The sequence below is a fragment of the Ptychodera flava genome, chromosome 20 (genome assembly GCF_041260155.1).
Source record: "Ptychodera flava strain L36383 chromosome 20, AS_Pfla_20210202, whole genome shotgun sequence".
NCBI classification, from domain to species: Eukaryota; Metazoa; Hemichordata; class Enteropneusta; family Ptychoderidae; genus Ptychodera; species Ptychodera flava.
The window spans coordinates 13,574,833-13,635,780 of record NC_091947.1 but is presented as its reverse complement, the minus strand read 5'-3'; the positions used below and the strand labels follow the sequence as shown (position 1 = coordinate 13,635,780).

General features: G+C 37.8%; 2 protein-coding genes across 4 annotated transcripts; one reads left to right on the top strand and one right to left on the bottom strand.

Moving 5' to 3' along the window:
- Positions 1–1,057: 1,057 nt before the first annotated feature.
- Positions 1,058–20,084, top strand: LOC139120090 (transient receptor potential cation channel subfamily M member-like 2). Its single transcript, XM_070684172.1, has 24 exons — positions 1,058–1,256; positions 2,166–2,348; positions 2,708–2,902; positions 3,680–3,851; positions 4,830–4,989; positions 5,354–5,483; positions 6,015–6,081; positions 6,940–7,046; positions 7,758–7,889; positions 8,642–8,677; positions 9,091–9,172; positions 9,576–9,627; positions 9,802–9,942; positions 10,357–10,498; positions 10,670–10,750; positions 11,267–11,324; positions 11,706–11,773; positions 12,286–12,414; positions 12,842–13,102; positions 13,460–13,640; positions 15,588–15,699; positions 16,412–16,578; positions 17,134–17,293; positions 18,967–20,084. The coding sequence occupies exons 1-24, from the start codon at positions 1,122–1,124 to the stop codon at positions 19,010–19,012; spliced, it is 2,997 nt and encodes a 998-aa protein (XP_070540273.1). The 5' UTR covers positions 1,058–1,121; the 3' UTR covers positions 19,013–20,084.
- On the bottom strand, positions 20,052–53,789 carry LOC139120088 (uncharacterized). Of its 3 annotated transcripts, none has more exons than XM_070684169.1 (28): positions 53,550–53,789; positions 51,343–51,489; positions 50,751–50,909; positions 50,002–50,124; positions 48,782–48,961; positions 47,446–47,577; positions 46,783–46,929; positions 44,151–44,381; positions 43,013–43,142; positions 42,166–42,375; positions 41,457–41,654; positions 40,694–40,897; positions 40,112–40,279; positions 39,310–39,487; positions 38,507–38,750; positions 37,516–37,720; positions 36,271–36,499; positions 35,578–35,740; positions 33,262–33,361; positions 32,648–32,848; positions 31,552–31,671; positions 29,614–30,247; positions 28,920–28,949; positions 26,405–26,497; positions 24,505–24,769; positions 24,090–24,190; positions 23,305–23,494; positions 20,052–22,836 (listed from the first exon to the last, which is right to left on the bottom strand). In XM_070684169.1, the coding sequence occupies exons 1-28, from the start codon at positions 53,628–53,630 to the stop codon at positions 22,642–22,644; spliced, it is 5,058 nt and encodes a 1,685-aa protein (XP_070540270.1). In that variant the 5' UTR covers positions 53,631–53,789; the 3' UTR covers positions 20,052–22,641. The 3 variants fall into 3 exon arrangements, with proteins under 3 accessions (XP_070540270.1, XP_070540271.1, XP_070540272.1); XM_070684170.1 differs by having other exon boundaries at positions 26,405–26,494; XM_070684171.1 differs by lacking the exon at positions 26,405–26,497.
- Between the last annotated feature and the right edge of the window lie 7,159 nt (positions 53,790–60,948).

Sequence of the window (60,948 nt, the reverse complement as noted above, 5' to 3'; positions counted from 1 at the left end):
TCCATGGTTACCCGGTCCAGTGAAGCCCTTCGAAGTTTTCAACGTCAAAGTAGACGCTTAACGCTAGATGTAAAATATCCATACGCGCACTGCTATCTTGACTTTTCGTTAAAATCTGTATGATGCTGGTCAATAATGGAAAAAATTGTTTGAGAATGCCCAGCAAGTAACTAAATGTCATTTAGTGTTAACTGTGAAGAGGCATGTAATAAAAATATTATTGCCTGAATACATGGGTTAATGTGCCCTCGCAGCAGGTGACAATTTGCCTTACTAGCGTCGGGCAAATTTTCACCTGCACCCGGGTACATAAACCCATGTATTCAAGTAATAATATAAATCAATGAGCCCTGAAAGTCAGACGTGGGTCATGGCATATTTTTTATCTTAGCCTATAGATTAACGTTTCAGCCTGGAACTTCACGTTGTGTTCGATGTTTCGATAATGATAGGACTGGACAGGTCAGTCGAAAAAGTAGATTCATTTTTTTTTTTTAAATGTATTTTGTTGAATTCATCATTTCTATATTTAGAAATAAATCCCGAGGTTGACCAAAACATAGCTTTGAATTACGTCACTTTCAAGTTGTCAGAAGAAGAAAATTCTGAAAGTATGGTAATATCTGTATAAGTTCAGGGTGGTGGGTTCGCCATAACATTTCCTTTCAAACATTTAAAATGTTTTATCAGGCGAAGAAGAGTAACAACATTCATCCTACGAGAATTTGAAAGTTGTTTTGTACAAGGATAACCAGCACGTTACTTTAAATGATCCATGCATGCAGTGTTATATTATGTTGGAGGTGACATGGAAGCTAGATTCGGATCAACACAGTGATGCCTTGTCGGCGAGGGTGAAGAGTCAAAGTCAAGATACATAATGGACGAGTTGCGGACAAGAAAATGAGCGTTATCGCATTCTAAAGCATGTAAACAACTTTCTTCTATGTAAAACACGAGCATGAGGTGGGGGCAGGATTTTTGTCAGCTTTATCGAAGAGCATATTGACTAACTGTGCACAACTTTCTGAGTAGAGCAAGGTACAAGAATTGCATGAACAATCGATATCATCAACCACTAACGCGAGAAACAGAGATTGAGAACTGCACAGAGCTTGAGTATGAAGCATCTGATCTCAGACATAATTAACATATTCACATCATGTAAATGTCCTTTGGTTGACAGAGTAATGATCTTTTCCGAAGGTGAATTAAACTTTCCTACTGGCTCCGAGAGGAAGAGGCCGGTTGTTAAGGTAAGATTTGCCTGCACGTTAAAATTTATCAAAACCGAATGGTAAGGCATTTGCCCAGTGTAATAAACAGCGAGATACATCTAAAACGGACCTAGACTGTTTATCGTTTGCTCTTTCCTGCGGTCTTGCTAAATCGATATTTTTACACGACATGTACGTCATGTTTCTGGTGTGAGCATTAGCGTTCTGGTTCAAGTGTAGCGTGCAGCACTCCAACAATTATTCCCGTGTACCAGGTGATATTTTTTGTAAAGATATCTATTTCGTGTACCCCTGAAAAATATTATGCACCTGAGGGGTAAGATTCTGTAAGATTCTGAGAAAGATGCCTGTTCTGCATTGCTCTCTTTATTTATGCTTTCTTGAAAGAAAAGCTGGACAAATCTCAATTTCTGTGGCATTTCTCTTTATATTGTTGCAGGTTCCCTTTGCATTTAGAATCTAGTATGCGCCCCGAAAGTGAAAGAATAAAACTTTTGCTCAAGCTTTCCTCAAGGAATATTTCAATATTTCAACCATTCTCTTCCAAAATCAAGAATAAAAATTTTGGTACTAGAGAAACAAATTACCCCAGATTTACCGATAATTAAAATTCAAAATGGCCGACATCCCTGTGTTAACTCCATGGAGAAAAAATAAAACGGTGGATTTTCGAAAAACTAAGATGGTCAATTTTTTTTTAAATCAAGAGCTTTAAAATGAACCCCAATAAGTGGTAGGTCAAAAAAAAATTGAAAAGTTTGAGAGTCCTAATATCTGTCCCCGAAGCGCATTCTACCTTAAGAGTATCTTGAATTGCGAAGTTTTAATCAGTGTCTTTCTCGAATCTCTGCAGGTTTACAGAACAAGCTACAAGGCTAAAACTCAAATAATGCACGCATTTATTTCCATCGTCCTTTTTGTTTCCAGTTTGTTCGATTGAATGACGATGGCAACCCCGGCAAGGCAGCAGAGGAGATTATCCGTACGATGTTCGATCGATGGAAGCTTTCCAAACCCGACCTGGTGCTATCACTCCATGGTGCCACTGATATTCAAGTGCGCCTGCGTAATGGAGACGAGGATAACTGCATGATAAAAGGTTTATGCAGAGTGAGTGATTGATGATCGTTCGTAGTGCATTCAGGGTTATCGGGAGAAATTGTCACAATGATGCGCATATTACGTTCGCTGTATAATATGATAACGGATTTTTTGAAATTCCTTTTCAAATATCATACCCCCAAAATATGATTTTCTGACGAGACGCCCGGCATTTCCCTTCATCGTTCACTGACATTTTCTGTCCCAAACTTTATGAATCGTTCTTCAATAGTCCAGATGTTCCACTTATATTTTTTGGGGTGTAAATATAATTTAATATAAGCCCATGGCATGATTGTTTTACGCAAACTAAAAGCTTATCAGAGTAAAGGAAATAATTGTTCTGTTTTTTCCATCAAATTTATCAGTTGATAAACACTGTAGATTCATTGTGGCTACTTTCGAACAGCGGTGACAAAGATGTTCTCAGAATTGTCGACGGAGTTCGGACGCGAGCTGAAGTCACTGACAGAGACAAGGTCGTCTCTATCGGTTTCATGACGTCACACTCGGTCGAAGGCAAATACTTGGACTCGGTTACTTCTGCAAAACACGCAGTGAAGGTAAGCAGTATGACAGTTTTGGGAGTCTCCTTTTGACTCTAATGCATCGGTCGAACAAGCTACATGCTTGTGGCACTGTGGGGAAAGGGTTAGTGTACCGGACTCACTGTGGTTGATGGTGAGTTTGAGACTTTCAGAACTTTGGCATGATGTTGTACCTTGATCAAGGCCCTCCACTCATCTTATCTTGGGAAGTGGATGAATCATCCTGCGATTGGGCGTTCGCCCGTTGGATGATGCATTGAGACCCCCAATGTCCTATGTCCCTATGTTGGAAGACGGTGAGCTCGAGACTCAATCAATGTTGTGCCCTTGAGTACGGCATTTTCTCATCGTTGCTTCATTGGATGATGGGAAGTGGGTACCTTATTCTGTAAGTGGCCTTCGCCTGTCAGATGAAGTATCGAATATGAATCTATAAAAAATATGTATACTGCACGTTTATGTAATGCAATGCAAGAGGAAATCTTACAGCTGCACTGTCGTTCAGTCCATCTTCCTTGTCATCTTAACCTTTGTGAGGACTCAGATTCCATGGAATAAAGACGTGGGGATCCCAAAATCTGAGGATGTATTTTGATTTGCAATTGATTCAACTCTTTGGAGTTAATATCTTTATTCATGATTAATATCTTTAGTCATGATTGAATTGTAGTAAACTTTAGTATTAAAAAAGCGTTAGAAAGATTCACTGGATCTGTTTTCATCTGTGTTCACCGAAAACTACGAACAAGCAAAGATACTTCTGCACAGTAACGCGAATCTCAACATTTTCAGAGTTTCAGTCCGGCCAATGGAGAGACAATGTCGCCAGCGCCGAAACGCCACTCGGTGCCCCCATCAGCACCTCCCTACACACATCTCGTTCTCGTCGACCTCGAGAGTGAGGAAGCCGAGGACAAATTTCAAGAAATCCTAACTTCAGAAATTGAGAGTCGACTGATATCTGGTAAGTTTGAAGAAATATTTAGATATTATTCCCTAATATTTTTCTTCGTTCAGCGAAGGAAAATACGAGTGACGTAATGACCGTGTCACCACGAGTCGAAGACGAGTGGTGACACGGTCATTACGTCACTCGTATTTTCCGAGCTGAACGAAGAAAAATATTAGGGAATAATATACTTATCACCTGCACAAGCCAAGAATTCGTTATTTTTTGCAAAATAAAATAAGTTTTCCATGACGATTCCGCGTTAAAACTTTTGAACTACTTTAGGAATAAATATCAGTACGCCGTGCACAAGTTGTCAATCATTTCCAGTCATCCGTCGTGCGCGTTAGCGCTCACGCTCGTTCGTTTGTGGAGCAAATGACAGCTCTCGGCCTACACGTAGGCTACCTTCCGCAAAGTTATACTCTATTTCAAAGATTGCATAGTCCTAGAAATTTATCACAGACGAAGATACGCTATTTTTCTTGAACAAATATCGACTGAATCTCGACGGCGTGAACACTGTAAACGTCGCGCCTGACCCTGTTCGCAATGCGTACGGAACCTACGGTATTACGCGACCAGCTTCGAGTTCGTTGTTTCCGCAAATTATCACGTAATTCCTTCGGAATATACAGGCGGTACACTCTTGTGTTTACATTGTTCGGATTAGTAATGTCGTAGTCTGTGAAAATATCGATTTCATTACATGACTTTTGATCGTGGGAGAAACATCGGCCGCCATGTTGTTTGTTTACATATTTACGAGCACACCGAAGATCGGCAAAAAAAAGGTCCGACGCACCAAAATTGATGACATAGACGCGGGTTGTCGTGACGTAGAACGACCAGAGAATAAATCCCGTATTTTTTGTTCGGAGACGACAAACTTGGCTTGTGCATGTGATAACATGCATTATATCTTTCTTAAAAATTTTCTTACAAATTTCACATCGTACGCTTCATTAAAATGATCGTCCTTTTCAATTACAGATAACACTTTTAAGCCTACGATATTTGTTCAGACGCAAATCGACAAAAAATCAGTCCGACATATCAAAGAAGCGTTGGCTGGAAGGCGTCCCGTCGTCCTTTGCGAATACACCGGGTCCGAGCATTTTCTTTCATATGCTCTGCAATGTGAAAATATTCAGTGAGTTGAGAAATTTAAATGAATTTTTGTAAATTTTGATTGCCCATATTCTATTACTTTAAGAACTTGGTGTGAAACAAATAATTCTCAATAAATGATGTGCCATATTAGAGTTTAGAAAATTGTCACCTAAACTAACTAAAAACGAACAAAAACCTGTTAATTATGCTTCATCTTTCACGAACGATGCAGTAGCATCGATACGGGTGATATAAGACTCGATAAATAACTTTGCAATTATTAGACAGTGGACGGGTATTTATTCGAGTATTGTAGGGACCTAGTTGAAAAGAGTTCGTGGTAAACAAAACGGACCTAGAGAAACCGTGCAGACATGGACAATTTGTTTTCTTCCCCTCTTCAGACAGTTTAAGAAGAGGTATGCAAATCACCTGAAGCGTGTATTTTACGGAGACGTTTCCGATTCAGAATCAGAGAATCTGTTTGAGGAATTCTGCGATCAGGTGCATACTATAATGAATTCCAAAGATTTGGTGAGTACAAATGAGATAGGTTTGTTGCAAGTATCATAATCAATTTTTCGTTCTATGTGATGTATCCGTCAGAAAAGTGAATGCGTTTTTTGTACGGAAACCGACGAGAAATTTCTATTGACAAAACAAACAAACAAACAAACAAACAAACAAACATACATACATAATTTTAATCATACTTAATTGGTTAAACCGCACTCGAATAAACGTGCAACCTTGGAGGTTTATCATGTGAACATAAAGTGTAAGGTTTTGCCACATTATCAGTTTCTGTGATGAAACAGAATAGTAAAGACCGCATATTATTATATAGCCTGCTACAAGGACAGATAATATAACAAATGAAGATCTTTTTACAGTTGTGAATAATTTATTGTCAAAATGGTACATGTTGAGATCACAAAATCACGTCAATGATCTCCAAGTGTTTACGAGAAAACTTTTCTTCTCAGATTTCATCGACACTTTTTGACTCTTCATTGTTCAAAATATTTCTCATTATCAGAATATTTTCATAACTTTTTACTTCAGATCGAGATTTACAACGTAACCACGTGTGATAATTTTGATGACAGCATTCTGCTGGCCTTACTGAAAGGTAAACAATGTGGTTTAAACTGTTTATAGTTTGTTTTACTACAAATAGACTAAATCATTTCAATAACTGCCTATTCGGTTTTGATCACACTCGAACATAATTTTAATCTACGTCTCAAAGGAGATTACTGAAAATAAATCCTGTGCATTCCACGGCGGACCCCATTGTTAACATATCTCTTAAACTTCTCATATCAATATGTGTTAGGGCCTTATTTGTACACGCCATGCCAAAAGTACAATAGTCTAAATAAATCGTTAGCTCCTATGATTTGACCGAATTCCCGTTGTCGTTGTTAGCGTGGTATTGTTGCAAGCTCTCCTGCACAAGATATTATGATTTCGAAAAAGGAAGTTTAATCAATATGATGTAATTATGCTAGAAACCACACCCAGCGACGGTATACATTTTTACCAGATCACGACATATATGCATGAGCAATAGCGAGTGCATACATGAACTTCAAGTGAACAGGTCAACACCGAGTAGAATACCGTCGCTGGATGTGCTTTATTGCTTTTATATCATAACAGTATGTTGAAATTCTGGCATGGAATGTCTAAAAATATTTTTTGTTCTTGCCAAGGGTTCGCGCGTGTGCCAACCGAGCTACATCGCGAATATACCACGGTTCTTTTCAGGTCTCAACCAATCAGATCGCTGTATTTGTGCCATCAATATAACCCACTTGTATGGTATAATTTACGATAAATCAACCGAAGGTATAACAAACGTGTTTTGACGATAATATGTCGTATCATCGACTCAGAGGACAACTAAGCTTTCTTCCATTCAGGGTGCTAAGTTTCTGTAAGTGAAAGGTCTGTGAAAAACGTTTCACACTCTCACTTTCATCAGCTTCAGGTGCAACCAAGGAATATTTCTTCAAGGCATTTTCATGGAACAGATGTGATATCGCAAGACGGATGATATTTCTTCACAATCTTGTACTCTCTGACGATGACGTGAGTATCTTCGAATATATCAGAATTTTACCTCTTCAGGAAAATTCAAGAAGTGGTACTCACAATACATTGCAGTGAGTTCCGCCATTATGGGCTACTGTGCTTGATGTATGGCAGGTATTACATCATCATGTCTGGGAGGATACCACTGTTTTAATTTGCCAAGTCTTTTTCCATAAGTGAGTCGATATGAAGAAAAAATATGGCTAGATGTCTTTATTGAAAGTTAAGGACGTGTAGGTGAAATGATAAACCTTAAAGTCGTGATTCTACACTGTGACATCTAGTTTACATTATTCCCCTTCACTTTTTCGTTCCTATGTTGGTTGCATTTTTGTATCGAATATTCGAAGCCTCCTAACCATTAAGTGGATGGACCAACATTCTAAACACTTCTGGTAGACTTTGTCAAGGTCTGTGCTTGGGTAAAAATGTCAGTTTTTTTTTATCATGTGCGGTTTATTCATAGACAGCAGAAGTAGGGGGTGTATATGGTGAATCTCAGGGGCAAGCTTTAAGACAGCTGGTTGAAGAAGATAAGAATTAGGTTGTTATTATGTGAATATGGTTGAAATATTTGCATAATGGCACAAGCATGAACTTTTCACAACAAAAAAAGTTCGTAGCAGGACTGACGATATCTACCAACCAAGCTTGGCATGATTGTTTTGATGATCGGCCGTAATATACACCTGGTTTCCTTGTTTTTAGATGGCGGAGCTGATGACAAGAGCGCTTTGCGATGAGAAATGTCGATTGGGTTTCATTGAATTGTTCCTGGAGTGTGGTTTACAGATGGAAAATTACTTGACAGAAGAACGACTGGACAAGCTTTATGAATTGGTGAGTTATCTGAGAAAAAATCACATTTGTTGATCTGTAGGAAAATACAACCCTTTTCAGAATTAGAGCGCGAAGCCACTGCAGTGAACTGCAATAAAACTGCTCACACTAATTAGTTTCAGCTGTAGCCAGCTGGCAAAGTCGACAACATTGTATGTCCCATGCAGACAGTTTGTCTGGGGAAGTTGAAATAAAAAAGATTTGTAGATGGACCAGTGCATGGTAATGTTACATTGTATCTTAATCTTGAACACAGGGTGCCAATCGTAAACTCTCATTTACAACTCGAGCCTCAGACAGAGCTAGTTTTGCCTTTGTACAAGCAGACTTTTTGGTCCTTATCAAGTAGCCTTGTTCAACACCAAAGTGGCCACGGCTACAGCTGAAACTAATTAGTGTAAGCAGTTTTATTGCAGTTCACTGCAGTGGCTTCGCGCTCTAATTCTGAAAAGGGTTGTAATTAGTACAGGTACGTCGATTAAATAAACCAATCAACCGATGGTATAGCAATACATTTTCAATCGTTAAGATTCGACTTGTCAAACACCGAATCGTGTAGCGACCTCACACAACTATTCTCGTGCGACATAGATTAGAAATCCACTTGAAATGTTTGTCAGTCCCTGTTTTAGAATACTTTTTTGTCAATTTATTTTCATTTAAACTGAAAAATCTGGCCGCTTAAATCTAAAAGTCGGGACAGTGAAATCCACTATTGACTGAACCCATGCTTGTGATATTTGTTTTTGCAGACAGCACACCAGAGTGACGTCACCTTAGTTCCTCAGGTAAACTGATTTTGCAGAATGTTATAAACCGAGTTCTCAATTTTTTTATTACCGTTACTTTTGCTGTCACGGACGGGCATGTAGGAAAACCCAGAATTGTTTCAAAAAGCATATCAAATCGACATCACGGGCATTTTCTCTCAAAAGCAGCTCTTTTTAAAATTTAATTTGATCACATCTTCGTAACATATTGTCGGTCCCAGCACCTGTTGGCAAGAATTTGATGAGTGAAACACTTCATTCAGTACTTTGCTAGGATATTCCGTACCGGTAAAGCGTAGATCAAGTCAACCCATCTTGCGATCATGATATTGTGTGTATGTATTATTTTCTCGAAATCGTAACAGAATTGGAACATTAGACCACAATTCTAATTCTAATCATAGATTCAATGTTTTGTTTTCTTTGTTTAGGAAACGAGTGGCTGCAAGTGTTATCAAAAAAGTGTCACCGATATGGTGAGGACGGCGATGCGTGGTCAGTACACAAGGCATGGTGAGTTTGTTTCTTTTGATAAAATCACAGACAAATACAGAAATATTTGTCTGTGATAAAATCAAAACGCGTGACAATATTTTTAGTCACACTAACATCCTGATCATTTTACATGGCAACGGTACATATAAATATAAAGTCTTCCTTCCTTACCAGAAAATTTAGCACTTGGAATAACTTAGTAAAAAGGGGCGTGAAACAACAATTTACAACAACAGCCAACAAGAAAAGGGCAAACGCATATGAACTTCTCAACAGCAGAATACTGAGAGTCGGGAAGTTTCGAGTTTTCGCGAGCAAATTGGTCAAGGCAAGCACGCCGGGAAATGTCGAAATCGCATAGTGCTGGCTTTAATTTTGACAAGAGTTACAATGACTTATAGCTTTTCTGTTCTCATGACAGATGACGCAAAGCCATACACGGATTTATTTATTTGGGCGCTGTTGGTCAACAGGTCAGTTATAAATATATTCTTATCACAACATTTAAATGTATAGAGTGATGGGACTTCTCATTCGTTGTGCAATCACAGGATCAACTTTGACCACCTTTCCCTCAATTTCATAGTTTCCGTAGCCGATAACATCTGTAAACTGCTCTGAAATCAAAGTGTATTGTTTGATTGCAGATTCGATCTTGCTCCGTTTCTTTGGCTGAGGTGTGTTGATCCAATCGCGCTGGCCCTAGTGGCTAGCAGATTCTACAAGTACGTAGCAGGGAGGGGATTTCCTGATCCGGACGATGGATCCCATCGACGGGAGATGGCATGGTAAGTTTAAAATATTATGCCATCTGAAATACACAAATTATGGGTCAAAAATCGCATATCGTTCAGGAGGTTGAAAGTCCACAACGACAGAAAACGCTACATCACAGATAATGAATAACAAACTACACACAATACACAATTCAGGCAAAACAACAGACTATTGATGTCCCATGTCTCAAAATAGAGGGAGCCCTTTTAAACAATATTTGAACACATTGTCAGAAGAATTGACTATAGGTCAATAGTGGCAACGAAATCGGGGAGAATATGTCCATTTTGTATGCGCATTACTCTCACAACGAACGAACATGGTAAGTTTACACGTATATCGTGTAGAGGAGTCACATCAACATTTCCAACACGTTGCCATGGTGCTGCTCAAATTACTTTATAATGCCATCTATTACTCTCCAGTGAATATGAGGAGAAGGCGTGCAGTATCTTGACGGAAATCGAGAACGTTGATCCGGATGCCGCGATGCAGCTTGTAACGCGAAGACACCCGTCATACGGGAATTTAGACCATCTAGAACTCGGTGCTCTGGCATCGTGCAAGGTGAGTAACCGCCATTCTTTGGATTATCATTGCCTGCATAGCCAATCGGCACGTAGAACATGAATCTCTTCTCCGAACATTTTGTCCTTATGCACCTTTGCAAGAATACGTGAGATATTCGCATGACAACTCTAACAAACGACCATTCTACACATCTTTGGATATTGACAGAAGTTTGTTGCACACCACACATGTCAGATGGTGCTCGACCGTCGATGGGATGGAGATATTTCAGATGCTTGGTGCAGTAAGGTTAGGCTTAAGATATACTTGAAAGTCTTCATCTTGAGAAAAAAGTAAATGGCGCTCTCAATGTCAATATGACCACGAGGACTAACAGGTCTGACATATATGCCTGATGTACGCAAACAAAACTTTATAAAGTGTTGCTTATTCTTAGAAGTAATTGATGGCAGAACTCAATTTTTTGTATAGAGAAAGATTTAAATATCTCAGCAGTTTCATCCATGTATAACATGGTTTTGTGAGCTTCCAAAGTAGAGAATGATAGATATTCCTGAAGTAAGAGGAAGCATAAAAAACCTGATAAACGAATAAAGAATGCTTATTTGTTGTGAATATATTATGCTGTTGTATCCCCATCTTACAGAATATGAAGATCGTCATGAAAAATAAAACCTTCCCAAAATTTTACAATATACAGATTGCGAGAATGTCAATCAACAAAAAGTTACCCACTGTACACTGACAAATACACCGAACACCTTGTCAAGTAACCTCTCCTTTTTCATGTATTTTTTTCTGTAGCTGATTGCTCCTGTATTATTTCCACCTCTCATATTTTGTAGAGTCAAGTTCAAAACTGGTAAATTTTTCGTTACTTACCTTCGCTTTTTGCTATAGTTTTAGAAATCAAGAATCGTGAACCCGGCCTTTGTTTTACATTTCGCTATCTTCTGTACCACCGACAAGTTCGTGAGTTGTATGAATGCAAAGGTCACAAATAGTTCAGAGAATCCGGTCGTTGGCGACAGTATATCTAACCACGGAACGATATCATCGCGAAGAGAACGTCAATCTGTCCACCTTGAGGAGAGTCTATGCTTCAAAAATTATCTTTAAAACGACAAAATTCCAAAAGGGTCTTTATCATCATGTAATCTTTGATGGACATTCCATAACTTTCATTTTCTGAAACGAGTGTTTGTGTGTCAGTATGAACTTTTTCGCCGCTTTTTATCCGCAGAACACACGTGCTTTGGGAAACTAGCCGCGTTTTACGATACTCCGATGACCAAGTTCGTGTTCAACTGGGTGAGTAAAGCGAATAGTGTCTTAGTGAGTGTAGTAGGCGGAAGTGCCATGTTAGAGTAGGTGTGATCACAGCACCTCTACCAAAGGGGGACCGTGAACAAAGTGATAGAAAATGATTAAAAGATGTTAGTATGTACCGATAATTCTTCTATAGTACGGTATTATTGTGATTCGTCCCTTCATAAACGGCAGTTACAGTCCACTAATACGTGGCAACTTACTGTATGAAAGTATCCCTGAGTTAAGTTTCTGTAATATGCCTTCATATATTTTGTGCGGCAATGTCTGATTATCAAAGGAAATATTGAACTTTTACTTGTACGTAAAGAATAGTCATGGGGACTTGAAAAGCCCTGCCTACCCGTTTTAAGAATTGATACTCTTGTAGCAGAACGAAGTGGGCCTGCTGTATGTTAACTATGCCGGTATACTTTGTGACTTATCATGTTTCAATGTAATTAACTCCATTGTGTGTACTTTTAATTAATTTTTTTACCGTAATACCTTTGCAGATAACATGGTTGGCGTTTGTCATCTTGTTCTCACATGTATCAATTTACCTCAGACGTCTACCATTCACCATTGCTGACTACATTCTACATGGCTGGTTGGCTGTCCTTTTGATCGACGGATTCTGGCAGGTACGTACACGGATATGGTGTATTGAAATCGATGTTAAAACAAATATATATGACTCTTCATTTTGTGATCGCAACACCACTAGCACTTTTTTGAAAGCTGACGGACTGAAAATGAAAGTCTCCATATTTACATGTAAGGCTTACAAGCACATCATATTAGCAAGACATTGTAAATCCATTGGATTGTTCCAATCAAGGTGCTGTGTAGGATGACACTTCAGAACTCCTTGAAGTTTCGTCAGTGTGTGAATTCTTTCCATGTACAAATTTTTCCTACGCCTTTGATGAGCTTAAATTGCAGATTTCTAAACTTTAGAATAGGGTGGACAGATCACCAATGACGTCTTAACATTGACGATAGTTTGTATGCCTTTTATGGTGTTTTTGTTAAAATTGGCGACAAATCCTAATTGTTCTGATCATACAGATGTTAGTACCGCCAGATGACCGTCGCTCGATAAAACGGACAATCCTGAATTATCGTAAAAGCGTCTGGAACTGGTTTGATATGACGGCACTGACCTGTGCTGCTGTCGCCTTCGGACTTCGTTTTTACGACAACGCCACCGCATTTGAAATGGTGAAAGTTCTCTATGCGTGTAGCTGCTGTTTGTTTTGGCTGAGAGTTCTACGCTCCTATATATTCCACCAGTACCTGGGACCCTTTATTATCATGATACGTGGAATGGTATGTCACTCAATTACTGTATCACTCCAAGAACAGTTGTCGTAGTATCCACGAACAAGTGACTCGTCCTATCGATAAGACGAAGCTTCGGAAATCTCCATAAACGTACTGGATACGAGTTTGCGAACAACAATTCAACAATAATTCCGTCTCACGCCTTTTATTTTCAAATGTGTACAGTTGCACCCATTCCCTGCTAATTGGTAAATTTTCATCATTCGTTGAGTAGGCGTCATTCTCCATCTGTGATGTGTGAAGCATTAAGAGCAATCATAGTCATGGAGAAACAAGTTTCAATTAGCAACATCGATGTGATGCGTATACTTTGATTTTGTCATAATATTACTTTCATTGCAGTTAAAGGAGATGTACTGGTTTTTATGGGTGCTTGTTGTGTTCATAGTCGGATTCGGAGTAGCCATCAACATAATACTTTCTGTTGAACGCAGTCCAAACGTCGATATTCTTCGAGACATATTCTACTTTCCCTACTTTCAGTTGTACGGGGAGCTTTTCTTGGATGCCATGAACACAACAAGTGAGTGCCTCGCATTAATTACTCACAACATGAGATTTTTATCGATAGATAGTTTAGTTAAAAAGTGAAAATCTCATTACAACATTAAACTTCCTGTTTTGAGAATATTGGCCACAATGTTGTACGATACTAGATAAATGAAATTCTACGTTTAGTTTATACAGCATAACATTTGTAACCTCCACAAATGTAATAATCTCCACAAATGTAATATCAACCACAATTGTAATAAAATAGTCAACCATAAATGTAACAACCCGCAACCACAAATGTAATAAACAAATTAACCATAAATGTAATAAAACTCAACCACAAATGTAATAAACTTGAACTTGCATATGTGATCATTTGTTTATCAATGCCCTGAGTAAATAATAACTTTAATAAGACTAGTGTAAAGTTATTGCATACTTTCCTGACACTAGGTTTTCTTTCCGAAACACAGAATAGAATACTTTGAGAACGCTATCAGAACGGCGAGGTACTGAACCGTTAGATAATGGAAGTGGAACAGCAGTTCTAGACACTGATAATTACATAATAAGGAAGCGTCAAAATAACTCGTCAACCAGTGATACCACACAAAGTTTATGGCAGATGACTCAGAACAAATAACAGAGAAATATAAAACCTTATAACAGAAACTTACGACACAAAACATGGTGACGAGAACATATATTTCAATCTAGTAAAAAACAATACGAACAATACCTTGACACAGTAGAACAAAATTAGACATCCTGGCATCCCTAGTGAAGGAACAAACTTCAAGTGGGACAACATAGGAATACAGCCAATCTATCGATTATTCCACACAATTTATCCACTGAAGACGAATTTGAGGCAATTGATTAAGAAAGTACGGCAATTTTCGAAAAAACGGCGTTAAAGGATCGTAGTGTTATACAGTCTTTCCCACTCTCATGCTGGAGTAGCGACTGCACTGACATTCATATTACAGCTGTGTCTCGCCGTGGCCAAACACTTCTATACACAAAACAGTGAAACGTAAAATACACTTTCAAATATACGTACAAACACACTAAAACGCAAACAATCAAGATATGAATAATGAGTGGAGTTGCTTTCCTTATTACATAGATCAATATTTAAATGCTAATTCCTCAATTGCAACGATAAAAATAGATTTATTACATTTATAGTTGATAAGTATTACATTTATGGGTGATTTTTTTATTACATTTATGGTTACCATTTATTACATTTGTGGTTGGTGTTTTTATTACATTTATGGTTGCTTTTTGTTACATTTATGGGCGATATTACATTTATTGGTGCATTTTATTACAATTCTGGTTGATATTACATTTGTGGAGATTATTACAATTTGTGGAGATTACAACATTTTGATGCGCTTGCACAACAACGTCTCAGTACCAATGTATTTACTTCAGTTCTACCGTACTTGCAATTGAGCAGCATTGTTAACTGAACATAGCATTGATACTTGTGACGTCACGTCGCAGTGACGTCAGTAGGTGAAATGCGCGTGAGGGAGGTGAATAAGATATCAGACGATACAGAAGAGCGAATGATGCAGAAATTGTGTGAAAAAAGCGGAACTAAAAGTCATTTCTATATGTTTGAAACTTTGAATATTGGTTTGATGGTTTAAAAATCCGAACTTTAATAATTTGATTTCGCCACGCTGTGACGCAAAAATGACGTATCAACCCGCAAGTACCCGGATGGCCCACGGTCGAGAATAAATTGAAAAACGACAACGCGGTTGTCACCAAAAGGTCAGGACAACGTCATATTCACACACTCATACTAGTACTACAACTTTTTGAGGCTGCATCACCGAGTAAACGAAACAATGTTTTGAAATTTGACTTTGGCCTCCAGGTATACAGATTTGACTGAAGCCATAATGAGTCGAAACAGTACTTTGTTTTCTAATTTTTGCTGTTTTTCTTGACATAGACGATAAACAGATACCGGATACTGTGTCCTCAGTGGCATTCTCGATGTTTCTAGCAGTGTATCTAATCATAGGGAATCTTTTACTGCTCAATATACTCATCGCAATCTTCAGGTTAGTTTAATTACTGTTCCTATTCCTGGCTTCTTGAAACACCTTGTGGTTGACAAAGACGGGCAGTCTTGCTACAAACATGTGCCACAATTTTCCCATGATGAAATTTCCACGCAATTACACATCATTATTAAATGGAAGTAATTTTTGAATATTATCCAAAAGAAGGTTTTATCTCGAAAACATCATGTACGCCGAAAAATAGATGAAAAGATAGATATTGTAGCACACCGCGTGTTCACTCCGTGGCGCGATTCGCTAAACAAAGCGACATGACCAGAGAAAAAATTGGTCACTGCTCAAAAATGACATGAGATGGTATTTTATCAAGACTTTTCCCTCTAGAAATAGTCCCAAATGTGCCGGGTCATATGACGATGTATGGATTGATGTGTGCATGTACAAAGGAATGGCGGGTGGTTAGAGCACGATGAGCGGCGTGTCTCTGAGTGAAAGAGCAAGATTTTCTATTCCATCCGTGCAAAAACTTGAAAAGCCGATCGAAAACAAAGAATGCTGTGCAACAGAGGGCGTCATTCAGAATTCTAAGGACATTTCGGGTGACGAACGTCCCTCGTTGAGTAATAAAACGGGCGATATCAACTGCATGGACAGTTTCAAGCTCGCTCTTCTATGTCTGTCATTTGCGTAGTACGAAGTTGCACTAGCTGACAAATATACTGATTAAACCGTGTTGTTTTTCCTGTTACAGTGGTGTGTATCAACGCATAGAGGCCAATTCGAGGAGGGAATGGCGACACAAAAGATACTTTCTCGTCAGGGAATACCAGGAGAAACCATCACTTCCAGCACCGTTTTCCATTTGCATCTATATCTACAGAATCATCAAATACTGCTTTTCTAAGTGTCAGAAACAAGGTAGTCAGTTAAAGAAAAACAAATGCAAAAAACACAAAAAAGCCTGGAAAAGAAGACAAAAAGACAAACTATTTTTAATGTGGTTAAATCGTAACACCTGCTATATCTGTCTCTCTGTCCCTGCCTGCCCCCCCCTCTCTCTCTCTCTCTCTCTCTCTCTCTCTCTCTCTCTCTCTCTCTCTCTCTCTCTCTGATTGCGCCATTTAGTCCGAATAAGAAACCAAAACTGCCATTTCGCTTCCACTCAGTCGTGAATTTGTATAAACGGTGTTGAATTTCTCCACTCCGGAAGGCGAATGTTATCAGGTGCTTAATGACGTATCACTTTATGATTAGAGCAATGTTGTCGCATCCCCATTATCTTCATCTTAAAATGTAAAATGCACATTTTACTACAATGTTTCGTAATAAAAATCCGCATTTTCTATTTGAACGCAAGTTACTCTACTCTTGTCGTCAACTCTGTTTGCGTTCCGTATACTTTGCTTTGCCAATCGGAACAGCCAACAAAATTAACGACATAACAAGATGGCGCTGTTTTCTGATTTATTCCAGGTGTTAACAACGACATATTATACTTACATGGAACCAACGTGGACGATGAAAGGCGAAACTTGAACGAGTTAGAACTGAAGTGTTTGGATAGCTACAAGAGACGACAGCAGCAGAAGGAACAGCCTAGTTTAGAAACAAAACTGTCACAATTGGAAAAAAGGTAAATCCTGAGGCCAAAATATGTGCTTTTTCCTGGCTCCGAAAGGTTTAATTGTTGAAAATGCTTAAAATATTGATTGCCGAGTTCTTCGAAACATGTGTTTTCTGTGACTGAGCAGTAGCCAGGTTTATGGTATGAACATTGGATTTGTCCTTCGTACAAACTTTATCACCCATGCTTCAAAATCATCTACGGTGCAAACTTGTTTTTAACCCAGGCTGCCCAGCGCACACATATTTTGTACAACCGACACCGTTTTTCAGTTCGCTGTTTCAATTTAAGGTAGAACGCACCTCGGGGACAGATATTCGGACTCTCAAACTTTTACAATTCTTTTCTGATCTATCACTTGTGGGGGTTCATTTTGAAGCTCTTGTGTAAGAAAAAAATTTCACCGTCTTAGTTTCTTGAAAAATGTATTTTTCTTCATAGCGTTATCACAGCCTGAGGGATGGGCGGCCATTTTGAATTTCAAATATTGGTAAAATATTTGGTAATTTGTTTCTGTAGTACCAAAATTTGCACGGTGACCGTCGATTTTTATTCTTGATTTTGAAAGAGGATAGTTGAAAGCTTCCTTGAGGAAAGTTTGAGCAAAAGTTAAAGTCTTTCATTTTCGAGGCGCATACTACCATAAGCAATTGAAATGATGGAAAAACCTGTCTCGCTATTTGACCTAATACCGAAAAACAGCTTGAAAATGAAATAAAATTGCAAAATTGTAAATGCAGTGTGATTTTGGAGTGAATAAAGTTTCATCGTTTTGGAAATAGGAAATAATTATTTTTACCCAGAGTAGACAGAACCTCGAAAATGCAAACTGTCAACCTTTCTCTAGACTGTAAAGCCCAGTCGTGTGCGGGCGCTCCGTACCTCCGCCCCCGAAAACACGGAGCGCCCGCACACGACTGGGCTTTACAGTCTAACCTTTCTCTTGATACTAGAGAAAAAAATACCCAATATTTACCGATATTTGAAATTCAAAATGGTCACCATCCCTGAGTTATCTTTTTGGGGAGGGGAATAAAATCTCAAAACCGAGAATCAAAATAAGCCCCTCAAGTGGTTGGCCAAAAGAATATCGGAAAAGTTTGAGAGTCCGATGCGTATTCTACCGTAATGCCGTGATGACGGCTACTTTGAATTTCAACTTGCAGTAAATGTTATCTGATTTTCTTATCTGTTACCACTATGTGGATGCTATAAATACCTGATTTATATTCTTTATTTTGAAGATAATAGCTCATTTTTTCAGGAAAGTTTGAGCAAAAGTTTAATTCTTTCACTTTGGATTAAAGTGACAAAGTCGGCCATTTTTCATGAATTTTGTTTGAAACGAGATGCTACTCATATTGTTTGACATCTTGAAGGTACTGAATAAATAGTTGACCATGCATATATTGGACCCTGGTTTTAGACACGATACATGAAACCATCGCGAAAATGAATTAATGGTCATGAACATTAATTCATTTTCGCGATGGTTTCATATAATTTCAACATGTCAAACAATAAAAGTAATATCTTGCATCAAACAAAATTCATGAAAAATGGCCGACTTTGTCCCGTTAATAAATATCACTGCCTGTAGTTTTGATACATATATTATCATCTGCAATGATATTTTCACCATAACTGTTATTGATGACATTCATACCGCTTGTATGTGACAGGTTGAAACACATGGAGCGAATATTAGAAGATAATTTACACCAATGATGGATCTGACATCACGATGACCTTTGCTGACACCTCCTGACCTTTGAGCAGCTGACAAACATTTGTGTCGTCGGCCTGAAGACTGCACGTCCGCGTCCTTTATCTCCTTTGTAGGACAACAGTGCAGTGTGATCCTTCGAACTTGGTCTTCCGCATATATTTGATGTCTTTAAGAATGTTGCATCTGGGCACGGATGCAGACAGTCGTAAGGGGCTCCCTTCATTGCATCGTTCTAGGTTAGCGAACGCTGCACTTGCTGGATACCTTGTCCAAAACGCGAATTCAAAAGATGTCGAAATTAAAACTTAATTTTAAAGCCGTTTGGCTAAGGACAATTCACAAGCATTTCAAGTTTTGGGTACCCAAACTGACGTACGTTTTGTAAATGACTTGATCAGCTTCACTTTACGGATAAATTCAATCAATCAATCAATCTTTACTATACTCAACTCACACTAGCAGAGAGTGTGGTATGGTACATTCCAAAATTGGACAAAGTACAAAACTGAACACTTTCAAGAGGACAACAAAGTATCCAAGTTGTACAATAAACAAACTGTTTATTGATATTTCCCAACCAACACACCGAAACGGAGACTTGTTCAGTGTTGTCAGGAAATACTCATACCGGTAATAAGCACCTATTACCTGGTCATGAGGGGTGTAGCGCCTGTTCATTGTTACACCAGAGGGATCATGCGTCACCAGAAACACATCGTTATTTCCCGATAGCTCGAATAAAGACCGGATTATAGGTGTTTTATAGCACACAACGTGCTCATGTTAATATTTTATGTTATAGTTTTAAAATGTGTTTTGATATTATGCACTGCAACAATCCATCGAGACAGTGACATGTTTACTCGGCGATTTCTCCATTGCGGTAACAATAGTACCAATTTCTTAAAAAAATATCCTAAGCATACCTATCAACACCCTTGGTTGCGCTTGAATCTTTGTTGTCGATGAGCTGTTCAAGTTCCTACGATGTTGGAATGGAAAATATTACTATTTCAGAGGCTTGTCGCTCATCAACAGTTATCATTTAAATCAAGTTTATTACCAAATAGGGTTAACCAGAAATTTCATGATGATGCTCATGTTAACCTATGCCAAGAATACTAAAAGTTGAAGGTCACATCTTTATTTGCATTTATTTGCATCAAAGACCCCTATCAAAGCCAATTCCTTGTAAATTCCTTGTAAAGATATAAAAATGACAATATATGGAGATTGATAATTTGAAGACATATACACAACTTTGCAAGAAAATGTTGTCAGAAAAACATTGATGAATGCATAAATATTTGGTAATGATTGAAATATTTGCAACTTCCTTTGAGCAACGATGCTGGTTTTGCCAGGCTTAGCAAAGAGCACCTTTACAGAGTAGATTAAAATCTATTATTACACATTTGAAATATACATGTATTTTAGACATTACTTTTATAATACTAAAAATCAACCATGGATGGAATACTTATCAAGTAAAAAAATAAGTTAAAAACTGGTAAGTTATGATAAAAGTCTACACCTGAAAACACCTTTCATTGTAAAAGCTAAATTGTTAAATGTGTTGTCAGACATTTACATTTTTCACTATACAAGTGTAATCATCTGAATAAATATGAACAAGGTTCACTTAGGATTCCACTCTGACCTTTACACTGTTGCACCCCACTTAGGAAAGTTATCTTGTCCCTTTAACTACAACATTGGGATGAAATTGAGTGTTTTCTATGATGAAGTGGGTAGAGATATACCAGCATCAAGGTCTGGGATTGTCAGGATTTGGGTCAAAGGTCGCCCATGACGCATCAATTTTCAAAGATTTTAATTTTACATTTTGATATATAGAAAGTCTTTAACAAAGGCTAATTCTAAATTTACACTTGCAGTGAAAATATAAACGTCTTCACAAATTTTACAACTATACAGAAAAAAAAAAGAAAATATCATGTAAATACATGACAATTGATATGTATATACTTGTATATAACATTGAATAATAAAAAGGATAACATACATCACATGTGTTTAGTATGTCTTACGACTGAAAGACAATGGGGCAAAAAGTGAGCAAAAACGTGAAGAACCATCTTTTGATCAATTAGAGGTTGTCAATCATAAAAACTTAAATAGAGTCTTTGTTGCAAAATTTATTGTATATTTTATTGTACGATTCTTATTCCAATTTTGATGTATGGACCATGAATTGATATCTTATACCATAAACTTGATAATGAAAATGACATAGTGGGTATATTTCACCTTGAAGATTGATGGCCACTTAATTATTCTGTTGACTAATTTTTACACAAATGGGACTTTCTTTACAGAATTATAAACCGAATCAAGAGTGATTTTAAGAACACTTGAAAGAATTGAACAAAATGTTTGGTCTTGCAAATGATGATATGCACTGTGACTATGCCCTAAGATGATCAATACAATGCTTTAAAGAAACATTTTCTGCTAAAAGATTATTCATTACAGATAAAAACTCATCAGATATTGGCATTCTTTATTGTAGTTGGAGTCTCTAACTAACCTCTTCAATGACATAGTATTTTGCACACAAACTTTTGTATACAGCATTTTGGAAAATTTTATTCAAACGAGGAAATCTTGTTTTATAGAAAACGAGCATGTGATGGTATTCAATGTTGTTAGCACACACTATTCAAATGATTCAAAATCTCAGAAATGACATCAACCTGTTTAAATATGCCATCATGATTTCTCAATCAATTTCCCTTCTGGAAAATCACTGATATTTGCTAGAAATGTCCTGGACCCTGCTACCAAAATTGATGAGACCGTTTCAAGGTTTAGTGAAAATTATAATTTGGAATGCTCAGAAAAGAAGATATTTCAGAACTATTTCTTTAAACTCTTTTCGCAAATTTCACGATGTGTTATCATAATGCCTCGCCTGGAACAGTTCTTGGTGGAAAAGTATAAATAGATCTCAATGATATGTGAAAATGATTTGTCATCAATTGAAATTAGTTTGTAAAACTACCAACTTCAAATTTTAGATTGCAAATTATACTATGAAAATTGAAATGCCATGTGCAGGAAAACAAAAACTTTCCCATTCACAGTATCATTAAATTTGATCATTGTAGATTATCACTTTTACGATCTTTTTGAAGATTGCCAATTTTTATGATTTCAGTTGCTAAAAGTTGATTGAAAATAAGTCAGTCATCATATTGATAAAATTCATATACACAGTATTTAAAATATTGAAAATTATTGCTTCAAATTTTTGATCACCAGACTCTCTAAAAATCAAGTTATGAAGAATTAAAAACTAAACTTGGTGATTGTTAGAATTGCTGTAAATTCAGAGGCAATGAATGCAATGATTGCACTGATCACCAAATATGGAAAGGTCATGAATATTCATTTATGCTAATTACCCACATTATATTTGGTGAATCTAAGTCAGTGTGGAAGACACCCTTATAAAAATTTTGATTTCAAACTGCAAAATTTTTATTTTAACTCTTTCACAGCCAACCGAGCCATCACATTAAGTGACATGCCACTTTATACTGTCAAAAATTCATAGAACACTATGAATTTGGTGTCCAGTGAAAGGTATTTTGAGATTCTCACATCATCTCTGTATGAAAATTTCAGTCAGTGTTGGTGCTGACACGTTTCTGTTGATTCGCCTCAGTCCAAGATCATCCGTCTCAGTGTAGCTGGCCTCAATCTTACGGTGTCTGTCCAGTTTTCTCTTCCACTGTATTGCCAGGGCTGTGGCTTGGGTTTCGTCACCTGACTCCTCATCAGAGGGCTGCTTCAAACCCTAGTTACAATGGAAAGAAATGGTGGAGAGATTCTTCCTCAATAGATAGCACTCAAACTTCACAAACATGGGATGAAAAAATTGTTTTTAACATAAAGACCTGCTTGCTCATTACTTTGGCTTTTGCATATTAGTGTAAAAATAGCTATCTACAAACTACATATCTGATTTGATCAGTAAAATATCAGTTTTCATTGGTGGGATTTGATTACAATTGATGTGTTTATGTAAAGTTTTTTCCTTCGTAAAAAATCGTGTTTGAAAAATCATATTCGCTTCAAGATTTTGCTAGCCTTGTCACTGTAGCAAATACAAATATATTTCAATCAAGAATTATAAAATAGCATAATACTTATAACGTTATCCTTTACTGTGCTCACTTTTTTATATGAACTTGTAAAAACTTAGTGGAAGCACTGGAAGGACAGACACCATCGATATTTCAAGGTTAAATTACTGCACACTTACTTTGACGCTGGCAGTTTCTGCTGCTTTCAGAGTCTTCATCACCGCTTCCATCAGATTCTCCGCATTCTTCACCAGCACTATATCCGTGGATTTGTCCTCCGGAGTGGCCGCCTTGACGCTGGCTATGATACTCAGCTGTTTGCCGTAGGACGGGATTTGATTGGCGTAGTGAAGCAGCTCATCAGAAAACCTAGGTGTCGGGTGAAAGGTCAGGCATGTCACATGATCAAGGTACCTGGGTACTACAGAAGTCTTACTACATTTTACAGCAAAGTTGGAACTCAAGATGTATAGGTACAACAACAAAGAGAGCATAAATGAAGTTTTTTACAGCTGAAAAGCTAAAAACATGTTTTGCTTTATTGATATTACATTAGGAAGAATAAGCATCTATTTATTGTACAGTAGCAGATGGGTCCTGTCAACTATTTTTCACACCTTAAGTTCATGTGTTCACACTGAGTTGATTATCACTACACTCATGTGTGGCATTTTTGATACATATTTTATTATATCATTGAGCATTGAAGGTGTAATCTTGGATCATGTCATACAACATCGCCCATGCAGACAGATTACAGTAATATATCATATAATCATTTGTTTAAAAACATCCAGAGTACTACTGGGTTGTGCGATACTAATGGGCAATATGAAACAGCTATGAACAGTGGTGTACAGATTATTTGAACTGCTTTGGCATGGCCTATTTTGACTTTAAGATAATAGGAGTTCAAATGATCCCTGTATTATTTCACAGGGGAGATCAACACAGCAATTGTCACCTTTTATCCAAGCAATACTTGGCAATGATTCTTGCAAATTTGACGATGACCAATCCGTTGGCTGCGATGGCTTTCGCTGTGTTAATGACTTCTTCTTTACACTACAAAAACAGAAATGACAAGGAATGGTTGAGATTCAGACCAAAAACTAGATCTAAGCGATATTACAGGCTGCTTAGTAATGGAAATGCGTTATTACATAAACAAAACATTAATGCCCAATACAGTAATGATTGTTCCTGACCTACAACACAATCATTTATGAAGGTAAGATGACACACAAAAATCACATTGTGTGATGTTTTGAATTCTTTACAAATACGAACTGAAAACTCTAAAGGGACTTCCTTCAGAAAAATAACAACAACATTGCTCCTGTTTTTGAAGTCATGTAGAATAACCCATCAAAACTTACTGAGAGTGACCCTTGACCTCTTGTAAAGTCAGCCATGTCGTACATCTGTGCTGACATTGTCTTTGCGACCTTCACAATGGCATTGTTGTCATCCTCCCATCTATCTGTCTCCTGCTGCAAGACCAGAGCTGCGGCCGCCAGCGACTTGGAATGCCTGGAGCCCAAGAAAGTTTCCCACTTTCTGCCTTCTGGGGGCGCTACACTGGTGAAGCTGGCTGAGAACTCTGGCTTTGGTGGCGGTGTTGGAGTGCCATCAATACCGCCACTGTCGGGGAAAAGCAAGTTGAAAATGTATATGTCACCTAGCGTGCAGGCTGTGAATGATTCACGGGATACTCAGTGAAGGGCATAAAAAAGATCTTTGAACATGATTTTCATCACCTTTTTATCATTTGAAGAGTCAATTCAAACTTTCTGAAATGTACTTCAGAGTCACCAATAATGGTCAATTTTCACTCAACTTACGTTTGTTATGACATAAGTATCTTTGTGATGTAATTCTGACATTTACCAGAAAATTGATCGTCAAAGTACTAAAATCTTCCATATTCAAACTGGACCTAGGTATACATTGTACATTAAACCATATGTCATCTTTGAGCAAGGAGACAGCATATCTAATCTAAGCTTTGGACTGAAATGAAACTACTCCAGATAGTTTTTGTATTCTCTACCAGCTTTTTTAAAATGGGGATTTCTTTTTTTTTTCCGTTAATGGATAATTATTTTTCTGGCGTTTTCTTTATTTTTTAATTAAAAACTCCATAGTTTCAAATAATGTTGTAATTTGGTGAAATAGGCTTTTTGGTGCATCAGAGTTTTCAACACAACTGATAGATAAAATAAGTATTTTTTTTTACTATGCTTAGAGGATATTCACCGTCCCGCCATAATTAAGGGCACACATTAAGCATTTCCCATTTGGTGCAACATAAAATAGATAATTCAATTATAAACTTTTTGAGATCCAATAATCTTACAGAGTTGAATGATACAGAGAGATTGAAAACACAACATCACTTGCGGGGCAGAGTGGACAAAATTCACATGGATGGTAGCTATAGTGTATCTAATGGAATGTTAGTCACAGTCACTGCATGAACAGCATACAGTAGTAAGTCTAAGAACTGACGAGTTTGTCAAAACCAAGTTACAGTGTCAATATTAAGGTAGTATGTGCCTTGAAAATGAAAGACTTAAACTTTTGCCTGAACTTTCCTTAAGGCATCTTTCATCCATTTTCTTTCAAAACCAACAATAAAAATTGCGGGTCACTGTGCAAATTTTGGTACTAGAGAAACAAATAACCCAAGATTTACCGAAATTTAAAATTCAAAATGGCCACATTCCCTGTGTTAACCATACGGAGGAAAGTGAATTTTCGAATTTCGAAAAACTAAGACATTGAAAAGTTTTCTTACACCAAGAGCTTTAAAACAAACCCCCACAAGTGGTAGATCAGAAAAGAATTTTAAAGTTTGAGAGTCCAAATATCTGTCCCCGAGGCGCATTCTACCTTAATGGTGATACAAGATTTATATAATAAAAACTTTAAACAAGAACTAGATCCACGAAGAGAGAAAGGGTGTGAAGATGTTATAATTAGAAAACGTGCAAATACAATTCACCGCACTGTGCTGACACTTAAAAACTTTTATAAATGATTACAATGGCTTGCTTGGTGGTTTTCCCACTATGAAGTTTGTACAATTAGTTTGTGTTTGTAGATTGTACATATTTGATTGACTAATAAAGTCTGCACTGTTTCAAAACATCTCGACGCAGAGAATTTGAGGAAATGATAATGTTTGAAGCATGATATGGAAAGAAATTGTGCAAAGACATACATACGACACAAGGACGAAACAGTGACGACAATAATCGCAATGATACTTTTTACCTAGATGTGGGTCCCGCGAGATCAGTGTCTGTGGTGTAGTATGTTGATGTACTGATAGCAGAGTGGTGGGACAGCGGAGTGGAGGTTGTACTGCTGCAGATGGGGGGAGCATTGGCAGCGAGGGTTGAATTGAGGAAGAAAGTCAATGTCATGCGTATTACTGAAGCAGAATTGAGGTGAGAGCATTTTTCATTATCATTCGCAATATCAGAGATGTTAGAAATTGCACACTGATTTTAGTTTTTGATGATTTATGAATGTTGAGGTGAATGCACTAGTACGTGTTATGAAGTAAATCTTTGAATGAAGAATTGTATATTTCTCAGATTTCTAAATAATTATTTAGTAAACACTTCTAGGTACATGAATTTGTTAGACTGCTTTCAAAACTTGACATGTCCAATGCAGGCACTGCAATTCAAACATGTCACTCTACACTGTGTGGTCATAGCAATGTTTCTAACTTGTAGCTTGATCGAAAATGAAGTTACAACCATACTGGCATTTGCCTTTGTTCAGATTTGGAGTATAAAAAATACTGTGAGACAGAAAGTGCTTTACGTAAATTGTATGTGACCAGCACCGACTTGCTCTATTTTGGCACTAGTTTGGCCAGCATGCATGAAAATGTCGCAAATTCTGTACTGCGGCATGAGAATAAATTACTTGACCTTGATCATGGTCATGCCATAAGCTGTTTTGACTTTAATACAGGACGGGGGATTCAATAGACAGCCTTGAAAGTACTAGCATAGTTGATGATTTTTAAAAAGATGACTAATAAATACCATTGAGTTCAAGTATTAGTCAGGGTTCTCACAAAATTTTGAAGTAGGCGGAAAATTATGAAAAGTAGGCGGTTAGCTTCTGTGTGCAACCAGGTTCCCCGGGGGAGGGGGTGTTGAAGTATTATTTTTTAAATTGAAGACATTTCTGAGCAATTTCATGCATTCTTATACAGTGTATAAAAGGCTATTCCAACATACACACAGGGGGAGGGTTTCAGGGACGGGGTCCCCCGTCCCTGTGGGCAAGAAATTTTTAAATTTTGAAGACATTTTGGAGTAATTTTGTGCATTCTTGTACAGTATAATTAAAGATCATTTCAGCATACAGAATAATCATTATCATTGTCAATTACAACATGTTTTCAAGGGATACAGTTTTTAAAAAACGTCAGAAAAATTAATTTGATATCACTCGGGCCTGTCAACTGTATCCAGTTGACAAGGATAATAGCAAAATTTCACCAGACTGTTGTGTAGAATCATATTAGCTCATGACTTGAACAAACATTTTGAAATGCATCATAGAATAGGGGTTTTCAAAACCCAGAAAATGATCCGCTAGAATCCTGACCAGCTTGGCTATACAAAGTTTTTTACTGATTTAAATAAACTTGATCGAAGATACAGTAAAATCAAACAGTTTATTCAATTCAATGAATTATAGGAACACAATTTTCAGTGATTTTAATTCACTGTACTAATTTCACAATAAAACGAATCTGCGAGCTGATTATGGATTTTTTGGTGATGTTGAATACAATTGAAAAAGAGAGCTAAATTTCAGTGTTCATGTTTGATAAAACCTCAAACTAACGACACCGAACGCCAGCCTGTACTACACCGTGTGTGTACAAAGCACCGGCAGTCAATTGTAAGACAGTACACACAACGCGATATTGGTCGACCTGAAATTTGACACTGTGATCAACGTAGCGTTTCAAAAGTACGAAAAGTGAGACCAAGTAATTTTTTGTTTATTTAGATTTGATCTACACCTCCCAAAACCAACAGACAAAGTCCTACTCTTACGCAGAAAATCAAAGTTTTCAAGCGTCGACTTTCTCTTCAGCGATGCACCACGGCCCCTCCACAAAACGCGATGTCGATCGACTTGAATATTGGCATCGTGATTGACCACAGATGGATTGACATGGCGTTTCAAAGTATGAAAAATAAGACTCAGTAACTTTTGGTCGCTTTAGATTCGATCAAAAACCTACCAAACCCATCAGACAAGGCCCTACTCTTACTCTATACTCTTACGCAGAAAACCAAAGCTCTCAAGCGTCGACTTTCTCTTCCGGGTTTGAGCGAAACAAAAGTCGGCTTCACTCGGAAATGGTCGGCTATTCGCGGGCATAACGTAATTGTATCGGCTATACCCGACGTGAATGTTGGAATAATTCTGCTTGTGATCGGGCAAGCAAGGTTGACCTCGAGAGCGATTCCAAGTATGCTATAACGTTCGCTGATCACGGAACTACAGTGATAGCAACAAGTTCACCGCGTAAATTGCTAGACTACATGATATAGCCACATCAGCACTTCTGAAATATTATCTCCGGCTTGCAAGACCACCAAAAAAATCACAATATTGTTATCAAAACCAGAATTTCCGGGCCAGAGAGCGAGACAGTGCTGAAAAGTAGCCGGCCAAAATACGAAAGTAGCCGGTCAATTTGGCCGGCATCCGGCTAAAAATGAACACGCTGATTAGTACTGCTTACCTGATGGTGAGAGGTCTGGTTCTGTGCGGGCTGAAAACAGAATGAAATTGTTGTTGAAAATCCTGACTGCAAATTTCATTGGCCATTTTCATGACTTTTTGTTGTAACGTTTGAATTGCAGCTATGCATCAACTACTGTTACTAACCACATTCACTGAATCCTGTCATGGATTATCACAGTCACTTAGTATTTACTCAAAAATTCACATCTGGCTTGCAGAGAAAGCGTTGAATTTTGAGTACCAAATACTGACAAAAATATCATGATATAGGGTAATGAGAGGGTGTCATGTAGTACCAGGGTAAGACTACAAAAGCAATCCCATGTGAGGACCAATAATAGGGACTGTTCACAAATGACATCAATGTTCTCTCATGTATGTGCAACAAGAAATATTTTTATCGGCAAATTTTTATTACATTTTCGGAAATTACGCATCCGAGAATAATGAAAACATCTCTATAGGAGAATGTCAATGTTACTATGGATAATAGAGAAGACACAGTATTTGCTCTGACTACAAGCTCCAACAAAAAGCCTCGGGTGCAACATTCACAAACTAAGTCTGAATTTTTAGCAGCATTGTCGAGTACATCCAGTTATACCTAGTAACAAACCTGCGACTGTGAGAGCCCTATTACAAACTAGCGGTATTTGTTCATGATTTCATTAAGAAAGGACAATTTTCTTTACCTTGCTATAGGCTTGGTTTCTGGTTTCTGTGCTTCTGTTACGGTAATCTCTGGTGTTGAACGTGATGGCTTGTACGCAGACTCTAAATGCCTTGACGGAGACATTGCTGACTCATTGCCTGATATGTGGAGTGGTGACTGTCTTTCTAATGGTCTGACTGGGGTTTCAAATTCTGTCCCCGAAGCCCCTTGAGGGGAGTCAGAATCCCCAGTGACTGAGGTACTGGTACCGGGTGAGCTCTTTCTACTGAGTGGACTTGATGCTTTATTCCTGTCTTCTGGGGCAAATCTTACTGGCTGAGGAGATGGCATGCCTCGTGGTTGAGTTACCCTCATTGGTTGATGATAAGCTGCATGTACAGGTGCATGGTGAACCTCCATTGGCTCCTCGGGGAGTTTGAAACTCAGAGTGTGTGAGACGGTGGGTCTCATTGGCTGAGTGAAGGGAGGTGGCTGGCTAAGTTGCATATGTGCGTAAGACATAGGAACAGGCGAGAGAGCTGGAGATTGGGCTCTAATAGTCGGCATTGTTGAGGGCGCTGGTGTAGGGCCAAGGGATTGCAGTGCCGATTCAAGGGCCTGGGTTACGTCTTGGGGAGTGGTATCTCTCAGCATACGGAATGCTGTTAGTACGTCTGAAAGGTGACAGAAGAAGAAGCTGTGCAGTAATATAGTGATGATTATCCTGCAGCAGAAAAGGTCGTAATCTTTAACCTTTGAACTTTGCAAAATCTCAAAGAGGATCCCCTAACCCTAATTTGCCCATCCACAAATGTTAAACAATTACACTTTAAAACACATGCTTTTATTCAATTTTTATCTTTTAATACTTTTTACATAGTGTGAACAACATAATCTGTTATTTTGTAATTTTCAGTAGGTGTAGAAAACTACAATTAAATACTTAAATCACAATGCTAACATTTTTTCATCTGTGGTTAACTTTTAGAAGTCAATCGAGATATAGCCATTATTTTTTTATGCTAACTTTGAAGGACATTCTCAGATTGAAAGTTCAGAAAGTGTTATTGTTTGCCATCAGGCAGAGTTGTCACAATAACTGTCACAACATGTGAATCAATACAATAAATAGCATAGCCTGGTCCTGGTACAGAATTAAAATTATATATCTATCTGAACAATTTTCAAAAAATCATATTACCTATCAGTCTTTAACAAAAAGTACAAATTTTAATGCAGTTTTAAGTGTGACTAAATAAATTTTCTGTTGATATACGACTTTATGCAAATTCTAACCACTACAATTTATAAGATAAAAAAGTGAAATATTTTTGGTAAATTTGGTTTCTCAATTTCGATTTTCCTGAGGAATGAAACCTTCTGGTATTACAGTGAGTAGCGACTTTGGACAAATTTCATGAGGGCATATTTTTAGAGCACACGTGCTGTATTAATTGCACAGGTAAGTGTTATGGAAAGGGTGTTCTTTCTCCGTAAGGTAGAATGTGCCTCAGTGACAAATATTCAGACTCTCTCACTTTTTCTTTTCTTTTCTGGTCTACCACTTGTGGGGACTCATTTTAAAGCTCTTGGTGTGAGCAAAATGTTCACCGTCTTAGTTTTTTCAAAAATCAAAAAATTAATTTTTCTCCATAGAGGTAACACAGGGTTGGCAGCCATTTTGAATTTTAGATATTGATAAATCTTGGGTAATTTGTTTCTGTATTCCAAAAATTCGTGCAGTGACCCCTGATTCTTATTCTTGATTTTGAAAGAGAATGGTTGAAAGATTTCTTGAGGAAAGTTTGAGCAAAGGTTTTTGAGTTGCATACTACCTTAAAGTTTAGTATCTTTGCAAAGAATTATAGAATTGTAAATGCATTCTGGAAAGAAATGGCAAAGTTATTAAAAGAAACACGGCTTTATATAATTTCTAGTTATTAGATATCCTAGTGCATGTAGATTAATTTAACTATACCTGTTACGGCTTTTTGGTCAGCGTTAGGCACGGCTTGTATTAGTTTGATTAGCTGGTGTGCATTGCAAGCCCACTGTCTCTTCAAATCCTGAAAACCTTCCAGAGACAGGGTAGTATCATCTGAAAAGAAATTGATTTTCACAACATTGGCAAAAAGTTTAGCGATGAAATTATGTCAGAGCAGTGTTGATGCTGTCTTGTGTTGTTGATTGGTACACACTGGACATGCAATCTTCATTAGGAGCATGGCTGCTACTATCAAAACAGAAAATTGTTATCAAATGTGAAATCCACTTTGTAGTATTGGCAAAGGTGAGTACAGTTCTGTGCAAATCATATTGATTGGATCTCCATTTAACTTGCTGTAGCATGATGCAGGCCTCTCAACAAGCGGATCTTGAGAGCTGTCTTTTGGAGCAATTTAATCTATTCGTATGTTAATAATCATACAAAAGAATACATTTTTGCAACATTATGCAAACAGTCTAATGCAATGTACTCAGAGATGACTGAAATCACACTGGGATTTTAATCAAGCGATAAAGAGTATGATTGTGATATCACATGGTGACATCTGGTGAAGTGTTGGTTTATAGTCCATAAACACATTTGTATATGAATTGCAATAATGGGGAATTTTTTAATTTCGATTGAGACTTTAGTTGAGAATTTTTGTTGAAAGTAAAGAGATTAATAAAAGTTGCACTAATACAAAATTGTTGCCGCCAGTCCAATGGTGGACTAGCAGAGAGATGATACATATTCACATCACCTTGTGAAGGTGTACCAGACTTGTAAAAAAGCCTTGTATACTCAGCAGTTAAGGGGTGATTATCACTCAGTGTAAAGTAAGCTTCACAATGCTTGTGATATCATGGGAAGATTGCAATATCTTTTCTGTGATGAACAGTTACAAATTTACTCCCAGAAATCATGTCACTTGGCGTATTTTCGCTGGATTGGGAATGGCGTTGGGGTTTGGGGTTTAGGTGGGAGTGGTGGTCAGTGTAGGATGAGTGATCTCTTGTAATCTTCTCCCAAGGGAGTGGTGGTGGGTTAGAAATTAAGGAGGGGTGGGGGCAGCAAGGAATCTTACCTGCTATCTGCCTAGCCATGGCAACTATCTGTGGAGTGAGTTTACAGAGTGTATCAACCGATGAAAACACAGCATATTTTGGTGGAGATGCCGGAACACTTCTCATTGCTCGGTTACAATCTTGTCTGGCTCTGGAGATCTTACTGGACAGCTCATCAGTGTAGTTTTGATATTCTTCAAGCAAACTGTCCCTTGACTTCCCTGTCAGACACACATTTCAAACATTTGGGTCAATCAAAAGCCCCCTTGAGCATTAATCTCTCTTTTTCCAAGGCAATATTGAAGACATTCAAAGTCCAGTAGTTTTGAGTTCTTCTACTATGGTACAGAAAGACAGGGTTTCATACATAGTAGTTTGGTTGAACCGTTTGCAATACAGGAACTAGATATACAGTCTAAATTGAGGAGTTGCCAACACTGTCAGGTGTAACTATCATCTGGTGATAATATCAGTCTATCACAAAGAAATCAACTCTGTGAAAGATGAAACATTGTCTGGAAGGAGATCAGACGTTTTCAAGACACCACCACCAGATCTGCACAAATAACACCTGCAAATGATTGAAAAATTCTCTTTTGAAATGTTAGAGCGATCTGAAAGCTGATTGGCTCACCTTTGGCTTGATTGACGGCCAACGCGGCACCAGCCAGTCTGTCAATTGGTATTGCCATTTCATTGCTTAGTTCATCTATGACACTTTCAAGAAGCTTCACCTGAAACAAACAAACGACAACATATTGAGAAAGGACTGGTGTAACCTGGTGAAACATTATAAAAATTTCCATTTTTTCTGTTTGATTTTTAAAGATATCATTTCAGCCATTTCTGATCTTGAACAGGTACAATGACTATGTATAGTCTTGAACAACCGAGTTTTCTCCTCGGATATGTGTTACTATTTAGATAGCATCATATCATCAGGCAGGTCTTGAAGCTTCTGTTTGTATTGTGGATGTCATAATGGGCCATTTCTCTGTAACTGGCTGCTGGCAATAAATAAATTTCTCTGTACAAACAAATCTATAATACATAGTGTTATCTCTGTCATTTGACAACATATTATACAAGCAAATCAAGGCATTAACAACTACCACAGTGTTCTCCACTAGGGGTTTTTGACGGGCGGTGCGCCCGGCTTCTTTTTGTCGCCGCCCACCTTTAATCTCGCCCGCCCACCTTTTATCTCGCCTGCCCACCTTTGTTTTCTGTAGCCTAAACTGTTTTCACAGTCAGTTGTCCGAACAATATCTGAAAGCCTATTGAATAAAAATGACAGCAACTGACAACGTCGTGTAATAAAGAGGGGCCGTTCACACATCTGTCGGTTTGTTTTGCGACTGCATGCAATCCTGCAATGTTCTCCCCAGGCCGTTTAACAGGATCGGCCCCGATCCTTTATTTTTTTCGCCCAATCCTGTTTCATATCCGCCAATACTCTTTAGAAATTTGGTTGAAGACCTATTCTTTCTCAGCGGCGATTTTGTCACGCTTTTATTTCAGCGAGCTTTTAGTGTGAAACGGCCGTAGTGCTGATGAAAATTGGCTAAGACTTCAAAAAGCTTGAAATGTGTTAAGCTGCCGACCGTACCGTACAGACACCGTCCATTTCATACAACGGACACGGTACACTCAAAGGCTCGGTGTTGCATTTTTGCCAGCGGGCACTCAGTCAAAGCATCTATACTATAGGTAACTGCCATTGCCGCCAATGTCTCGTACTTGTAAGGATCCAAAGGTCTGGAAAAGTGATTTCGATCAGATGTGGCTAAAATCGTACGATTGGTTGACACAAATATCAGATGCAAAAAAGTATGATACTTCGCGTGTTCAGGTCGTTCCGTATACGAGCCGAGTTAGCCATTTTGAGATCCGTGTACGTCCACATGACGTTGAAGCCACGTGTGTCACTTCCTGTCACGCATTCGTAACTTGCATGGGTTCACTCGATTGACTTTGAGAAGCAGTTGCGTTTGATCAAGTTTCAAAATCCATGACCGTTTTAAAATATTAAAGGCACAATGAAATGAAGTAAAAAGAAACTGCACGAGCTAAAATAATCACTCGTGTGATCACCCGAATACAGCAGCTATGTACATACGGTTCTGTACTGTATAGTTCAAAGGTCGCGTGTGATCGAGATCAAGAGCGCCAGCGTGCTCCACACAAACATGCATGGCGGCCTACACCGCGCAGTTGTCAAAGTTTTGTACGTTTGCCGAACTATGAGTCAATGGAATTTCAAGTCTTTCTCTTGGAAATACCTGGTATCATTTTTATTTCGGGCCTCTCTTTATTATGAATTGAGTTTTAAAGTCAACGAATGTTTCTCTGCAGGCATGCTCCGCTGACTCCGCATCGTAACTTAGTGCAAATATTCAGTCCCGTATCAACTTGTCATGGACGCCGCACATAAAAAAAGACGTTCATGGCTTTACCAATCCGGCTACAGACAAACATATAGTAATAGAGGATCACATGAAAAAGTGCCACCATTTGCCACCGATTATTTCGAACACTGATTACTTCTCATGTAGGCCTACTTTTGAATTTTCATGTTGGTATTGTGCAATATATTTACTAAATTGTGTATTGTTTGTATTAGTTCAAATAAACAGGATTTAAATTTAAAAATAAATTGTATAGCTTGCCATTAATCACTGCTGAATGGAGAAAAATATTAAGAATGTCAGAAGTATATTTCATCACTGGAATGCCTTGTGAATAGCCCTGGTGATATGTAAATTGTATGCAAATATTATGCAAATAAATATGCTAATTAGCCGCCCGCCTTTAATTTTCATTTGTGGAGAACACTGTACCATGACAACATTTTGAAATGGATACACTGTCAGCTACTACTATATCATTTTGCCAATCTCATTACTGGACTGCCATCCGACAAATCTGAACATATCCATCATTCACTCACCTTGAGTGCCCACTGTTTGATCAGTAACGTGGTTTCCAGTTCAGTGGCAGGACTCTCTCCTCCACTGGACTGTGATGTGACAAGACTATTCAGTGTGATTGTCAACTGCTGTAGAGATTCACAGATTCCACTGACAGAGTCAGCTGTTGATTGATCCAAGCACCTACAGAAGGAATGCTATCTTTTTTTACCTCTGTATGGTTAGTCCAGAGTCTACTATGTATGAATTGCAAGACAGAGTTCTGATTCACTGTGATTAAAACCTTTGAACCAGGTTGCTTTTAGTTGTGGTTTTATCAGTTTTGGGGACTGTTTTACAGAAAAAGGTCATAAAGTGTCAAGTTGAAAGGGGCTTAGGGCTGCATTAAGAGGATTGCTAATCCTTTAAATCTTGCACGAATTTGTAAGTACTGTACCACTTATTCAAAACTTCATCAAGTGCAAAGGGACACTTGTTCAAAACTTTCTGAAAGATGAGATTGGTAAAAACAGACAAATCTTTTGCAAATAGGATATGCTGTCGTCATATTACAGTATCACCATAGACTTTATTACTTACTATGTGTACATGCAGGTACGGGAAACCATGAACAAAACTGTCACACTGTACCTGCAAACACTGGCAGTGAAACTACAGTATACATATCTACCTTCATTGCAAAATCAGGCAGCATAAACTCCACACCTACTTACCCATCAATGACCTTCCCTGTCATGTCTTTCATTTTCTCTGAGTGGTTGACCATCTTCTTGATTTCATCATGCACTTTGTCCACCTCCCCTCGCAGCATGGCAGGTTGCAGTTGTTTTCCATTCGTCTGACTCCCCGCAGTCATCTCGTCCAGGGTGTGGGCCAGTTCAAATGCCTTCACTGACCACTGCTGGAGCTTGTCGGCTAAGAGAGTGTGCTTAGATTTGTCCACTGGAATGAACATACAAGAAATACAAGGTCACATTACAGAATTGCATACCTACAGTCAAACCTGTCATAGTGGTCACCCTTACAGAGCGGTCACCTCTCTATAGTGGTCACTTTGTGGCAGTCCTGTGGCATTTTACATGTTAAAGGCCCTCTACAGAACAGCCACCTCTCTTATGTGGTCAGTGGTCACATGGAATTGCTCCGTTTTGGTACAAAACCTGTATATAATGGTCAATATATCTGACTCTCAATGACCTCTATCAAATAATGCTCAGACTGGCAAGCACGAAATAAGTCTACTTTTATTGATTTTACATTCTGCATTACAAGTTTTCAGAAACTAAATAGCTGTTCTATGTTTTTTAACAGATTTACCGGTATGTTGTGGAATTTTATAATTGCTTTTATCTTTCCCTAAATTAACCATTTAGCACACCACCTGCACAGAAAGTAATGCCACACCCACCCTCTGTAGAAAGGCCACCTCCATATAATGGTCACTTTTTCTTGGTCCCTTGAGTGACCACTATACACAGGTTTGACTGTATATGCCATATGTGTGCTGTAAAACATACTTGGCTTATATACCGGTAAAGGGCTAGTGGCTGTAACTTTTGATGATTTTTTCATTGTTTCTGTTTTTGAAATCAACTACAAATCTCTTGTTCTACTACCCAAAACATGTTGAGATACATATACTCAGCTTGTCAACTTGGTCTGTAAGTGTACAGACTGCATTGTTATTGTTGACATGTGAATTCTGGTCCAAACTAGAATTCAAATGTAAACAATAACAGCACATTCTAAATGTGTAGGCTAGGTGATGTGTTGACAAGCTAATGGTTGTTTCAACATGCTTTGGAAAGTAGAACAAGAACTTGCTATTTGGAGATTATTTTCCAAATCTGTTCGTTACAATGCAAGATAAATTATAATCTATTATCCAAAACCTCTGCAAATAAAGTATATTTCTTGTGTTTTAAAGATCGATGTTTAATCTCTCTCCATCTCATTACCTGTGTTAAGGACTACGTGGTTGGCTGCGCTGTTCAATTCTTGGGTGAGCTTACTCAGCTCATTAGCATGTGACTGCATCAACTGGGCATGCTCCATTAACTCTGACCTCCGATGTGATTGGACTCTGCTTTGGGTGATGGTGACTTCATTGGCCATGGCAACCAGTTGATGCAGTTGTTCGATGTGCTTGTTTAGAAGCTCAATCTGGAGAGGGGAGACGAAGTAGAGACATAGTAATATTTTAGTGGCCACTCATGAGTTAATAAATGATTGCAAAGAGAAGACAAAATAAGGTGTAATGCTGATATGTGTACTGACATCCCAAACACTTATTGTGTAGTACATTGTCAGATTTAGAATCCCACTGTAAGAACAGATTGTGTACGATAAAATATCCTGATGATAGTTCATGTGATGTGAAATACCAGTATGTGCATGATCATATGGTGAATATTCACAAACGTGTGCACTCAGGCACACATAGGCACATGTACACACATAAACACACACACTCTGCAGAGATTGTACAAAGAAGTGTGCATGTATTTGCACATGGAACATACAAGTTACACACCAACAACACATTTTTTTCCACACAGAAAGCACCCTCTTGCTGTGTTGGCTTAATTTCAGTTTTAATACAGACACTTTTGGAAGGTTTAACATGGTACATGCCTTAGTCATGAAAATTCATATAAACTCTTGTGCAGAATAGCACAGTCACTTGTGTTTAGTAATACAGAGTGTTCTCCACTGCATTCTGGACCAGAAACTTAGTATTTCTGCACAGTGTTCAATACACACTGCACAACCAATGTTTATGTTTCTATAACACAGAGTGACAATGGAGTTGTTTCCTTTTAACTAAATCCTGACTTGCTGGCATGGTAATCTGAAAAATTTCCATGATAATAGCACCACTGAACAATAATTGAGGGATAGTACATGTAACTATATTTATCAAAAGAAATTTCAGAGCATCCCACTCACTTGAGCCTGAAGCTTCTCAGTATCCCCATTTCTAGCACACTGAGTCACAAGTTTGGCTGGCATGGACCACACACCAATGACCTCTTCCAAGGTAGACGTCACCTGATTGGCCACTTTGGCCCACTCCTGTCCCTTTACGTACAGGTGGGCTTTCCCACTCTCGTCACCAGGGGGCGTGTTTCTGGCGAGGTCAAACAACTCCGGCAGCATGGCTGTGAGTTCAGACAGGGAAGACTGGAGTATGCTGTTAAAACAGAGGGAGAGTGTGTTCAGTTATGAATTGTTGATACATCAAATATTACAGATCTATTACAAATGTATGAACACCCTAGCTATAGTATAGCTATGATCATTTCACCTCAGAGAGATAGCTGTGCACGCAACTTCAACACAGTAAGTCCTACAGAATGAGGCTTCAGATTTATCTACTGAGAGCATCAATAATACAGATAAATTATAAGGTAATTTTATACCACAGGCGCATTAGACTAGTCACTACATACATTAACCATATGATGAACAATTGCCATTGAAAACTCTGACTGTATCAATAAACAAATAAATTGATCATTACAACTGGGTCAATAAACTTGTGGACACCTAACTTCCTCGTATAAGACATGTCTTTATCGAAAATTACTAACATGAATAGATGCTCAGTGTTGAAAAAATTAAGTCTTTCATACAGTTTCTTGTTGTAGAATTCCATCTTTTCCAAAGGGTAACTACAGGGCTGTATCAAACTTTGCGGGAGAGGGTTGAAACTTATCAAAGCCAGGCTGAGAGTAGTCAGTTGTACTTACTTAACTTTGGCCATGTCTTTAGACAGTTTGCTCATGACTTCTATCATAGCTTTGTATTTACTGGTCTGCGTTAAAAGCACACCACAAAGCATTTCAATCTGTATGCGATCTCTCTTCTCGATTGCGTGCAGCAGATCTCGGATAGGGTTCAGGAAATGGGGTGGTACGTCAACCACAGCTGCGATGAAAACATACGTCATGGTCAAGGACATAGTCCTCACATGGTCAAGGAGTTCGGAAACCATTGATGGAAATGATGGTCATATTATGATTGTATCACAATACAAATCGACATACATGTGTATGACATCCTTGTATCAAGTTTGAAAGAAATTGCTTTGGGCATCTCTGAGAAATTTGGGCGAACGAACGCATGGACACACCCAAAGCTTAAACCCTTTGAGTGTTGTAAATTTTTTCCCACCAAAATTTTAGTACACATTTTACCAATTTTTGGGAATTTTCCCGTAATTTTTTGATAATTTTGGACCAAATAGACAGCATATTTCATTGGCTACAATTTTCCATCAAAAATTTAGCAAAAATCTGAAAAAGTTGACTGGGGTATATTTTATATAAGGTGACAAAAATTGACTTCGGCGCTCAAAAGGGTTAAGTCCCCTTTGGACTTTGTCCGTGGGGACTAATAACCCACTCTCTGTAATACTGCACTCACAAAGTCCCATCTGCCATTAAATTATAGTCTGAAACTAATGTGTTGCAGATTGTCTTGCTGTGATTATTTACAATTTCCTTTTTTCGTTTTTCAGCATTGAGAATTATAAGTATGTGAGGTATTTACCATCAGCAGATGACCTGGGTGACCTTGTCACAGTTAGGGGACTTGTGCCGACACTGTATAGTGAGTCTACTGGACTACTGACTCTGATGTTAGGAACAGGTTTACTGAGGTACATATTATGGTCTGGCGACCTCAACGAATGGTGAGGAGAGTGGAACTCTGGGTAATCTGAAAAAATAGGAGAAAAAGACAATAAGAAGTTCTATTCATTGTTAAATGAAATGCTTTGACCCATATTTACCCAATTTATATTATGAGCAACATTCCTTAAGTTTGCATGAACTCAGGGAACACAAATTCAATATGTTTTGTCTCAAATTATGTTCATGTGACAAAGCATGCTGACATTATTTCTGTCATCTTTGTATTATATCAGTCAATGAAACTGCTTATGGGTCACAGGTTCAAGTTGCTACCATGTCCCAAGGTGCGGAAAAATTTTTAGTTCAGAGCTACAGCCACTGCTAGTCATTATCTGGACATTAACATGAAGTACAGCAAGGTGACTCATTATACCATGACAATTCACAGTATTAAACCTACATATCAACATCCAAAAAGCCCAAAGATAACAACACTTACCAGCTGCCATGGGTTTCCTGGGACTTCTGATACTTTTCCTGAGTGGACTGAGTATAGCTGGATGCGTCTTCTCATCCAAGCCACCTTTGACCCTGGCAACACAGACCATAAGTACATCACATCTCTCTTGTAACTTGTCGTGCAGTCTGGCGTCATGGATTAGACTGATTGTCTCATAGGCAGCATTCTTAACCAATGGAATTGCTGAAAAAATAAACAAATGGGAAGTGTTTTAGTTTGGAGAACGTGTATTACTATAGTGGTACAAGTAAAGGGAAAGACGTTCTCCTTGACTGTAACAGTTAGCAGAGAAATTGGTGAATCATATTGCATGTACAAGCACGTTCATATTAAAACAATACACTTTTGATGTAATTTCTGCCAGACTGAAAAACAATCATGACTTAATCATCCAAGTTTCGTGGACAAACGTTTATGAAACTGTTTACTGTAGTAAGAGATTTTAAGTATATCCAATTTTCCAAAAAATAAATATTAAAGTAATTTATGGACTGTAACTAGAGTTTTGAAGTAAAGTAAAATAAATAAGTGATAACTGCTTTGTTTTAGAGTGTTGGAAAAATAAATACTTCATTTTTTTACATCAACATGCAACCTTAATATAATTTTAAAATCAATTGCCATTTTAATACTAGTATACGGATGGACGAATCAATTGAAACTGTATGATAGATAAATGATGCTTAAAGACAACATTGTGGACACCGAAAACAGATGGTCCAATATCACCATGGTAACTTACCCTTCTGCAGCTGATTGATAAAAGATTGTAATCCATTCCTGAAGATTGGGTCCACATGACCATCGACAACTTTGCTGGCAACTTGGACAACACGTTTGGCCCTACCAAGTAACCTATTAGCTGCCTGGGCTAGCAAGTCACTGTCGGATATCAGGATTGCTTCCCGACATTCTCTGATATCTGATTTCATGGAAGTCTCTGTCAATACACGCAAATCAATACGTTAATAATAATGGAAATATTGCTTAAATGTATGTATTCTAATTATTATCACAAAGAACAATTAAAGCACCAGTGGCTATAATTTTTGCCGAATTTTCCCCATTTTTGTTTTTAAATGTCAACTGTAGTTTTCTGTTCTAGTGCTAAGTCCCTGAAGCATGTTGAGATAGAAAGTATTAAATAAGCTAGTCAACTACAGGTATATCTGTACATGAGTAAACTGCATTGTTACTGTTGAAAAGTGAATTCTGGTCCAGAGTAGAATTCAAATGTAAACAATAATAGCGTATTCTACATGGATAGATGCAGTGTTGACAAATTAAATAGTAATCCATGAAAAAAATTAATGACAACTCCACAACAACTGATGAGACTTTATAACTGATATAAACCAGCTGTTATCATTGTCAGCAATGGAGAAACAAATGTATATCAATGAAAAATCAATGACAGAATCAGTGACTCCATAAATGCTGATTACACTGACCTGATATATCAATGAAAGTCAATGGATCACTCATATCATCAATGATGTCCAAAAATGTTGCTATCTCTCCATGCCATTCTTTTCTGAGCAGCTTGACGTGTTCCAGGGCCCCCTTGTCCAGGATGTCTCTTCTAGCAGCAATGCATGCTGGGTATATCTCCGGATCCAAACTCTCCAGGCTGTTGATCACAGAACGAAGGTGGCGTACTCCTGAAAGAGAACAAGGGGAATTAAGAAATGTGTCCTGCTTTTTGTAGACAAGCAAATGAAGCGATGTTGACAGCAATAAAAAAAATTTCTGACTAGCAAAAGACAACAAAATATACTCGGTAGTATGGCAATTAATATCATGGCTATTTCTATACATTTGAGGATCATTTGAAATCTTGCTATAATGGTGACTAGACAGAAAATCCAATTCAGAAAATTCTCTAAAATGAAGTATGTGCACATCACAGAGGCTGTAAGAGGCTTATCTAGGTCCACAGTGCATGAAAGGACAAATGAGCTTAAACACTAAAAACTTTCAGTCATTTTTTGTGGCAAAGCAATACTGGGTAATAATAAGTATACATGTACAGGCTTTTGATACTTTGTGTATTTACATACATGTATCATGTATATATTGTGACAATGATACTACCTGTGGTATTTTGGGCAAGCTGTACATGTTACATACTAAAATATTCAGCCATGAGTATGTGTTCTGGGCTTTATGACCTCTGGTCAGGAAGTGAGATCGCAGATCCTGGAGCCAACCTTTCAGCATGTGTACACGTTCAAGTAGTGGTTGAAAAGTGTCTTAGCTAAAAATGAAGCTGATTAACAGAAAGTACAAAACACTTACTTGCTTTGTCAGCACAACTAGCGGCAAGAAATCCACCAAGCTGTATCAGCCTGTCTGAGTAATTATGGAACGCTTCTTCAAATGGTTCCAACATGTTAACACAAACCTTCTCCCTTAGAACTGATTTATCCTGTGGTGGAACAGAAAGTCAATCAGAAATAAAAACTTGTCAAAGTTCAGTTTGCCTCCTTGAAGACTTTCAAGTTGGTGATTAATTCAAAATTTATTACAAATGTAATTGAGGACTTAGACCCATGTCCACTACATTTCCACCTGAAAATCCTGGCAGATCCTCTATTTGTTCACAATATGCTGCGTACAGCAATGTTACTAACGGGGTATACTATCAAAGGGGCAGTAGCTATAAATTTTGATGATTTTTTTTTTCCACCATTTTTGTTTTGTATGGCAACCACAGCTTAGCACATGATATATAGTATTCAGGTCATTAACTCAGCCTGTATGTGTATTGACTATATCGTTATTGTTGAGAAGTGAATTTCAGTCTAGACTAAAATTCAAATGACAACAATAATAGTGCACTTTACCTGTATACAATGCTGTGTTATAAACATGCCAAATAGCAGGTGTTTCAATATGCTTTGGGAAGAAGAACAAGAACTTGTTGATGTTGACATACAAAACAAAAATGGTGAAAAAAAATCATTAATAGTTATAGCTACTGTCCTTCTAATTTCTAGCTGTCAACTTAACCCTTTGAGTGCTGTAATTTTTCCCACCAAAATATTAGTTCAATATTTTACCAATTTACGTGAATTTTCTGTAATTTTTTTGATAATTTGGGACCCATTGGACACAAAATTTCATCGTCTACAGTTTTTATCAAAATTTTGGCAAAAATCTGAAAAAAAATTGACTGGGCTATATTTTTTATGGGCGACAAAAATTGACTTTGGTGCTCAAAGGGTTAAATCTGTCCTTTATGGAGAGGTGTCCCAGGTACAGACAGAGATCCTATAGCGGAACATCTTTCACTGAAGTTCTCAGCCTTCAACTTGCTCATGGAGATCCCATCTCCTGACAGTATATGGAATACACTGTCATTTACATCAGAACTGTTTTATTTCTACTCAAATGGAAATATCACAACTTAAACATACAAGCGACATCCACATACCTTCAGTGGTGTTACAGATGCCTTGATCAACCTATCCAATGGCTCTGTTGTCTCCAGCAAGATATCAACGACTTGATATCCCAGGGACTGGCTGATATGCCTCTCAAGGGCATTGAATTCACTGAGTAACATATCACAGCTTTTGTTGAAATCTTCCTTCAACTGCTGAAAACTTCTGTTCTCTGCCAGTAACTTGGCTTGGTTAGAAAGTTCATTGCCCTGTTTTAGTATCTATGGGCAAAGAATTATAGTGGTGAATATCAAGTGGGTTAGTCCAACCACAGTCCATATGTGGAATTTGCAGCGGTTAGTTGTAGATAATGGATACATGAGGTCTGATGTAGGTTGTCTGTGTATGTCCGAAACGTTAGGAAGAATAAACATCTATTGACTAGTAGCAGATGGGTCTTGTCAACTATTTTTCACACCTTACGCAAAGAATGACAGGCCATAATGAATTTATACTTCACAGATTTTTAAGGTGGAGCACAACTCAAGAACAGATATTCTGACTCTCAAAACTTTTACAAAATTTTTTAGTCTACTTCTTGTTGTTTCAAAAATGTGCCTCGGGGACAGACATTTGGACTCTCAAACTTTTTCAATTCTTTTCCAATCTACCCCTTGTGGGGTTCATTTTGAAGCTCTTGGATTAAGAACCAGATATGAACTGTAAATGCTCACGTGTTTCATTATATATTGCAGTTATGTGTAAATTTGAACCTTTGCCACATGTTTGCAACTTCATTGAAAGTATTATGATCAACATAATGAACATAATTCACCACAGATTAAATCTATAGGTCATTAAGTATTGAAATATGTAATTAGCTGAAAAAAATATTAATTTCCTTGACTGCTGTCATTGTATCACCACTTTATATAGCAAGTGTAATTGCCTTTGGTCAAGTCCTTCAAACTATATATTCCAAACTTTGAAAGCTCATTAGAAATGCAAATTATACATTAGCTGACATGAAAACTTAAATGCGAAATGACTTCCAACATTGATATAACCTGGTATAATCATCAATGTACATAGCATGTTATGCCAATTTTGATCAAATAAATCCAAGTATATATCCCTAATTAGGAAAGTTCATTAAATACACAAATTAGGAATTGGCTGAAGCAAAAATGCTTAATGCCTTTCAATTAAGTTAGCCTACATAATAGTATCTTTAATGTACATAGCAAGTTTCATCAATTTTGGTCATGTAAATTCAAATATATATCCCTAATTTCAAAAATTCATTAAATATGCAAATTAGGAGCTGGATGAAGTAAAAATGCTTAATGACTTTCAATAATGTCGTATCATAGTATCTTTAATGTACATAGCAAGTTTCGTCAACTTTGGTCTTGTCAATACAGATAAATATCCCTGATTATGAAAGTTCATTAAATATGCAAATAAGGAATTGGCTAAACTTCAAATGCTTAATGACTTTCAATAATGTTCTATTATAGTATCTTTAATGTACATAGCCAGTTTCATCAACTTTGGTCTCGTCAATTCAGATAAATACCCCTAATTAGGAAAGTTCATAAAATATGCAAATTAGGAATTGGCTGATGTAAAAATGCTTCATGACATTTAATCATATTCTATCATAGTATCTTTAATGTACAAAGCAAGTTTCATCAATTTTGGTCGTGTAACTTCAAATATATACCCTTTATTTCAAAAGGTCATTAAATATGCAAATAAGGATTTGGATGGAGTAAAATGCTTAATGACTTTCAATAACGTTAAATCATAGTATCTTCAATATGCATACCAATTTTTGTCGATTTTGATCAAGTAAATCCAGACATATACTCCTAATAAGGAAATTTCATTAAACATGCAAATTAGTAATTATCTTTCAAGTCACCCCTTAATATCTTTCAAAGCTGATATATCTTGGTGTGATCAACATTTGTAGCGAATCTCATCAAATTGTGTGCAGTCGTTGTCAATATATATCAGTTTTTTCTAAAATCATTAATTATGCAAATGAGCAAAAAGTAAGCAAGCCACACCCACCAAAAACTCATCAGTTCTTGCCATTTGCTAACTGAATCTATGTACCAGATTTGATTCTGATCTGATGAGCCGTTTTTGAGATATTGAGTACACAGACAGACAGACAGACAGACAGACACACAGACAGACAGACATCGCTGCGACATATGCCCACGTGTGTCAACACGTGAGCAAAAAACTTTAACTGTCTTAGTTTTTTGAAAATCGAAAATGTTATTTTCTCACCAGAGTTAACACAGGGATGGCAGCCATTTTGAATGTCGAATATTGGTAAATCTTGGGTAATTTGTTCCTCCAGTTCAAAAATTTGCACGGTGACCCCCGATTTTTATTCTTGAGTTTGAAAGTGAATGGTTGAAAGATTCCTTAGGGAAATATGGGCGAAAGTTTAAGTCTTTCACTTTCATGGTGCATACTACCTTCACATGTAGTTAAGATTTGTTTGTGTTATAAGTGTAGCTAGTTTTGATAATATTCACATGTAGGCAACAAATCACACATGCTGTCCGACCCAACCTGCAGCATATGAACAACCCTGTATATGACTGGTAATCTAATTTCCTTTGCTGACTAATGTTCTTGATATCAAAAAAACCTACTTACCTCTTTACAAGTGTCTACCACTTGATTTTTGATATGTTCTCTTGATACGGATGCCACAGCCATGCTGTGTCGTACAATGGACTCCATCATGGTGTCAAACTCTGAGTTCAATTTTGATCTGTTTTCTTGGCTCAGCTGGGAACACACCTACATGCCAGATTTATCAACATCAATAAGTTTCCGTCTCAGAATCACATAAGCAATATTTCTTTTTGTGCTCTGACTGTCTATCAATCTGGTCATTCAAATTTTTATTTCAGTTTCAACATGTTACAAAATCATTGAAAAAATCTAAAAGTGCAGATATTTGTAAAATCAATGATTGAATAAAATTCAACGTACTTCTGTAACTGTTTTCAGTGCATTTGCAATTGTTCACATGCATATACAAGAGTTGGTTGTAGCACGGTCCTTTTGTGGAGGGACTGTGGTTGTAGGTATTCCATTGAGATGTCTCATGATGGTTTTTCCTGTTTTATTTCCAGAGTTATTGCTTCCAACATATCCATGGAATTGGAGTCATTTTTCAGATTTCTTTGCATAGTTTAAGTGTATTATTATTCCATGATCCCGAGTCATGATATCAATTAATTCATTTTCAATGTGACAGCTAGTTGCACTTCTGTTGGAGGAAATGAAACACAGATAAAGATGAACTCTGACCTTTCTAAGCCTGGTTGCAAAGACTCCTGGTTCCTCTATGTCCTCCAGCTGGCTACCACCAGTGGTTTTCACGGCAGCTATCAAATCTTCCACGGCAGAAATAACTTGTCCCACAATGTAATCTTTACTTGCCTGTTGGCAGAACCATAACATATTTCAATGTGATTCAATGAAGTTGTCACAAAAACTGTAACTGTACAGGCTATGAAAAATCATTGATTCAAAACTGTAAGACAAGGAAATTATCTGAAGATGATGTGAAGAATGCCTGGTAAGCTTTAATAAATTGTAGTGTACTCACATGCAAAGTTCAAGAAATCACAGAAAGAGATATTTGTCTGTGCTTTTAGCCTGCAGACAATGTATTCAAATCAAAACTGTATATCACATGGTATTTCTGGTGATGTACATTATGAACAGACTTTGAAACTAAAATGGAATTAGAGAATGAAAGTATTAAATTAAATGTACATACAATGGGTACATAAATAACTCTCATCAAAACACAAAACAGTCTCCCACAAATTTACTGTTTGCTTTCAAAATCATTTTCATTGCCCCTTCATCAACTTTCATCATATTCATTTGAACTAAATTAACCAGTTTGATTGTACCCACTGTAATATACCACTGCATTCACTGAATTGAGCACTAATTTGCCACTGTCCTGAAGATTCATGAAAGAATTTGCACTTTTCTAGTTGCAAAGAGTAGAGTTTTGAATCCGAAACACCATTCAAAGTGCTAGAATGTACATCTATGTCTCTCATTGCTCAGTTAGGATCAGGTACCCTCCCCTTGCATATTGAAACGGGTAGATTTCAAGACCTAGACGTAGAAGATAGAATTTGTGAATTTTGTGATTTGCATACCCCCAAAACGGAAACGCATTTTCTGTTTTACTGTAAGGCATATGACCATCATCGTAGAATATTATATGACAAAATTACAGAAAAATTAGCAAACTTCAGTGACATATCAGACCCTGAAAAGTTAAAAATCTTATTTACAAATTGTTGTAGACTGTTAGCTCGCTTTGTTGAAGCAGCTTATACTGTCAGGAAAACTTTTTTGTATCACCAGTGCTAATTTATTGTACTTTACTGCTTTGAGCCCATGTGGGCTGGTTGCACGTACTGTATTTTTACAGTTTAGAATTTTGTATTTTGTAACAGTTGCAGCGGAGAGCTGCGAGTGCAAATGTCACTATAATAAATATCCATACCATACCATACTAGAATGCATGGTCTGGTATGGGTCATGAAAATGGCAAACTGGCTGATAAAGTATTTTCAAATATTTCTAAAACAGGCAAAACTTTATTTTGCTGATGAACCTTTGTCTGAGGGCTGTCTGGGTATTTGACATAGGTCTGCACTGCAGTGCTGAGCATTGGTGCCGATTTCTTCAGTGTGATCATGGCACTGAGCACGGACTCTCTTTGTTTGGCGTTTGTCAGTTCCTTCTGTCGCTTGTCTGTGAGGTTGGACAGCAGCAGGAGCGCTTCAGTGAATCCCTATTGTGGAGAAAAAACAAACAATGGTTTGGACACGACAATGGAACTAGTACATTGAGCTTTTTGTCCCATAATCACACCCTGCGTGACAATAGCATTGTTGTTACTGTCACCTTCACAATCAATGGATGGTATTTCTCTGGTTCATCGGTTGTGTCATTCCTCCTGTTATGCATAATGTGCCGCCGTTTCTAACGGCTGTTTCATTTTGCCCAGCTCAGATTGGTACTCAATCACTCATCAGGGACTCAATAAAAGCTGTTACAAGCACAAAAAACCACACACTAAAATGAACTTTTACAGGAACTTTCATGTTCAGTAAGAGCTAACAACACCAGTAAACACTGATCAGATGACAAGCAATTCTGAGATTAAGTTTGCACTAAATTTGCCTTGACCAGAGAAAAACTCTCTCTCTCTCTCTCTCTCTCTCTCTCTCTCTCTCTCTCTCTCTCTCTCTCTCTCTTCATAAATAGATAAAGAAATAAATAGATTTTGGATATGGCATATATAGATTTTTGTGTATATACACAAAAACCTACATATGCAATACACAAAATGATTTGTCTTTGTGGAACATGTAGACAATTTCTCAGTTTTGATTTACAATCTCAACTTCCACACATCTAATTACAGACTGATTAACAGTTACTCTAGTACAGTAAATCAACATTATCATGTACCTGAATGTAAATGAATGAAGGAGTACTTCAGTTTGATATACGGAGGTCCCATTATACCGGTAGATACTGCATTTTCATGCAGCAGTTTCTAAATGTCCTCAATTTTACGGATTGCAAAAGATTCTTTTCCACCCTGTACTTCATATCAACTGCCCTACATAAAACTTACATGTACCATGAGTTTAAACTGTACTCAAATTAATTTCCTGGTAAATGGCACACATTTTGAGCCAACATAGAGCTGCACACCAATATTAAGAATAGAAGAAAAATTACAGCTGCATGGCAACAATGAAAATGCTTTAAGTGATGGCAACAGATGGGGTTTGACTTGTTGTTATAAATACAGTGGTTTACCTTGAAACATGTCACCAATGCTTTCATTGTCTGTACACTCTGAAGTAGAGTCAGTCTGTCTAACAACCAATGTGACGCTTTGACTATCTTCCGCACCTCAGCATTATCTGCCACCAATAAAACCTATAACAGTGTACATAAGAATCGTGAAACAATGGCGGATTAGTTCACATAAAGGTGAGGAACTTGCAATCATGGATGAAATTTGGTAGAACAATATTATTGTCTACATGCTATGTATTGTATATACATTTGTGACGTAATTGCCCACAGGAGGCCTTTACACATTTTCAATTACATGTCCCTGTACATGTACACTGATAACTGTGAAAGGTAAATTAAACAGCAATAAAACATAAACCTTCACAAATTCTATTGTTTTACTATGCTCTTCAAGTTGATGGCTAAAGCTGAGAAGCAAACTAAACCAGGAACAGAACAGGTGACCGTTTCTGGTGTCTGATGCTCAAATCAGAATCACACAAAATATACATATTCTATTCAAAACTGCATAAACATTCACACTGATCTAAATCTGCCTTCCTTCAGAATTTGTCAAAGGCATTTGATGTGAACATTTACCATTATTGAGAGTTCATTGTAAATTTTGTGATTCGAATACACATCCATATTGTCGAAGATAAATTATTACTGACGTGAAAAAGAAATTGAAAGACATCCCCAGTTGTTTGGTAAATAACTTTTCACAAAGACAATACCCTAGTACCATATGTATTTAAGTTCTATACCTTCATGGTACCTTCCAGTACATTTCTGGCAGCTTTCACCAAACTGTTCCTTGCTTCTTTGGACTGACTGTCAACTTGAAGCCTCTGTGTGGCTAGAAGTATGTCTTTGCCAGCCAAGCTAACAGTCTCACAGGATAGCGGTATTTCCTTCTTCAATTCCTGACAATAGGCAAAATGTATGTATGAAAACACATCTATGGCGATTTGTGTAATCTGCATTTGTGTTTCTGGAAGTCAAAACTTTCACCGTCACAGTAGTAATGTAAGGGAGAAATTGTATCACAGCACACATTATCTTCTCATAACCATCAATGCCTACATCTACTGCCTGTGTATGAGCATTGAACAAATCATTGTTAATAAGATAAAACTACACTACTGTTTCAGTATTTGAAAAACCAGAACATTATATGTTTCTACTCTACAGTTCACAGAATACTCACAATTTTACTCAAACTAATATTACCATACTGATGTACGGAACTTCAACTTGACGTGTTTCACAAGATCTGCAACCACCCAGCACACTGATTCTAAAAGTGTCATACGACTGTACAGTGACAGAGCAAAAAAAAACCATTGTGATACTTACTTCATCTATGGATTCATTGGCCAGCTTCTGACTGATCTCAACCAACTCATCAACAGCCTTGGTCACAGACTCAGCATGGGGCACCAAGTCTGGCAGACTTTCGCCATTTCTTTCGCTGCTTTCATTGAGAATAATAAGCTGTGATACCTGGTTTCAAAATATCATTTGGCAAAAAAAAGAACATAAAATTAAACAAATTTAATACCATTGATTAAAACGACCTCCACAACGACTAATGTGCACATCAACACTGCTTTCAGTCTCAGAGTACATTTAGTACCTAGATAGAATTATTTCAACATTTGTGCATTTTTAAAACAAACGTAGACCCATTTCAAAACCCAATCAAATCACATACAGTGGGTTTCAATTGGGTGCAACAACTTTGTGTGTAACTGTAAGACAGTTTTAGTTGAGAAAACATCTTCTAACTTTTAGCTTTGTTACTATAAAGGCAGGTGTAGATCAAGTGAAATCAACTGTTCAGCTATTGGTCTAGACAGAGTTGCTCTGTGTTGGTTCACTGCAACTAATCAATGAGTTGGTGACTTTGAAATTTGTGTTGATACCCAACCTAATTGTTTATGATTGTACATGTCTCCGTCTCAAACATACAGTCGTTGCATCGAATTGAAACCAACTGTATATATCTATTCTATTTTAAATTTTTATTTAGGCCTGAATATTGTCATACTTTACATTTTAATGGCAAATACAGATTTCACAGTAACAAGACAACCACACATATTTACACAATGCCTATAAGTTATCAAAAACCATTAAATCAAACCATAGACAGTAGTGTCGATTAGCAAACAAAGTAAATGTAAACAGAAAAGCTTCACATTGCACATCATTTTTCTGATCAGCAGCTTGCTAAAGAGTTGAAAGTAATTCAACAAAGTTACCCATTCTTGGTTCGGAAGATATTCATGTGTGAAAATGTAATGTAATGAAAAAGCAGACTGTAAAATAAAGTATTTACCGTGGAAACACGCTATTACATAAATTGGTGCCCATCCTGTTACGAAGCCTTGGTTAAGTCATCATTTTACAACAACTGTCAACTATCATATTTAGCACATGAGCTATAAATAACTAGGATTAACAGTAATAATACATCTGCTGTTCAGCCTGGTTTTAGAATTTGGTGCCCTAAATTTCAATCACTGTCATCTGTCTAATCATAGACCCTCGAGAAAAAATGTTTTTCTCTAGGTCTAATGTACTTTTTTCTTCATTGATTTACACTTTACCATTATTTTTGTACAATTATAGACTCAAGAAGAATGAATGACTTGAAGTTCAGAAGGTACACGTAAGATAAGTTAGCCAGACCACGGACTGTGGCCAGACCGGTTGCTCAATGTGATTATCCAAAACCTTTCCTCTATTGAGTGTATACATATGAATTCTCAGTGAGTCAGTCTGCAGCTGATTTAAGCATAGACAGTATAGGTAATGATAGTGTAAGAGTGTGTCTGTTTCCATCCTCTGCCCAGAGGTGAACGACATTGGACAGGAGGCAATTTAAAATCCACGATGAACCATATGTCATCTGATGTAACGAATAATATGCTGCGTTATTATAACAATGGTGGTGTCAATAATGCCATGGAGGTCTATGTGTTATTACCTCCATGATAATACTGTGTCTGACTGCGATGTGTTCAAATCAATCCACATGTAATTTAAATCCAGCTTTTTGTAAAATAAATTATTTACGTTTCAACGTTCCTAACTTTGACCAACGCTACAATTTATTGACTGTAGTGTCAAACACCGACTTCTTGTATTTAATGGCGAAGCTTGTGAAATATGCGTGACGGCAATATAAGCTGCCAGTACTATGTCTGATGCGCGCACTGAGTCATCGCGTCGCAAGCTTTTGCATGTAGCTGTCACACCATGGATCCGAAAACAATATGTGACCGGCAACAGACAAGGAGATGGACCGGCCCGTCGTACAACGACGCCGGAATAGTACCGTACGTGATGTACAGTATTCTGGCCCGGGATTCTGGCATTTCCGACCCAATACAGGTAACCGATCAAAGCAATTATAACGCTACGACGGTCGTTGCCCTCGTTATGAAGAGCAAAGATCAACAAGTATTTCAAATACAGTATACAATGGCATCCAATCTGTTATCAGATTCTGACTAGGTAGGAAGGGTAACAATTACAAATACAAACGGCATCTGTACCTGTGCAGCTATGGGTGCCAATACTCTCTCCACTGAGCGCGTCTGCACCAACGATGATAGAATGTTATTCGGCATATCCATGTTTACTGATTAAGGGTTTCCACTTCCTGGGTTACCGGTCAATTTACACGGTTGGAACAGTTTTCTCATCGCTATTGAGATCAATCAAACACAATTCTTGTGCGAACGGTTACACACTGTATGTCGCCGCGACTGCTAGGCAATGATGTACGCTTGATTGTACGCGCATGAACGCCATGCTCTGATTGGCTGGCTTGTCATAGAGGGCCCCCTAACTACTCAAACTTTGGAAATGTTCGATCAAATACGCGAACGGGCGGTCGTCGTCAGTCGACCACAAAGAGGTTCACAAAAATAAAAAAAGGAATAAACAGAAAGAAAAAGTTCTATTTAAAAAGGTACTCTGGCCATTTCAACTTTACTGTCAAGATCAAACAGAGTTACGGAATTGTTTGCAAATTATCTGTTCATTAGAATGTTTCACAATGACTATATTAGTGACACAGTTGTCGATAGCATTTCAGTCGACAATAGCTACCCATGAGCACTGGGGGCTCTTCTTCCTTGTGTGTGAGTGTCTGTGTTTGTTTGTGTGTAAGTGTTTGTGTTTATTTACTTGTTATTTTAATAAAATAGCAGCGAAAAGCTGTCTCCTTTATATTTGTCAATAAAGAGCAGTTTATTTGTTTGTTTGTTTGTTTTTTATGTTTGTTGATATATTTCCGATTGTTAGGGTTAGGGTTAGGCTTAAAGGCAGGGGGAGCCTATAAATACCCCCTATCTCCCTGGGCATTCATAATCCAACATGAGTGGCACATGATAACAGTGTCAACGAATGCTCCCGAAAATCTGGATCTTTCAACAACCATGGTGTAAATTAAAGCACTGTTCCAACATATTACGTTTTGTGAATACTTGTGGCATCACCCTGTTGGCGAAATTCTCTCATTTTTTCCATTTTAAGTTGATTTTTTATGCCAAAACTGCTTCGATGCTGTGTTCGAAGCGTCCAACAAACAATAGATGAAAGCATTCAAACGGCTGCCAATCACGAGGGGACGCGGAAAGGTGCAAACGATCAAACATTTGTTGTGTACATCGGATTGATTACGATGTCAACAATGAATAAACGAACGAAAAAACTTGACCAACGGTTACTGAACACGCGCCTCAATGAATTCAGACACAAACGGACTACTTCATGGTTTCAAGCAGATTGCCTCTCCCTTTTTGTTCGTTGATATGTGTACCTGTAGGCCTATGAATGGGTGATGTGTGTGTTGACCTGCAGTACGATATTTTACGATAGATCGCTTTTGGAAGTATATTGTGGCCTAGCCCTGCGTACGATGACGTGTATTCCCGGCGTTATACACGGCCTCCCACCACAGCTCTGCTGATTACCATGGACAAAACCGGCAACATGCGGATCCAATTTGGACGGAGCACGAAAAACTACTTTCTAACCTTTTTCGGCCGAAATCAACTCGATTCCGATCTACATGTATGCAGCCTACCCAAACCACTCAACCGCTCACAGACTGCGAAAAAAAATGCTCTCGTGACGTCCAAAACCGTTGTTTGCTCGCGATGCACGGTCAATGGCTCATGCAATGGACGGGCATTGTATACGTTCATGCCACGATTACATGTATACAGGAGCCCATGAGCTTCATTATTTCCTGTCGGGTCGGGGCGATGAAACTAAATCGTGATTGATTCATCTCTGTCGGATTTGACCAAAAAGAGACACTTGCCATAGATTATAGCATCAAATGTTGACCGTTCTGACTGAATCATGATAAAAGGTCTGAAGATCGCCGTGATCGGTGATGTCTTTCTTCTCTATACGTTTTTCTGAGCTAGTTTTTTACTAATTGTTCGAGTATTAGCTGACGTTTTTTTGAAAACTTAATCAATTTTTCTTTCCCAACCAGGGCACAACATTACCTTTTTTACTTTCATGGTAACCTAGGATGAATTAAATCGCAGATTAATAGACTTTTATGTTCTTCCTCGATTGTCTGTGACTGATTTTGCTATCCCAATATCGATATTGCGTTCGCACTCGGGTGTCTTGAAACTTACGTCATTCACTGAATAGTTTTTCGGACAAACTCAAGAAATTCGACAACTACTAACGAATAGTCGGCAAAATTTACAGAGACAAGCAATAATAATTATGGTCATTTTACCGTCTTTTTTACCATTTTTGCCGTCTTTAGCTAAGCGGACTCGTTTGACGGAAGCAGTATATAACGATCTGAGTTCCCATATTTTTACCCTACCGTACGAGTGTAGTATTCGAATGAGTGAGATCATAATCTTACGCTGTTCCGAGTGGTCTGGAGATTTTTTATAATATACAATAAATTGAGCTTATCAAAAGTACTCTGTTTTACATTGCTTGGATATTGATATTTCTTCCGTACGTTTTGACTGTTGATTTGAAGTCTTTTGATTCTCCATTGGCAGCAGCACATGTACGGTTACAACCGTCATGTGATGATCAGAGTGTGTTTGTAAAGTTGTCGAGAAGTTGTTCAGAAGAAAAATCATTTTGTATTTAGAGGCTTCAGTTCGGGATTTTTCAAGATAAACAAATCATTATACATTTCCTACGTCTTTGAAATGGAGATTACGGTAATGTGATGAATGTGATGAAAATTTTGTGAACGTCTTTGCAATGTGTTCCCACGATGAGTGTGAACTGATTCTTTGTTAGTAAAAATCGTCAGAAATGGTCCAGTGACCGTGATAAAATAAACACAGATGCAAAACCATTGCGAGGAAGATAGTAAGAAATTCACATTGCAATATTTGCTGTCGTATTTCTCAGCAGGAATAATAAGTTTTTACACGTTGTGTATAAGAACAGCAAGCAGGTGTTCGGCGGTCAATTGCTTCTATCATAATGATCTTGATCGCAGCTATCTGGCGAGAAGACAGCGGGTACTTATAATCTCGCAAAATTATTGATATCATGTCTTTGTGTTAAAAATTTTCGATTGGAGGCAGCTCAAATCAACAGCCGTGATATATTCGGAATCGAGTTCTCACTGGACACCGAACTGCCTGCTATCAACAGTACGTTATGTACCATCGGCGGTAACACATTGGTCGTAATCTTGTCTAATTCTGCCCCGACGTTTGTGCCGTCCAGAAATTTCAAAGCTAGATTTTTTCACCCTGACATATAACACAGCGACCTTGCACACTAATGATCATTCCACTGTTTCTGTTGTGGTTTGTTGGTTTTTTAATTTGCTCCGTGGCCCCATTAAGATTTTTTCAATACGATACACAGTTTGAAATTTTTTCAAGGTAAATTTAGTACATTCCCAGTTTGTGGGGTAAAGTTTTCTGGAGTGAAAGTTTGAGTTGACGCTGATAGAGTAGACGTCGAGCCCGGCACAGCTGACTGGGACCCGGTCGGTTTAGGGTCGTTTAGTCCAGAAACCTGCAGCAGAGTTCTGTATGATCACCGTTCGGCATTTGGGTGATTTTTTGGTCAAAGTAATGCAGTAACAATGTACGCCAGATTCTTTGTGTTGTTTTTGTCACAACCGTCATACGCGTATACGGACGGTTTTCGATTAAAAACGGTAGTAATATCCAGTGCTCGTAAATGCGTGCAAAATTTATTCAGTGACTGTTTACGCAGCAGTCGTAAATACGACTAGGATTTACTACTACGTAACAACTGTAAACACCGCATCAATAGTCCATACGAAAATTTTGTGCTGAATCGAGGGAGATAACAATTGCGGTAGAAAAGGTCAGTCCATCATCCGTCAAAGTTGTTGATCGAAAAATCTTCACTGAGCGCCAACTACATGAGTGGCTGTTATAGTTGTACACGTAGTTCTGTGGGCTTTCCGCTGTCACTTGTTACGAGCTATGTTCAAAGTGCGTCAAGCTACGAATATTTTCATGTACTGAGTTACAGACATCGTGAAGTACCGGGTACATTGATTTTGTTCAAAACCACTGCCTGTTTGTTCCTCGTGTTGTTTTTTGTGTCCCTAACGTCGACTGGCTCTATGTGCGTATAAACATAGCAGTCGGGATTAAGATATCCTGGATAAATAGATTTATTCCGCCTCTGACGCAAAGATACACACTGTTTTACATGTGCCACTCCTAGGCCCTGGGATCGATTTCCATACCTTTAAGTTAGGGTTAGGGTTAGGGTTAGGCTTAAGTTAGTAAGTTAGGGTTAGGCTTAGGCTTAGGCTTAGGCGTAAGTTAGGGTTTGGGTAGGGTTAGACTTATTCACTCCCTCTATATATGTGTGATATCCGCTACCGTAGTACTGTCACCAAATTGCAGGCAAGGAATATCATGAAACTGACAATACCAAGCAAAACCAGACAGAATTACTAGTAACCCAAACGTAAGAAGTGCAGCGTTCGACTTTGCCACCGCCATCCTAGCTAGGCTTTAATTCTTTACATGTATTTATACCGGAATAACTTGAGACGCTCATGAAATACCGAGGACGAAAACGACAATTCTCCGCACTGTTTGAAATTTTGCTCTAGTGTTTGAAATTACTCTCTACTGTTTAACATTTATGTCTATTGTTTGACATTTCTCTCTACTGTTTAAAAATTGGTCTACTTTAAAATTTTTAAATTTCTCCCTACTGAAATTTCTCTCCTCTGTTTAAAATTTCTGCCTATTACTTTCTTTACTGTAATCTGTGGTGTTCACAATCGCTATGCCTCTCCCTTTATCGAAGGGCTTTATTGTGATTCGTTTGTTTTTGGATAGATTATTCAGAGCAGGTTTTTCTGCTCGAGTCATGTTGTTTCTGATGTGGGTTTCAAACGGAATTTCTGCTATCTCAATTTTACCTGCTTAGAGATAGTTTTCAAGCTAAGGATTGTCCGTTTGACAATTAAAATAATATTTTAAACAGTAGAGATTTTTTTTTGACGGAGAGCGAAATTTCAAACAGTAGAGAAAAATTTCAAACAGTAGAGAGAAATTTCAAACAGTAGAGAGAAATTTTATACAGTGCGGAGAATTGTCGTTTTCGTCCACGGTCAAGTTCCATTTCTGTGTATTAAATAAGACAGTATCATTCTTAGAACTTTTCACGGTTAATCTTATTTTATAAAAAGTGGAGCGGTCCCGCGCATGAGTGTTTCCATTCAATGAGTAAAACAAGGTTGTCAACCCATGACAGAACTATCATTTATTGCAGTACGACACAAATGGTGCAATCGATCCTTGTTCCCGTGCATTTCCAGAGCAAACGAACCATGCAAAAAGTGATGTGTTCGGCCTATTCTGTACATGTTTGGAATGAAGAAAAACAATGAAAGCTTGTGTGTCGCCGCATTGTCGGGTAGCCATTCTTAATCGCCGTCTTCACGATTGTGTAGATACGGGCACAGGGGGCCCATTCGATATGGGAAGTCTGCTAGATCGATATCGGTTTTCTGTTCATCCCGTACTCGATCTGCCCGCCACCTCTTAGGTTGCATTGGCAAACGATCGAGCGTCTGTATATACGGGAACCTTCCTGCCCCTGTTTCCCGCGAGGTGGGATGGATCCCGGGGATGGATGATGGATGAATGAGGACGTGACATCGACTGTCATCCTCCTTGTAGATTGGAGGATGCTAGAAACTGAGATAGTTGCTAACATTTTCGTAATATAGTTAGCGCATTGCATACTGCAGTTTGTTGGAAACCCGAGTTGGAAACTTAGCGCTTTTTCATGAATGATACAGAGAGTCCAGGGCATAGCGCAGGATGCTACGGACTGAGATAAATTGGTAATTTTTTAACATCGACGGAGTTTAACGTCAGTACAGGTTGCTCCGAGCTGAAAAAATTTAATAATTTTGTGATATACATAGCATGTGGGACATTGCAGATTACTGCAAACCGAGAGACTTTCATAACATTTGACTATCGATAGATTCTTGATCACATTGGAGGATGTTAGTAATTGTAATACTCTATAATTTCTTAATGTGGCTGGCGGACTTTACATAGAGTCCTAAGCTTATTTAAGGATGCAACGGACTGAAATAGATTTGAAATGTCTTAACATGGACTGAGTTTTAACGTTATTTGTGCAGTTTGCTCCGAGCTGAGACATTTTAACCGTTTCGTCATACGCACGGCGTATATTGCAGATTACTGCAAAGTGATTCACTTTTCGTATCCATTTAGGTAGAGTCCTGAACTCATTGGAGGATACAACGGACTGAGATAGATTGATATTTGCTTAACATGGACGGAGTTTTAACGTTAGTGCAGTTCGCTCCGAGCTGAGACATTTTGATTATTTTGAACTATACGTAGCGCGTAAGATATTGCATATTGCTGCAAGACTTTACGTATCCGTTGACTTTAGATAGAGTCCTGAGTTTATTGGAGTATATGCTACGGACTGAGATAGATGGTGATTTCTTAGCCTTGACGGAGTTTTTACGTCAGTGCAGGTTGCTCGGAGCTGAGAAATTTTTAAAAGTTTGTAATATGCATAGATTGTCGGATATTGCAGATTGCAGCAAAGTGAAAGATTTTTTCTTAACTGTGGACAATATTGTTGCCCTGAGCATATTGAAGAATGTTAAGAACTTAGATGAATTTGTCGACACATAAAATGCACCTTTAACCATCATATTCTAATCAAGTACAATTATGTTAATTGTTCAACGTCTGTATGTGCACATTGGAAAAAAAAAATTATTCACAATTTTATCATAGACTCCCACGTATAGTGGATGAGCATTTTTGGTGAAATTCTAAAGTAAAATTTTTTGTACACATACCAGTTGTAACAACCCTATTCCAGTTAAGTGCATTTATGTCAATTATCAAATATCTATAAATGCATATAGTTTTGTTAAGTGAATCAACATTATCAACAGCTAATTAGGCCTATCAATTAAATCAAAATATGTCAAAATTCTGTACACACACGCTTGCGCAAAAATATTGCGATCCACCTGTAATTTCTGTCCAATCCCTTTGAAAGGTAATTTCAAAATTATAGCAAGTCAGAAGAGGAAATTTGAACATTAACACCTTGTGAGTTTGTAAGGAGGGTCATTTAAAAAAATCTGAGAATCTTTTTTTTAATTTCTATCGCGCCCGAGGTGTTTGTGCGTGCAGCTTTACTCAAGCAATGTGGCGGGGAGGGGGGGGGGGGGGTCATGAAACTTTTGTCATCTTAAAGGGGGTCATCAAGTTTTTGGTGCAATGGGTAGTATTTTTGACTGATGCGCAGGAAGAATTTGCCGGCCCACCCCGACCATAACAACTGAACGTTCCCTCTTGTGATTGTTATTTATTATATTGTCATCTTTTTCTCTCCGTTTATTTTATTTTCTTGTTTCTAGAAACTGAATCA

What these genes read in the sequence shown, in the direction of transcription:
- LOC139120090 (XM_070684172.1), top strand. Translation starts at nt 1,122, where the DNA reads ATGAAGCATCTGATCTCAGACATAATTAACATATTCACATCATGTAAA. An exon ending in TGGACAAGCTTTATGAATTG is followed by an intron (nt 7,890 to 8,641) that starts GTGAGTTATCTG and finishes TTGTTTTTGCAG; the next exon opens with ACAGCACACCAGAGTGACGT. An exon ending in CCAAGTTCGTGTTCAACTGG is followed by an intron (nt 11,774 to 12,285) that starts GTGAGTAAAGCG and finishes ATACCTTTGCAG; the next exon opens with ATAACATGGTTGGCGTTTGT.
- LOC139120088 (XM_070684169.1), bottom strand. Translation starts at nt 53,630, where the DNA reads ATGGATATGCCGAATAACATTCTATCATCGTTGGTGCAGACGCGCTCA. An exon ending in AAAGACATGGCCAAAGTTAA is followed by an intron (nt 38,751 to 39,309) that starts GTAAGTACAACT and finishes CTGTTTTAACAG; the next exon opens with CATACTCCAGTCTTCCCTGT. An exon ending in CATGGCTAGGCAGATAGCAG is followed by an intron (nt 31,672 to 32,647) that starts GTAAGATTCCTT and finishes ATTTCTTTTCAG; the next exon opens with ATGATACTACCCTGTCTCTG.